At 43.5% G+C, this 71,015-nt stretch overlaps 3 protein-coding genes across 6 annotated transcripts in view; 2 read left to right on the forward strand and 1 right to left on the reverse strand.

The window, feature by feature from the left end:
• Positions 1 to 6,858: 6,858 nt before the first annotated feature.
• LOC144327020 (protein SSUH2 homolog) lies at positions 6,859 to 31,180 on the reverse strand. Of its 3 annotated transcripts, none has more exons than XM_077925001.1 (12): positions 19,629 to 19,783; positions 18,245 to 18,337; positions 17,521 to 17,599; positions 17,020 to 17,149; positions 15,613 to 15,673; positions 13,269 to 13,393; positions 12,917 to 12,979; positions 11,534 to 11,616; positions 9,973 to 10,065; positions 9,446 to 9,551; positions 8,138 to 8,245; positions 6,859 to 7,625 (listed from the first exon to the last, which is right to left on the reverse strand). In XM_077925001.1, the coding sequence occupies exons 2-12, from the start codon at positions 18,315 to 18,317 to the stop codon at positions 7,485 to 7,487; spliced, it is 1,062 nt and encodes a 353-aa protein (XP_077781127.1). In that variant the 5' UTR covers positions 18,318 to 18,337; positions 19,629 to 19,783; the 3' UTR covers positions 6,859 to 7,484. The 3 variants fall into 3 exon arrangements, with proteins under 3 accessions (XP_077781127.1, XP_077781128.1, XP_077781129.1); XM_077925002.1 differs by having other exon boundaries at positions 19,511 to 19,644; XM_077925003.1 differs by lacking the exons at positions 17,521 to 17,599; positions 18,245 to 18,337; positions 19,629 to 19,783 and adding an exon at positions 31,083 to 31,180.
• A 5,060-nt stretch (positions 31,181 to 36,240) lies between these two features.
• Positions 36,241 to 51,619, forward strand: LOC114591800 (protein SSUH2 homolog). Its single transcript, XM_077925004.1, has 13 exons — positions 36,241 to 36,485; positions 38,165 to 38,220; positions 38,644 to 38,742; positions 39,464 to 39,542; positions 39,907 to 40,036; positions 41,332 to 41,392; positions 43,140 to 43,264; positions 44,845 to 44,907; positions 46,187 to 46,269; positions 47,746 to 47,842; positions 48,254 to 48,355; positions 50,308 to 50,415; positions 50,862 to 51,619. The coding sequence occupies exons 1-13, from the start codon at positions 36,460 to 36,462 to the stop codon at positions 51,000 to 51,002; spliced, it is 1,170 nt and encodes a 389-aa protein (XP_077781130.1). The 5' UTR covers positions 36,241 to 36,459; the 3' UTR covers positions 51,003 to 51,619.
• A 4,723-nt stretch (positions 51,620 to 56,342) lies between these two features.
• Positions 56,343 to 71,015, forward strand: part of LOC114591801 (protein SSUH2 homolog) — a 25,747-nt gene continuing 11,074 nt past the window's right edge. Inside the window, exons 1-8 of one of the 2 annotated variants that reach the window (XM_028719330.2) lie at positions 56,491 to 56,507; positions 58,599 to 58,657; positions 60,808 to 61,577; positions 64,080 to 64,181; positions 65,089 to 65,170; positions 66,068 to 66,197; positions 68,972 to 69,032; positions 70,996 to 71,015. The exon at positions 70,996 to 71,015 is cut by the window's right edge and continues 105 nt beyond it. In XM_028719330.2, coding sequence (XP_028575163.2) covers positions 64,133 to 64,181; positions 65,089 to 65,170; positions 66,068 to 66,197; positions 68,972 to 69,032; positions 70,996 to 71,015 — 342 coding nt within the window. In that variant the 5' untranslated portion in view covers positions 56,491 to 56,507; positions 58,599 to 58,657; positions 60,808 to 61,577; positions 64,080 to 64,132. Of the gene's footprint in view, positions 56,508 to 58,598; positions 58,658 to 60,807; positions 61,578 to 64,079; positions 64,182 to 65,088; positions 65,171 to 66,067; positions 66,198 to 68,971; positions 69,033 to 70,995 lie in introns of both variants that reach the window. The other variant, XM_028719329.2, reaches the window with a different exon arrangement.

Here is a 71,015-nt window from a genome sequence, read left to right on the forward strand (position 1 = left end):
ATGAAACAAAGATCATTTGAATCGGCAAATAAATGTGGAAAACTGCTAGCATGGCAGTTGAAAAAGAGACAAAAATTAAATACGGTTACTAATTTAGAGATTGAAGGGAGAAATATCCAGAATCCTGTGGAGATTAGAAAGTGCTTCCAGAGATACTTCAAACAATTATACACTCAAGGGCCGCAAAGTGAGACTGAGATAGATCAATTTTTGAGAAGAAATGGACTACCAAAATTGTCTCAAAAAAACAGGACAATCCTGAGTTATAAAATAACACAACAAGAGATTGAAGGTGCCATTCAGAATATGCAATTGGGCAAATCTCCAGGGCCAGATGGGCTTACCTCCAAATATTACAAGATATTGAAAGACTATTTGATACATCCATTAATGGAGGTTTGCAACAAGATCATGGAGGGGAAGAAAGCACCGGAATCGTGGAAAGAAGCCTTCATCACATTGATACCCAAATTAGAAACTGAAAAGACACAGCTTAAGAACTACCGTCCCATCTCCCTCCTAAATGTGGATTACAAAATTTTCGCAGATATTTTAGCAAATAGATTTTAAAAAGTTTTGAATGAAGTGATCCATAAGGACCAGGCAGGCTTTCTCCCAGGTAGACATTTGTTTGCCAACACAAGGAATATTATTGATATTTTGGAACTTTTGCAAACAAACATTAATACAAAAGCAGTGTTAATTTTTATAGATGCAGAGAAGGCCTTTGACAACATTTCATGGAAGTTTATGAAGAAAAACCTTGAAGGGATGGGAGTGGGACGGGGGTTTGAAAATGGCATAGAAGCAATTTATTCAGAACAAAAGGCTAAATTGATAGTTAACAATGTGGTGACAGAAGAGTTTAAAATTGAAAAGGGAACACGACAAGGTTGCCCTATCTCCCCTTTATTATTTATCTCGGTCCTGGAGGTGCTCTTGAATATGATCAGAGGGGACCGGTTGGTTGAAGGAATCCAGGTCGGAGCTAAACAGTATAAACTAAAAGCTTTTGCAGATGACCTAGTTCTGACATTACAGGAGCCAGAATCTAGTACGAAAAGGGTTTTAGAATTGATTCATGAGTTTGGTCGGGTGGCGGGATTCAAACTAAACAAGCAAAAAACCAAGGTATTGGGGAAAAAATTTGACACCTTCAGAATCAGAAAGGTTTCAGAAAGAGACAGATTTAAATGTGGTTAAAAAAGTGAGATACCTAGGGGTAAACATGACAGCCAAGAATTTGAACTTATTTAAGGACAATTATGAAAAATGCTGGTCAGAAATTAAAAAGGATCTAGAAAGCTGGTCAAGATTGAAACTTTCCTTGTTGGGCCGAATTGCTGCTGTAAAGATGAATGTATTGCCAAAAATGCTGTTTTTGTTTCAGACCCTACAGATTGTAGACAAGGTGGAGTGTTTCAGGAAGTGGCAGAGAGATATCTCTAAATTTGTCTGGCAGGGCAAAAAGCCCAGAATAAAGTTTAAAATTTTAACTGATGCTAAAGAAAGAGGGGGGTTTGCCCTGCCAGACTTAAGGTTGTATTATGAATCAGCAGCTTTCTGCTGGCTGAAAGACTGGCTGCTTCTTGAGAACACTGATGTTTTGGATTTGGAAGGATTTAACAATGCTTATGGATGGCATGCATATTTGTGGTACGACAAGGTTAAAACCCATAAGGCTTTCAAGAACCATATTGTCAGAAAAGCAGTGTTTAGTGTCTGGATGAAATACAAAGACTTATTAGAAAACAAGACCCCAAGGTGGTTGTCACCAATGGAAGCTAAGGCCCGGAAAAGACTCAATATGGAGGCCAAATGGCCGAAATATTGGGAAATACTAGAAAAGGATGGAGATACTTGGAGATTGCAGAGTTTGGAGAAATTAAAAGATAAAGTGCGAGATTGGTTACATTATGCTCAGATTAAAGAGGTTTTTAATTTGGATAAAAAGAGAGGATTCCAGGTGGAAAAATCGAAATTAGAAACAGAACTGTTAGAACCTAGGACTAAGGTACTTTCAAAAATGTATAACTTGCTGTTAAAATGGAATACACAAGATGAAACGGTTAAATCAGCTATGATAAAATGGGCACAGGATATTGGGTATAACATTATGTTTGCTGACTGGGAAAGGTTATGGACCACCGGTGTGAAGTTCACGGCATGCAATGCCTTAAGAGAAAATATTATGAAAATGATATATAGGTGGTACATGACCCCAGTCAAGCTGGCAAAAATATATCACATGCCTGACAATAAATGTTGGAAATGTAAAGAAACTGAAGGAACGTTCTTTCACCTCTGGTGGACTTGCCCTAGGGTCAAGGCTTTCTGGGAAATGATCTACAATGAGTTGAAAAAGGTATTTAAGTATACCTTCCCTAAGAAACCAGAGGCCTTCCTTTTGGGCATTGTTGGCCAGAGGGTGTTAAAGAAGGACCGAACATTCTTTATGTATGCAACAACAGCAGCAAGGATACTTATCGCAAAACATTGGAAAACCCAAGATTTGCCCACGCTGGAAGAATGGCAGATGCAACTGATAGACTATATGGAATTAGCAGAAATGACCGGCAGAATCCGAGACCTGGGAGAAGAAGCAGTGGAAGAGGATTGGAAGAAATTTAAGGACTATTTACAAAAACATTGTAAATTGTATGAGTGCTAAGAAGGATGCAGGACTGAAAACAACATGGCACTAGCAAGCTAGCTGAAAGGAATATGAGAATATGTGAAATTCGAGAAAAAGATAAATTTTTGGGATTAATATTATGTCTAAATTAAGAATTTAAGTTTTTGATAAAAATATTTAAAGTTAGAGACATAATATTGGAAAATTACAAAATAAGATTTGAAATAAGGTGATAAATTGCTGTTTAAAATTTCATGATTGGGAACGCAGGAACGAGAGATGTGAGGAAGTCCAAAAAGTGAAGAAAATATGGTTATTAATCACTTGATTTTGTTGTTGTATGTTTTTTTTTATCTATTGTGTGTGAATCTTTTTACTCTTTTGTGTCTTTCTTTGTTTATTGTATTTTGGTGATGGTTTTTGTATGTGTTTGGTGATTATAAATGTTTAAAATCTTTAATAAATATTTTATATAAAAAAAAAAGATTTCTGTCTCTGCCACATGATGAGATTTCAATTAAAAATGGCTACGCTCTTAAATAAAAGGTAAAGGTAAAAGACCCCTGGATGGTTAAGTCCAGTCAAAGGCGACTATGGGGTTGCGGCGCTCATCTCTCTTTCAGGCCAAGGGAGCCGGCGTTTGTCCACAGACAGCTTTCCGGGTCATGTGGCCAGCATGACTAAATCGCTTCTGGCGCAACAGAACACCGTGACAGAAACCAGAGCGCACAGAAATGCTGTTTACCTTCCCTCCACAATGGTACCTATTTATCTACTTGCACTGGCATGCTTTCGAACGTCTAGGTTGGCAGGAGCTGGGACGGAGCAACAGGAGCTCACCCTGTTGCGGGGATTTGAACCGCATACCTTCTGATCGACAGGCCCAAGAGTCTCAGTGGTTTAGACCGCAGCACCACTTGCATCCCTACGCTCTTAAATAAGGTTCACTTCACATTATTAAAGGTACTTGTGGCATGGTGAATTGAGCTGCATAAGTAAGGTGACACCCTTTTTAGATTTAATTAGTCTGGAAAAACTACCACCACCTGGTTCCACAAATGCTGATCTGAACTCAGTGACACAGAGTGGGTTGTATTCATTATAGTACTAAGGAGAATGTACCACCAGCATAAGGATTCTCCTTGAATAATGAAATATTCTCCTTCTCACCCCCCTCCCGCCTCCTAAATATATTCTGGGGCTTCCCCCAAACCACCCCCCCCAACAGATATGGGGATGGCACAGGGGAGGAAGGGAAAATCCTGTTATGCTAGCACAAATATTTTGCTGAATGACTGCAGTTTCCATGCCAACAACCCACTACTACATATGGCTGCGTGGGTTCAGTGTGACTTATTTCCTCATAAGGGTAAATAAGTCTATATCTCAGTTTTTCTATCTTTCTTAAGACATCTCCATTATTCCACAGAATACACCCAACATAAGAGCCTCCTGTAGACTCTGAATTTGCACAAACGTCTATGAATCAGGACACATTTCAGAGGCAACAATTAACTGCAGGTGGCATATTTGTTTATACAGGCAGAAGTTGATTAGCTGGCTGCTTATTCTATAAAGGCAAATAATGACAGACTATATTTAGCAAGTCGAAACGAGCAGAATAATGAAGCTCAAACATCTAGTTATAAAATAGTTTTCCAACACATGCTGAGATGACAGCTAGCTGGCATTTAGAACCATAACACTCAATCAGGAAGGCAGCGAAGTTTCCTGACATCAACAGTACATGGCTTTTGCCACATGGTGGTGCTTTGATCAAGGCTCTCTTCTGAATCAAAGAAAACCCATTTCAACAGCTCTTCAGGGAGCAATCACATTTTTACATAGGACTAAAGCACTTCCTCCTCTTTTCTGTGTTCTGCAAGGGAATTTCTAAAAGTTATTCTGGGTTTCTTCTATTTTTAAATCCACACAAAGAACAATATTCACATTGGCAGACTGAACTTGTGACAGAAGTTAAATTGTAAGTCTCTCTAGATCCCTGATGATTGGCCATGCTGGCTGAGGCAGACTGGATTTGGAGCCCGACAATATCTGGAAGGCCAGAGGTCCCCCACTCCTAGGCTGCAGCTGTTATTCTATCACCAAAGGCCAGGAGAACTTGGATTTCCAGGATTTCTGCAGTACAGTTTCACCTACAGGAGGGACCTCATACTAAATGACATGGAGAAAGAACAATATTTTGAAGGAGAAATGTTTTACTGAAATCTGCAACTTTGACATGTTGGGCTGGCAACATGATAAACTCCCATCTCCGATATTATTTATTATGACCATTTTTAGGGCTTAAGCCTAACATCACTAGCTAAGTTAGTTAAGAGTGTGGTGCTGATAATGCCAAGGCTACAGGTTTGATTCTCATATGCAGTGCCGGATTTACGTATACTGAATTATTATTTAGTTTTGCAATATACATCTAAATTCGAACAATAATCATAAACATATAGGATTCCCTGAATCCTTTGACTTCCCTCCATGGGTTCCATTGTCAACCTTTTTCTACTGCATCATATAATTTCTAATTTTTTTCTTAAAAATTCATCTTTACCTTAGTTTTTGTTACATTACAAGTGTTAGAATCCTGCCAAAGTTTTTAGTCCTTAACAGTGTTCTCTTAGGTAACTTATAAATTTTCCCCATTCCTTATTCAAGTTTCTGTCTTCTTGGTTTCTAATTTTCCTGGTCATTGTGGCCATTTCGTCTTTTTCAACTATTTGTCTCTGGTCGGGACTCTGGGCCAGTAGTATCCATGCTGCTGTCATCGCATACATGAATAATATGCTCCTTTGGTAGTGGTCAAGTTATTCTAACCCAGATATGGCCATACCTGGCCAACAGACAAAGCTAGTCACAGGGGTCAGTAATGACAAATATGAATCCAGGTGTAACCTCCAGCTATTGACCTACCCCTGAGAAGAAGTGCAGCACCTCCATCGTACCCTCTGTCTCCAATGTGTATTGTTGTGCTCATGTATCTCGAGCCAAAACTGCACCACCCACAGTAGAGGCATAGGCAGACTTGGGGTATCTCTAAGGCAACACTAGGTTTGCAGAAAAACCCTTGTAGGAATAAATCCTATCAAGGAGGGGGGGAAACCAAAACACCCCATAAGAACTCAATGACACAGAATGTTTAGGGATGAAAGGGGGAGAGCAGAAGGGAGATAGGGAAGGTGGGAGAGGGGGAAGGAGGGAGAGGGAGAGGGAGAGGGAGAGAGAGAGAGAGAGAGAGAGAGAGAGAGAGAGAGACTACAGAGATCTATATAAAGAGTAGAATGAATCATTTATTTGGTGATTTTCCTGGTTCACTTTGAAAAACAATTTTAAAATGCTCTCAGGATGACAGAAGAGATAGCCCCTCACAGATAGCAACAGAGAAATCAAAGCATCAGTATTCAATGAAACAGTTGCACTAGATCAGTGGTCAGCAAACTTTTTCAGCAGGAGGCCGGTCCACTGTCCCTCAGACCTGGGGGGCGGGGAATGATGCAAGAGCACCACGAGCCCCATTGGCTGCTTACCTGTGTCTTGGAACAGCAGGGACTGGGCGCGGTGGAGGGACAATGAGCGGCGTGCAAAAGGGCTCCAGAGAGGGGCTGCTTAAAATGGCGGCCGTTCAAGCACTTCTGCTGCTGGCACCAACAAAGCCCAGCCCTTTCCTCCTCTAGGCTGGGAAGTCAAGGAGGAGGAGCTAAAATCTGTTATCAAATGGGCCCAAGACTTTGGCTACAACATCCCAGTGATCGCCTGGGAAAATTTATGGAAGGTCAATATGAAATTTACTGCTTGTTACACCCTGAATGAAAACTTTATGAAGATGCAATTCCGATGGTACCTGACTCCACTAAAATTATCTAAGATGTATAAAAATATTTCAAGCAAATGTTGGAGATGCAGGGAAGCGTAAGGGTCAATGTTACACATGTGGTGGACATGCAAGAAAATTAAGGAGTTCTGGAACATAATCTATGATGAGCTTAAAAAAATGATTAAGGTATCCTTCATAAAAAAAACCCAGAGGCTTTTCTCTTAGGGATACTTGGCCTAGACATACCAAAAATTGCGAGAGAAATATTCTTGTATGCTACTGTAACAGCAAGAATACTAATCGCAATGAATTGGAAAGAGAGAAAATCCCAACAAAGTTGGAGTGGCAAAGTAAATTGATGGAGTTCGCCAAACTGGCAAAAATGACAGACAAATTGAGAGGTAATACTGAACAAACATTTATTTGGAAATGGGACATGTATAAAAAAATATCTTAAAGATTATTGTACTAGTATAAATGTGGCAGGATTTGAATGACTTCTGTGTTACAATGGATATTTATAAGAGAATATATTGTTGACGATTAAAAAGAAAATAGAGATTAATAGTGCACTAGATAAAATAAGAAGTAAATGCATGATGGGGTGGCGGGAAGTCGTAGGGAACTCAAGAATGTACAGTGAACAAATAATGAGATTTTCTTTTTGTATTTCTATTTTGATTTTAAATATATTTCTTTGTTATATCTTTTTAATATGAATAAAGCATTAAAAAAAGAACATATTCAGGAGTCACGCTGGGTGGGGGGCAGGAATGTTCTGTTGTGCACGAGACATCTTTGCACTGATTGCTCTTCTTTCTCCTTCTAATATGTAATCCTGGAGTTTGGCAAACTTTAGTCCTTTATGTCCAATTTATTTAAGCATCTTCCACAATTCTTTTAAAGTGGGTCAATAAACTTCATTTATAAAATAAAAATGGGATGAGGGGGGACTGCAAATATTCCACCTGTTTTAACCAACAGTGCTTCTTTTACACCAGTTGAAATAGCCCATAATAATCACAGGATAGTACAGCAACACTTCTGTGGATAATCCTCCGCATGCACCTTGCGTTCCTTGCCATAAACATAGAAGGAGTAAGGTTTTCCATGCCACAAATATTGTACCCTGGTGAGAAGTATCAGCTCAATTGTTTGCCTCTGTAAAAACACAAAGAAGATACTTTTAGGGTCTAAACATCAGCGTATCGTTTACAGAAAAGTTCAAACCTGAATGGCTTTCTTTTATACACAGAAGAATTACAACAGTTAGGCACATTCTGAATACGGACATGCTGAGGCCCTATCTGGCAGGTATGGGGAATCTGGGACCCTCCTGACGTTCTTGTCCCAAACCGTTGGGCATGCCTGCTGGGCTTACTTAAGCTGGAGTGCAACAACACCTGAAAAGCCAGAAGTTCCCCATCCCTATTCTCTGACCCACCTATCCCTTCGCCTAGGGTGCTGCCAATGTAGGAACTCGGCCAAACAATATGGAAAAAGCCTACAAAGCTTAGGATGTTTGCAAGGGCACAGGCCAATGGAGACCAGCAGGTGCATTAATTTCACCATGACCCTGCATGGGGGAAGGAAACGCTCCAGGCAATTCTCTTGGACCACAGCACCAAGGCCATCGCCTCAGTGGTGATTCAGTTAATATTCACAGCACTTGCCTGCCTGAGTATCCGCCTTGTAGATGCAAACTGAGTTTGGTGTTGTTCAACGGCATTGCTGGAGGCTTGACTGACGCCAAAATCAGGAAAACTAATCACTGGATATACCTATGGAAACACAAATTTCAAAGACATACAAATAGAAAACTGAAGTCCTGAGTGAGGAGAAAGAGCAGGCTAGTCATTGTTTTATCACATTATGCAGACATGAAGCATAGCTGATCTCTAAAATACAACTGCATATCACCCAAGAAGAGCCAGCACTGCGGACAGGTAAGTAAAACTACTATTGTCAATACAAGATGATGAAGCCAGGCTGTTTCTGGGCAACCCAGTATATCCCTGTCCAGTCCTCTCTCTTTTACACAAAATTATCAGGAGAGTTCCCTGGGAAGAGGGATTAGTAAACCACTCTGGGACAGAGCCTAAGACTTGCCGATCAGAAGGTCAGCAGTTCGAATCCCCGCCACGGGGTGAGCTCCTGTTGCTCGGTCCCTGCTCCTGCCAACCTAGCAGTTCGAAAGCACAAAGTGCAATTAGATAAATAGGTACCGCTCCGGCGGGAAGGTAAACGGCATTTCCGTGTGCTGCTCTGGTTCACCAGGAGCGGCTTAGTCATGCTGGCCACATGACCCGGAAGCTGTCTGCAGACAAACGCCGGCTCCCTCGGCCAATAAAGCGAGATGAGTGCCGCAACCCCAGAGACAGTCACGACTGGACCTAATGGTCAGGGGTTCTTTTACCTTTTTAACAACTCTGAGCATGCTTAACCAAAGACAGTTCCCAGGATTCCTTGGGGGAAAGCCATGACTGTTTAATGTGGTGTGATGCTGTTTTCAACGTCTAGTGGAAATGGGAGCCAGAGAGAGATGTTGGGTTCCCACTTTGGCACTTTTAATGCTCTGGCAGCCCAGTGCCAAAACAAGCCCCAGCGTGGGCCTCCACAGATAAATGTGTTGCCATTTGACAAATGCACTACTGAAATGGGCCAAGCGCCACTGTCACCCAACACCAAAATTTCTCCAGTTCCATGACTGGAAGGAGGAGCACAGGCATGTCACATTCATACCTGTGTATTTTTGTATGGCTACAATTACTTTTATGATTGTGTGTGTGCTGTGGCCCAGGGTGAGGGAGAGGTAGCAGAGGTTGGAGTGGGGTGGGGGAAGATTTATGTACTGATCATCTTGGGGTCAATATATGGTGAAATATGCTCCACCAATTAATTAACTATCAACACTTAAGTTGGTTCCTTTTCAAGTCCCGCCTCTCTTTGCATTACTGCTTTTGCTGAAAGCATTTCATTACCATAGGGCTGTCATCAACAAACAACGTCTCTCCAGTAACCGTTTTGAAGAGTTCGATAGGAAATCCAGATCTTTCATCTGCCACATATTCATAAACGTTGTTCTTCCTATGAAGGCAAAAGGCAGGAGAGTTGCAATGACAACACAGCACAACGGCCTTCTCAAACCAAACGCTCTCAAAATGGCTCCCCCTGCTATGTAAGCTTTTTACGTGGGGTCAAAGAGCCGGCCCAATCTCCAACATATATCAAACACAGTGCAGTCCCATGGGGGAACTGAACCACATCAGACGCTGACCATAAATTCATGAAGTCACCAAACTGGCACAATGCTCAAAGGTAGCCGTCGGTGTGGATTGAGCCAGAGCAGTGCCTCATTTAGCCCCATACAGCTAACCTAAATGACAAGAGGTCCCAAGCCCATATTGAGTAACCATTTCTAGCATCTATACTGGTAGGCAGAGCCAATTTTCCACGCAGTTAGAAGCGGCCTCCCCTTTCCACCACAGTCTATTTGGACAAGACTTGCCATTCAACTTGCAGCTCAATGAATGACAGCAGTTGTCCTTTTCCTTCACAATCGTTACAGACTGTTGTTCCCGTACCAGAACACTCCTTGCAACTGTAAATAAAATGTAATAAAACACAAGATGTGATAAAATGTAATGAAACTACTCGGTATGTGAGCCCGGCTGAAACACACACACACAAAAAGGAAAGGATAATCCGGCCAACCAATGGAATAGAGGTTTCTCAGTTCTAGAGCTGTCTTCTTGTTTCGTTTTTCTGTTGGGAAATGGTGCTATCTCTTGGGCCTCAGGACGCATAACAAGCAGAGCTTCTTTTTCAGTTAGCACCATTTTGCAGTTTGGCCAATACGAGTCAGGGGATGGCAACCCTATTTCTGCTCTCTTGAATACACTTAGCCAACACAGGCACACAGAGACGTGAAGTGCAGCATGCCCTATAGTTTGGGATAATGGCTAGAAATCTGCTTCATTTGCTTTCTTCGGATCCTTCTATTTCATACATATCCCTAAGACAGCCTTTCTCTCATATGTATTTTTCCACCATGGAACTCCCACAGGCTTCCATACATCCCCCAACTAGGCACAGTTCAGCTTTAGCTTCAGCGAGGCTGCTGCATCATCATCACATAATTTTTCACGCTAACCTTTCATAGTCTAACTTTTCACGCTAATTCAAATTTTGCAAAACAACTGTACACGTCTCTGAATGTGAAAAATCATGAAACAGAAGAGACTTCCATTTTTCCCCTAGTTTCTCAGACAATTACACTATAGCCCTCATTCCAGGGTGCTGCCATTAGGCAACTCCTTTTGCTTTATTTTACATTTGGGCACAAATTCTTTACAAGTGCAAAATGCATTTGAATCACTTCAGTTACAGAAAGATCTAGGACAATACTTCCTATATTTTTAATTTTAAAAATTTAACTTAGGGTATTTTAAGTCCTTCACATGCAGTATTTCAAACATTTGCACACCTCCAAAGGTAATCTAATTCTTATTATTCCCATACTGCAGATGTGTCTTTCATCCTGCAGCTTTCCCAAGGCCAATGAGTGAGGCTGAGCACCCATGATATCTATAAAACACATACAAAACATATCATTTTCCTCAAAGAATTATGGGTGCTGTAGTTTGTTGGGCGTTGTTGGGAATTTTAAATCTGAGAGGAGAAAACCACAGTGCCCAGACTTCTTTGAGGGAAAGAATGTGCTGTGAATGTGCTTTAAAGGTATATAGTGTGTATACAGCCTCAGTTCACAGCAAAGGCAAGATTTGAAGCAAAGACTTTCTGGTCTTTGCCTCAGTCTCTGAGCAACTGTGCTATAGTAACAAGAGAAAAGTAGATATTTACACATGCATGTATTGGGACAGTATACGTGTGAACCTATCATCTGTTGAACCTATAGCTTGAAGCTCCACCATAAGATTGCCCATGGTATCTCACGTATCAGGGGACCAGGAAGCAGTGCAATTGTCACACATAGTGCAACACTCTAACCCCACAGTGCAAATAAAAATGAGCATCTTCTTCATATATTTGCAGATTGACTCACGCACTTTTCAATTCCACTTCCCGAACATTGTTTACATGTGTCATCCACAAACCGGACTCCTCTTCCATGACATCTCCCACACTGTTGCTGTTGGGATTTAATTTTAGACAAAAGAGCCAGAAATAAGCAGGGTATCGCCAAACAATACACTCATTGCGCAAAAACAGACCTCCATGATCATCTTTGACAAGGAATCACTTCACTACCGAAGCAAAGATGTCCATCTTGTAACACCCTGGGAATGTAGATGGAGAGGCCCAAGGCACCACCTTTCTACATATCCCCAATGGTGACATTGTTGTGAAGAGGTGTCCCTATGGGCAAATGAACCATGGAGTCAGCTGTAACTGCAGACCTGTCAGAAATGTTGGCTAGATCCAAGCCTTCTCAATTCTACCTGCTTTTGGTGGTTCTAAAGACAAGACAGTCTTGGGTGGCTTGCTTGTGGGAAACAAGGGGGACTATCTCTTTCCCCCCACCCCGTGAATCAGATTCCACTCTCCACCAAGTGTATTTTTAATGCCCTGTGAACCTCAAACTGCTGCCATCTGAGACAAAAAAATTATTAGAAGATCTGTTTCCTGCAACTCATGAAACGTGGTGAAGTATGAGGAGAAGGATCAGTCCTGGAGACCACTTTGTCTTGGTCAATAATCCAAAGGTCTTCCCTCTGTGACAGAGGACTTCCCTGTCTCCAACCTGGCTGATTCCATCCAAATGAGAGGTGTTGACCTTCTCCTCCTGCTTTCTTAACACTGCCTAGATGAAGCTGGAGATTTCTTGCCTCTTAATAAGAGAAGCTGCCCAGTTCCATCAATCTGTGAACTATAGTGGCATGGAGCAGGCTGCTCTCAGCAATGCCTTTGATACTCTATTCGATTCCACCATACTTCATCCCTTTCTATTTTCATGAAGCATGTAAAAATGTAGGTTTTTAAAAATAAAAATAAACATTTTTCTGAATTAACAGATTAAAAATGGATGGAAGGGTTGTTAGTCGTGACTTTTATCAATTTTGGGTGGTATTGCAATGGTTTACTTTAATATTTTTCACATTCATGATTATGTAGTCAGTAGTTTTAACTGTTCTCTGTTCTGAGCTTCCAAATATGGAAGAAAATCCAGTATAGAAAATGGATATCCCTGACATCCAGTACAATTGCTATATCAAATATTTACTGACTTTCTGGTTTGTATCTCTGGGGTTCCAATTTGGTCCTACTAGTCAACATCCCATCAGCTGTTTAGACAATAGCAGGATAGGCTACTGCACAAAAGAAATGTTGCTTCCTCCACCACCTTTTATTTTCTCATCTGTATGCTCACTATACTACAAAACCAAAACTCCACTCTGAGCAAAACATCCTCCTTACTCACAACTACTTACCTTGCTGTTGCCATTGCATTTACTGCAGTGACGTCTACCAGTCGATCCACATGTTGGGCAAGCCTTCAAAATCAAAGAAAGGAGAGTGTTAAAACGGAGTCAGTAGCTTTTATTTGGACCTAGGTTGTCTGGAAATACTATCCTACTCATACAGACACAGCCCAAAATCAGGGCCTCAAGCTACAACCCAGCACGAACACTTACCTGGCAGTAAACCCCACTGAGTTCAATGTCCGTTACCTTGAAGAAAAAATGCACAGGACTGTGCCAAAGAGGAGGGGAAGGGTGCTGTCTAGACAAAATGCATGGACCCACGTATACCATCATATTCATTGATACATTAGCTCTGTACCGTTAATGCTGATGTATGAGGCACCCTGATTCTCTGGGTTTTCTCTTGGAACATGCCAGGAGAGTCTGCTCTCACATCCCAAGGCAAAGGAGGTGTCCCACGCAGGTAGGAATCTACTGCTCCACCTGGTATAAGAAAAGCTGGATTGGACTATTTTCTGACAGCCGCACTTACACTACCATCTGGCTTGGCCTCAGAGAAGCTTTGCACAATACAAGCAAAATAAGAGCATGTATATTAGCCTCTACGGCAAAGTGATAGTTTGCTATTGGGAGCCAGCTTTCATCATCATGATCGTCACCAGCATTTCAACAATTAATTTACTGCATAATCAGTCATCTCTAAGCCAGTGTTTCCCAACCTTGTGCCTCCAGCTGTTTTTGGACTACAATTCCCATCATCCCTTGCCACTGGTCTTGCTAGTCAGGGATGATGGGAGTTGTAGTTCAAAAACAGCTGGAGGCACAAGGTTGGGAAACACTGCTCTAAGCAGTGTACTTCCTCCCCTCACAAGAGAGTGACATCCTCATCCGTTCTTCCCCATGGTTTACCTTTGTATGAATTGCAGTGCAAACTATGCTTCAAAATCAATAGCGTGGCTTTCCATTTTCAAACTACAGTATCATTTTCCAGGAGCCAGTGTTCCAAAAGTGCCCTCTTTTGTTTAACAGACACACAAAAAATACTTCTTTAAAATTACACCAATTATAAATTTACCGCATTTTTGTTTCCCCAACTTTTCAGTTAATAACTGGAGTGACCTAAATTATTTTCTCTACTTAGAAATATAGACCCGTTAGTTTACCTGATCTCACTAAGAAAATCTGTGCTACATATCTAGTATCAATTATGGGCTGCAAGGCAACCAAGGACATATCGTCTTATGAGTAAGCAGGCATCCAAGTTGTAAGATCAACAATTGATCACTGCTTCATTTCATGTTGTATTGTACAGAAATATACTTTAAATTGCTCTCAGACTTTGTTTGTGACCTTCGTCAATCTCAGGACGTCTTCTGATACCATACCAAGACAATGACCTCAGAAGAAACAGATAAATTTCTTCTGCACTTTATACAGTACAGTCTCATCTTACCAATGTTTCATTTAATGTCAGGATGGGTGTCTTTGAGGAACTCTCCAATTCTACCAAACATGTGAAGGGCATCCATCTTTAGCTATACCTTGGATCCTGAACACCTTGTGAATTGAATGTTTTGGCTCCCAAACGCCACAAACCAGAAGTGAGTGTTCCGGTTTGCTAACGTTCTTTGGAACCCGAACCTACAACGCACCTCCCGTGGCTTCCAAATGTTTAGAAGTTGAACAAAGTTCCGAAATGGATTCCCTTCAACTTCTGAGGTACCACCATACTGTGTTTTCAGGACATACAAAAATGGAGAGATAAGGTGGCCTAAACTAAAGCCGAGTTCCATCTGATGCTTTCAGGTGTTTTAGAACAAAGCAAGCACACACGCTTATTGACCTTAAAGAAAGGAGGGTTTTTTGGGCATGCCTGACCTAAAATTTTATTATTAAGCAGTCTGCTTTTCTTGGATAAGAGACTGGTGTCATCTTAAAAATAATGAGCTATTAGATGTAGAAGGGAATAACAACCATTTCAGTTGGCATGCATATTTAAAATATGATAAAGTACATAAAGGTTTTACTAACCATATAGTAATAAATACCCTGTTTAGGGTTTGGGAAAAATATAAAAGATTGATGGAACCTAACACCCCTCATTGGACATCTCCATTAGAGGCAAAGGCCGTAAAGAAGAAAAATATGAGAGGAAGCTGGCTAACGTATAACTCATTATTGATAGAAGAATATAGCCAAATTACAGTCATACCTCGGGTTACAAACGCTGTGGGTTGCGCGTTTTTGGGTTGCGGTCCGTGCCAAATCTGGAAGTACTGGAATGGGTTACTTCCAGGTTTTGGCACTCGCACATGCGCAGAAGCACAAAATGACATCACACGCATGTGCAGAAGCAGCGAATCACATCCTCAGCTGCTCAGTGGCCATGGAATTGGGAAGTGAGGGCAAGAAAAGCTGGCCTAATGTCACCTGATGCCTGCTGTTAGACCAGCTCACGATCCATTGCATCCCAGGCCAGCTCAGCCCCATTCCTACCCTTGGAAACCCATTTCAAGGCCCTCTGCTGGGTATTCACTGGGATAATGTCAACGGGACTCCTGCCTGCCCAACTGGTGACTGCCGGGAGGCCAGCTCAGCCCGCAGAAGTAAAAGGAGATGCACCACATTGGGAACAGTTTGGATGGTTCAGTCTGGCCTAAGTGGGGCTGGATTGTAGTGTAGTGCAGAATAGCAGCACTTACCCCCATAAGGTTCCGCCTTATATTCAGAGGATCTTGATTCAGTGAAGGTCTCCAGTGTATACTAAGAAACAACTTTCAAGAATTAAACACTTCACTGCCAATTAAGAAATAGTCAGGAGACTTTTAAAATTGCCTTAGGGCAATTACACAGGGAAGCAACACCTTAAAATGTCTCTGGTTAGAGCCAACACAAAGCAACCGCCAGAAAACTACAAAACAGTACAAGTAAAATGCATCTCTTATCCATTAATTCAAAATGGTTATATATATTAAAAAAAAAATAGAATGACCCCGCCTACAAGTATTCATGCTAATATAAAAGAACTGCAGATACTAAAAAAATAAGTTGCAAAGGCTAATGAAAATAAATCCATAAATGTGTATTAATTTTGAACAGCGCATAGAAATGTTCATGCATAGAAATGTTCATGCTAGCAAAAACAGTGCCTTGAGACGGGCAAGATATCCAGCTATGTTGGTGCTAGATTAAAAAGTTCGGAAACATTCATGAAGGTAACAATCCCAAGAAGAACCAGAAATGTGAGTTATCCTTCAGAATCACCTGCCAGCTCCAATATGTCTCTGGGGAAAGGACTTGATTCCACGCCTAGTGAATTTTGTAAAAGTTCTGTCTTTTCAGACAGGTTAGGCCAGGGATGGGGAACTTGCAGCCTTCCAGATGTTTCTGAATTCCAATTCAGCTCCAGCCAACACAGCTGATGGTCAACGATGATGGATGGAAGCTGGAGTCCATCAACACCTCGAGGACAACAGGTCCCCCAACTCTGGTTGAAGTCGTGACCCATGCAGTGGCCAAAGGGAAGATTCAATTTGCAAAATTCTTTCTCTTCATTCTTTTTCCTTTATGTGCCTTAAACAAACACAAGCTTCTGCTGCACCACAGAATAACTTCAGGTGCTCTATTACTTCCTCGGTCCAAGTGGGCACCTCATAATTTAGGCAAAAGGGGAAATGCCATCAATTTGCATTGGTAGGTAAATGCTCTGTATGAAGTATCCCTAATTTTCACACAGACACTTAGCTATGCCATTGCGGACAGCACAGTAAGATCTGGGGTTAGGAATGAATGATACCAATTATTGTTTGTTTATTCTTTGAAAGGACCATCCACACTCAAGGCAGCTAACCATTAAGAATATAAACATAGTAATCAAAATAAATAAATGGCAGCGGCAGTGGCTGGTGTGCTGTAGTTGGGAAGAACCGCAGAACCACCTTCCCAACACCAGCGTCACTGCGGCTTACCTGGATGGCACTGGGGCAAGGTGGTGGTGTGATTGGGGCAGGTGTGTTGGACTGGCAATACCAGCATTGAGAGGGCATCTCTGCCTCCACCATACCAGCTGCTCCTGCATAGCTATACTATTACCAATATATACTGCTTACTCTGTAGGTATTGAATAACTGTAGGTCGTTAAACACCATCTCTTTGGCTGGGTCTGTGCTGTAGCAGCACTTGCTGGAAGCGTACTGGATAAAAGCTTCTTTGGCCTCATCTTCTGAAATGGCAGGAACGCTGTAGGAAGGACCAAAAGGAGGGATAAGCAAAATGGACCTCCAACCTTCCCATGGTCCTCTTTGTCTGGGATGGGGGGGGGGGACCTCAGGGTCAAGAACCAAATATGCATGCCATCTCTCTTTTTTCTGGCCCTCACAACTCTCCCCAGGCCTGGTTAGAATATGTCTTTGAAGTCTGAAAACACCTCGTGAATTTCTGAATGGAGGCTGGGGAGGGATGCGTGAGTGTCTGTGGAAACTAGCCTACTGAACAAAGGTGAAATCTGCATGCCCTGCTTGGCCCATTTTTGTCTCTGGCCCCACCCACACCACTGTCATGTGACCCTCAGAAGGTGGTCCACAACAGAATGTATAACAGTATCCACTTACTTCCACGTTCTCTGGGGTGGCTGTTGCCCATTCCCATGTCTACGAATCAAGTTAGGTGGAGGCGGGCAATGTTTTCCTCCTGTAAAGGAATGGGGTTGGGGTAAGAACAGCAGGATAAGCAGTTGTGAATGTTCTCCGGTCTCATGAGCAACATGCTAAAAGAAAGTTCTCCTTGGCAATAACGGGAAGGAACATTCATGAAGTGGGCACACGTGGGTAAACTGGTCCCAAATCATAGCTGTCAACTTTTCCCTTTTCTTGCGAGGAATCCTATTCGGAATAAGGAAATTTCTCTTAAGAAAGGGGAAATGTTGACAGCTATGTCCCAAATTGTTAAGGGCTTTATATACTAATAGCAACACTTGAACTTGGCCAGGTAGAGCAGTGTTCCCCAACCTTGGGCCTCCAGCTGTTTTTGGACTACAACTCCCATCATCCCTCGCTAGCAAGACCAGTGGTCAAGGATGATGGGAATTGTAGTCCAAAAACAGCTGGAGGCCCAAGGTTGGGGAACACTGAGGTAGAGGATCAGCAACCAGTGCAGATCTCGGAGCACAGGTGTGAAACGCTGACAAGGCCTTACTCCTGTTAGCAATCATGCTACAGTATTCTGCACTAACTGCAGTTTCTGGACCAAGCACAAGGGAAGCACCTTGTATTACAGCATACACTTTAGGGAACTAGAGTCCCCACCAACAAGCACACCGCTTGTATTTGTACTTGCCTGCAGCGGTTGTGCCTTCATAGCCAGATATCTTGCCTGTGTTATACATAGGAGCAACATAAATAGGAGCCATGTCTCTAGGAATGGCGGCACCTACAACAAAGTTAAGGAAAAGGAAGGCGTTAAACGTTGTCATCTTTCAAACATATAATGAATCGTACGGAACACTGAAACCTACACATAGCATTTAATCTTTATTATGCAAGTGATAGGTCAAGGGTTTGGCGCCAGTGGGTACCTTTGGGATTTGAGAAAGTGCCATGGGCACCAGTCACCAAATGTAGGTACAACGTAGCGATGCTGAGCCAATGCAAACAAGAACTGAGGAGGAAGGGCAAATGTCTCATGCATCATGGATATTTATCAAGATCTTACACAGGCACCAGAGGTGGTACCAGTGGTCATGCTAGCACCTGCAGCCACGTTGGCAACCCCTGGTAAACTAGGATTTAGGGTGACATCTGAATGGAGCCAAGGTGAACAGGGATAATTAATGCCTGTGATGACTTGGTTTTCATAACGAAAGTCCACTGAGCAGATGTCTGACCAACAGTTCTGTATGTCTGAGTTGGGATTCTAGCAGGAGAAAGTGAAAAAGAGTGTAATGCACGATAACAAATATAAATGAGTGGCTTAGTGTACGAAAAGCAGAAATAGATACAGTCAATTTAAAAACTAGGGACCCTTAGAGAGTGCAGTTGTGGATGTGATTCTATCATTGACAGATGAATGTCTAAGGCAGTAGGTGCCAACCAACTGATTGTTTAAAATAGAAGTATGAAGCTAATTTTCTCAAACCATTTATTTTAGCTTTGGTGGGGGTTTTTGGGGGGGTGGGGGTTGGCTGGGGGACGATTTCAAGCCCTGCTAGCTGTGGAGAAGAAGGCGGGCGGCCTCCACCGAGGAGAGTCCGGAGGGACCGCGACCTTCCGCGGCTGCGTTGCCTTGCGCGCCTTCGCGCGCCCCTCCCGTTCGCCCGCAGCAAAAGCGCCTCTGGAAACAGCTTTTTCCTGCGCAAAAAAGCCCCATTTGCAGCTTTCCCCTACGCGTTGGCAGAAAGCAGCAACACGAGGGCAACGGGGGCTCTCTTTCCTGTTTACTTCGTTGCAGAGTAAGAGATGCCGAGGACGGGGAGGACGGGCAGTGGCGTAGCGTGGGGGGTGCAGGGGGGGCGGCCGCACCGGGCGCAACATCTGGGGGTTAGGGGGCGCAAATCCACGGGTTAGGGGACGCAAATCCACGGGTTAGGGGGCGCAAATTACTCGCCTTGCCCCGGGTGCTGACAACCCACGCTACGCCACTGAGGACGGGTAGCTTTCAAGGGGAGCGAGGAAGAGGAGCGAAGCGGGTCCCGACGAGGGGGATTTTTGCAAAAGGCTCTCACCGGATTCCCTGACGTCTGTCCGCTCCAAAACGCGAGCGAGGAACTTTTGCTCCCTCTCCTTTCAATTTCGGAATCCCTCTGTCGCCAGCCTTGCACAGCTTTCAGATTTATATAAGCTGCTAGAGAAGGGGTGGAAATGTGGGGGGCGGAGGCGGGGGGGCGGTGTCATTACTGAGGAAGGTTGACAAAATATTTGCGTGCGTGGGCACGTGCGTGTTTGTGCGGGAAATTGCAAAGCTCAGAGGTGTGCGCTCTCTGTCTCTTTCACAACAGCTGGCTGCTCTGCTGCTCTTTCGCAGTCCTTCCACCGCCGAGCAAAGCTGGCGAAAGCAAAAGCCAAGGGGCTGTCGGGCTGAACTCTCTCCGCTTCCGAGGGGCGCGCGCACTTAGGCGCAAAAATGCTTTTGATTTTCTCACATTCCCAGGGTCGGGGCTTGAATTCGTCCCCAAGCCAAGCCCCTCCAAAAAAACAAAACGAACGAACGAAACACCCTCACCCTCCTCGGCATCCCTTTTAATTCACTCTGGAAGGAAGTAAACAGGAAAGAGTCCCCATTGCCCTCCTGTTGCTGATGTTCTTCATGGTCCCTGCTGGAGACTGAAAGACTGACCCTTAAAGCATTTCATTGTAATCTCCTTTGCAGCACACATTTTATTCCTTCTTTAACTTTCCTATATTGCTTAATCTGCACAGAATTCTAAAAAAGATTTTATTGAAGTAAATTAAAGCAATCAATACAATGAAAATAATGAAAATAATGAAAGTTCATAAAGCAGCACAGTATATCTGAAATAGATTTAATATTAGGTTGGCACTTAAGTACTTAAGACCATTAGGAAAACCAAATTTCACGTTGCACTGTGGAGAGGGAGTCCTGTGTGTCTGTGTTTCTTGCTTATAAGATAAAATCTCACCAGAATTTTTCAGGATGCTCCAGGCCTTTGGCAACACATAATTTATGAGCTGCTTTTTCAGCTAATGTTAAACTCCACATATTATTATACCAAAGCAAAAGTCGCAAATTCTGTAATGTTTTCCATCTGGGGGCAATTGATCTTCTGCCAGCATCCATGTCAAGAATTCCTGAGAACTGAACTCTTTCAACTGATTGAGCAACAGACTGCAATAAAGCTGGAATGGAGTGTTTAAGTCAGAGCTTTCCAAGAAATACCTACCTAACTGCAGCTGGCACACTAGTGTTGCAACACAGAGTTTGGAAAGCTCTGGTTTAAGTATTTTGGTCACTTCTTGACAAACCATTGTCTAGAATTTGAATACTGGTGGGCAGTCCCATCATAGATGGGAAAATAGAAGTATGAAGCTAATTTTCTCAAACCATTTATTTTAGCTTTGGTGGGGGGTTTTTTGGGGGTTGGCTGGGGGATGATTTCAAGCCCTGCTAGCTGTGGAGAAGAAGGCGGGCCACCTCCACCGAGGAGAGTCCAGAGGCTGCGTTGCCTTGCACGCCTTCACGCGCCCCTCCCGTTCGCCCGCAGCAAAAGCGCCTCTGGAAACAGCTTTTTCCTGTGCAAAAAAGCCCCATTTGCAGCTTTCCCCTACGCGTTGGCAGAAAGCAGCAACACGAGGGCAACGGGGACTCTCTTTCCTGCTTACTTCCTGAGAACTGAACTCTTTCAACTGATTGAGCAACACACTGCAATAAAGCTGGAATGGAGTGTTTAAGTCAGAGCTTTCCAAAAAATACCTACCTAACTGCAGCTGGCACACTAGTGTTGCAACACAGAGTTTGGAAAGCTCTGGTTTAAGTATTTTGGTCACTTCTTGACAAACCATTGTCTAGAATTTGAATACTGGTGGGCAGTCCCATCATAGATGGGAAAAGGGGCCTCATTTTCCACAGCACTTCCAACAGTACTGAGAAGATTGTTAATACCATGTAGGCAATTTGCACTGGTGTGTGGTGACTGTTTAGAATGCTTTATCACTAAGTGTAAGTGCTTCCTGAGTGCTGGAAGAAAGACCTGCTCCCTGCTTCAAGGCCCCTTTCCACCTTGCCTAGTGGGCCAGGCCCAGTATCACCTTGAACAGCTCAAAGGCTCCTGGGAGGCCAGAGTGACGTTGCTGGAACAACTCCTGGGTTGGGGCAACTGGCTAAAATGTTTTTAAATGTTTTAAACAGTTCTAATTTTGGTTCCTCTGTTTTGTTTTTGTTGGGTTGGTGTTGGTTAAATGTTTAGTGGGGCCGGCTCTTTGACCCCACGTAAAAAGCTTACATAGCAGGGGAACCATTTTGGGAGCGTTTCGTTTGAGAAGGCCGTTGTGCTGTGAAAACAAAGAAAGGCTGCAGGTTGTCATTGCAACTCTCCTGCCTTTTGCCTTCATAGGAAGAACAACATTTATAAATATGTGGCAGGTGAAAGATCTGGATTTCCTATTAAACTCTTCAAAACGGTTACTGGATCTGGCAACTTCTGTTTCAGTGTATCTGAAGAAGTGTGCATGCACACGAAAGCTCATACCAAGAACTAACTTAGTTGGTCTTTAAGGTGCTACTGGAAGGAATTTTTTTTGTTTTGACTATGGCAGACCAACACGGCTACCCATCTGTAACTGGTTACTGGAGAGACATTGTTTGTTGATGACAGCCCTATGGCAATGAAATGCTTTCAGCAAAAGCAGTAATGCAAAGAGAGGCAGGACTTGAAAAGGAACCAACTTAAGTGTTGGCAATTAATTAATCGGTGGAGCATATTTCACCATATAATGTCCCTCAGAGACATAAATCTTCCCCCACCCCACTCCAACCTCTGTCTCACCCTGGGCCACAACACACACGCAATCATAAAAGTAATGGTAGCCATACAAAAATACACAGGTATGACTGTGACATGCATGTGCTCCTCCTTCCAGTCATGGTGTTTTGGTGTTGGGTGACAGTGGCGCTTGGCCCACTTAAGTAGTGCATTTGTCAAATGGCAACACATTTTTCTGTGGAGGCCCACGCTGGGGCTTGTTTTGGCACTTGACTGCCAGAGCGTTAGAAGTGCCAAAGTGGGAACCCAACCTCTCTCTGGCTCCCATTTCTATTAGATGTTTAAAACAGCATCATACCACATTCAACAGCCATGACTTTCCCCCAAGGAATCCTGGGAACTGTCTTTGGTTAAGGATAATCAGAGTTGTTAGGGCTCCAGTTTCCAGAGTGGTTTACTAATCCCTCTTCCCAGGGAACTCTTTTGATAATTTTGTGTAAAAGAGAGAGGGCTGGACAGGGACATACTGGGCTGCCCAGAAACAGCCTGGCTTCATCATCTTGTATTGGCAATAGTAGTTTGCTCTGCATTTTACTTACCTGTCCGCAGTGCAGGCTCTTCTTGGGTGGTATGCAGTTGTATTTTAGAGATCAGCTATACATAATGTGGTAAAACAATGACTAGCCTGCTCTTGCTCCTCGGTTAGGACTTCAGTTTTCTATTTGTATGTCTTTGAAATTTGTGTTTCCATAGATATATCCAGTGATTAGTTTCCCTGATTTTGGCGTCAGTCAAGCCTCCAGCAATGCCGTTGAACAACACCAAACTCAGTTTGCATCTACAAGGCGGATACTGAGGCAGGCAAGTGCTGTGAATATTAACCGAATCACCACTGAGGCAATGTTCCTCAGTTCTGTGGTCCAAGAGAATTTCCTGGAGCGTTTCCTTCCCCCATGCAGGGTCATAGTGAAATTCATACACCTGCTGGCCTCCATCGGTCTGCCCTTGCAAACATCCTAAGCTTTGTAGGCTTTTTCCATACTGTTTGGCCGAGTTCCTACATTGGCAGCACCCTAGGCGAAGGGATAGGTGGGTCAGAGAATACGGATGGGGAACTTCTGGCTTTTCAGGTGTTGTTGCGCTCCAGCTTAAGTAAGCCCAGCAGGCATGCCCAACGGTTTGGGACAAGAACGTCAGGAGGGTCCCAGATTCCCCATACCTGCCAGATAGGGCTGCAGCATGTCTGTATTCAGAATGTGCCTAACTCTTGCCGTTCTTCTATGTATAAAAAAGCCATTCAGGTTTGAACTTTTCTGTGAACGATACACTGATGTTTAGACCCTAAAAAGTATCTTCTTTGTGTTTTTACAGAGGCAAACAATTGAGCTGATACTTCTCACCAGGGTACAATATTTGTGGCATGGAAAACCTTACTCCTTCTATGTTTATGGCAAGGAACGCAAGGTGCACGCGGAGGATTATCCACAGAAGTGTTGCTGTACCATCCTGTGATTATTATTATTATTTTTTAATAATTTTTATTGAATGATTTTATGTTACAAAAAACAATACAGCCATACTACCACTAAATATAATTAAGAAATAAAAATTACATACATCGATATTTAGTTTGTTATTTGTTATTTACCGTCTTATTTCCTCCCAAACATGGCATACAACAACACACATATGTGCAGACACCCACACACCCACACCCGCACACAAAATGATAATAATGAAAGTAAATTTTCCCCCCTTTTTATCTTCCAAACTCTTTTCTTCGACTTTGGCTTCCTGTCAAGTCCCTTTGCATATATTTTATCTTATATTTGAATGTACACAAAACAATAAACCTTTCTATATAATTTTTCTAATACATTCTGAAAACATAATAAATCCTTAATTGTTATCCACCTCTTTTTAGTTCCTTTATCATTCGAATGCTAGCCCGGTGTCAAAACTTTTATTGTATTTTTGAACATATCTTCTATAACCATCCAATTTTTCCGCAAATTTTTACTTTGAGTTTCCTCTGAGTTTACTAGTCAGTTGAGCCATCTCCACCAATTCCTGTAATTTGATTTGCCAATCTGTTATTTCTGGAGCCTTGTGATCTTTCCATCCCTTGGCCACAAGTATACGAGCCGCTGCGGTTGCGTACAAGAATACCTCTCTTAGATTTTTTGGGATCTCTTTATCTATAATACTTAATAGAAATGCTTCCGGTTTTTTAGTAAAAGTTATCCCCATCATCTTTTTAAATTCATCGTATATTCCCCCCCCCCCCAAAAAAAAAATCTTAATCTTTTCACACATCCACCACATTTGGATCATGTCACCTTTATTTCCTCCACATCTCCCACAAGCATTCGCCAATTTTTTATACATTCCTGATAATCTGGAGGGAGGCCTCCGGGTTGGTGCCTCCGGCAATGGCGGAGTTCCTCGGATTGGGAGGAACTTGCCCCGTGGGAATTTGGGTCTATACCGCCGCGGCGAAGGCGGAGGCCCGTAAAAATCACAGGCGGGAGAAGCCTGTGAACGTGGGATTCGGTGGGCACCTTTTGCGCCTCCCCTACTCGCGGGGGGACCTGATTTCAGGGACCCAGAGCGACGTGGGGTGAGTGGCGCGGTGCTTCGAATTGTCTGCTTCTTCCATGGAGCGAAGCCGCATAGCTGTTGCCGGAGAGCACTGACTTTTTCCTGTGGACAATTTGACTCCAAAGTAATTACCCGTGAGTAGAGCTGATACGGGAGAATCGGATTTTAAACGTTTAATTTGGCATCGAAACGGGGAGGTTCAAAACAGGAAGTCCGCCTTCCCTATTTGTAAATAGACTGAGGCAAGGAGTTTGTAAGCTGAAGTCTTGGAAAGCCTTTTGTAAAAGATTAAATTTCCATTGGTAAAGAGTATAAAATCCCCCTTGGGCTTCCCAGAGGTATTCAGTTAGGCACTGAAGCTTTTGCCAAAGGGCATGGCAACCATTTACCGAGTGCTTCTTATTGTCACCTCTGCAGGTGACAATCCTCTATGCCACTATTCTTTCACTTGTGTCCATTAAGGTGAGTCACAAAAGCAGAATTATATTAATATTTGTTTAAAAATATATTTTTGGACTTAACGTGTGGGTCCCAAGTCTGAAAAACAAAATACCCTATGCAATCAACAAACAAACAAATCAATAGAAACCAATGATGATGATGATAACGACGACAATAACAATAATAGCGATAATAACGATAATAAATAGTTTATAGTTATACCGAAATTAAAATGAGCAATAACCCAAACTAAACATTTAACCAACACCAACCCAACAAAAACAAAACAGAGGAACCAAAATTAGAACTGTTTAAAACATTTAAAAACATTTTAGCCAGTTGCCCCAACCCAGGAGTTGTTCCAGCAACGTCACTCTGGCCTCCCAGGAGCCTTTGAGCTGTTCAAGGTGCTACTGGGCCTGGCCCACTAGGCAAGGTGGAAAGGGGCCTTGCAGCAGGGAGCAGGTCTTTCTTCCAGCACTCAGGAAGCACTTACACTTAGTGATAAAGCATTCTAAACAGTCACCACACACCAGTGCAAATTGCCTACATGGTATTAACAATCTTCTCAGTACTGTTGGAAGTGCTGTGGAAAATGAGGCCCCTTTTCCCATCTATGATGGGACTGCCCACCAGTATTCAAATTCTAGACAATGGTTTGTCAAGAAGTGACCAAAATACTTAAACCAGAGCTTTCCAAACTCTGTGTTGCAACACTAGTGTGCCAGCTGCAGTTAGGTAGGTATTTTTTGGAAAGCTCTGACTTAAACACTCCATTCCAGCTTTATTGCAGTCTGTTGCTCAATCAGTTGAAAGAGTTCAGTTCTCAGGAAGTAAGCAGGAAAGAGAGTCCCCGTTGCCCTCGTGTTGCTGCTTTCTGCCAACGCGTAGGGGAAAGCTGCAAATGGGGCTTTTTTGCGCAGGAAAAAGCTGTTTCCAGAGGCGCTTTTGCTGCGGGCGAACGGGAGGGGCGCGTGAAGGCGTGCAAGGCAACGCAGCCTCCGGACTCTCCTCGGTGGAGGTGGCCCGCCTTCTTCTCCACAGCTAGCAGGGCTTGAAATCGTCCCCCAGCCAACCCCCAAAAAACCCCCCACCAAAGCTAAAATAAATGGTTTGAGAAAATTAGCTTCATACTTCTATTTTAAACAATCAGTTGGCTGGCACCTACTGCCTTAGACATTCATCTGACAATGATAGAATCACATCCACAACTGCACTCTCTAAGGGTCCCTAGTTTTTAAATTGACTGTATCTATTTCTGCTTTTCGTACACTAAGCCACTCATTTATATTTGTTATCGTGCATTACACTCTTTTTCACTTTCTCCTGCTAGAATCCCAACTCAGACATACAGAACTGTTGGTCAGACATCTGCTCAGTGGACTTTCGTTATGAAAACCAAGTCATCACAGGCATTAATTATCAAACACAGTGCAGTCCCATGGGGGAACTGAACCACATCAGGCGCTGACCATAAATTTATGAAGTCACAAAACTGGCACAATGCTCAAAGGTAGCCGTCGGCGCAGATTGAGCCAGAGCAGTGCCTCATTTAGCCCCATACGCTAACCTAAATGACAAGAGGCCTCAAGCCCATATTTTCGAGATCAATTGAGTAACCATTTCTAGCATCTATACTGGTAGGCAGAGCCAGGGGCGCCGACTTATAAAAAATATTGGGGGGGCCCATACCGGGGTCCATACTGGCGGCAGGATGGCAGTGGTGCTTTTGCATGCAAGAACCGGCCTGCCCTCCCCAGGCTTCGCGCCGGGAGGCGGCCACCCCCTCCTACCAACGTCACCTTAGCCGAACCCAGAAAAAAAGCCCCGCTCCGGCGGCGGGAACTCCCGTCCCCTCCATTCTCCCCTCACCCCGGTCCCTTGCCGGCGACGAATACGCCGTTCCTCAGCCCCGCGGCTCCATTCCTTTCTAAAGTCCCGCCGCTGGGGTCTTCCTCTGACTGACCGACCTGCCCGCCCCTTCTCAGGAGCTCCCGGTCACTTTGGGAGGCGCGCGCCGGAGTCCCCTGCGCGGTTTTTGGCAAGGTGCCTAATAATTTTCTTAAATTATTGGGGGGGCAGAGCCCCCCCAAACGAATTTTTGAGGGGGCTCGGGCCCCCTCAGGCCCCATGGAGTCGGCGCCTATGGGCAGAGCCAATTTTCCACGCAGTTAGAAGCGGCCTCCCCTTTCCACCACAGTCTATTTTGACAAGACTTGCCATTCAACTTGCAGCTCAATGAACGACAGCAGTTTTCCTTTTCCTTTACAACCGTTGCAGACTGTTGTTCCCATACCAGAACACTCCTGGCAACTATAAATAGAATGTAATAAAACACAAGGTGCGATAAAATGTAATGAAACTACTCGGTATGTGAGCCCGGCTGAAACACACACACAAAAAGGGAAGGATAATCTGGTAAAACCAATGGAATAGAGGTTTCTCAGTTCTAGAGCTGTCTTCTTGTTTCGTTTTTCTGTTGGGAAATGCCGCTATCTCTTGGGCCTCAGGACGCATAACAAGCAGAGCTTCTTTTTCAGTTAGCAACTTTTTCCAGTTTGGCCAATACTAGTCAGGGGATGGCGACCCTATTTCTGCTCTCTTGAATACACTTAGCCAACACAGGCACACAGAGACATGCAGTGTGGCATGCCCCATAGTTTGGGTTAAGGGCTGGAAATCTGCTTCTTTTGCTTTCTTCGGATCCTTCTATTTCATACATATCCCCAAGGCAGCCTTTCATTCATATTTATTTTTCCACCATGGAACTCCCACAGGCTTCCATACATCCCCCAACTAGGCACAGTTCAGCTTTAGCTTCAGGGAGGCTGCTGCATCATCATCGCATATCTTTTCATGCTAACTTTTCACGCTAATTCAAATTTTGCAAAACAACTGTACACGTCTCTGAATACGAAAAATCATGAAACAGAAGAGACTTCCATTTCCCCCCCTAGTTTCTCAGACAATTAGACTATAGCCCTCATTCCAGGGTGCTGCCATTAGGCAACTCCTTTTGCTTTATTTTACATTTGGGCACAAATTCCTTCCCAAGTGCAATTCAGTTACAGAAAGATCTGGGACAATACTTCCTATATTTTTAATTTTAAAAATTTAACTTAGGGTATTTTAAGTCCTTCACATGCAGTATTTCAAACATTTGCACACCTCTGAAGGTAAGCTAAGTCTTATTATTCCCATACTGCAGGTGTCTCTTTCATCCTGCAGCTTTCCCAAGGCCAATGAGTAGGCTGACCACCCATGATATCTATAAAACACATTCAAAACATATCATTTTCCTCAAAGAATTATGGGTGCTGTAGTTTGTTGGGCGTTGTTGGGAATTTTAATTCTGAGAGGAGAAAACCACAGTGCCCAGACTTCTTTGAGGGAAAGAATGTGCTGTGAATGTGCTTTAAAGGTATATAGTGTGTATACAGCCTCAGTTCACAGCAAAGGCAAGATTTGAAGCAAAGACTTTCTGGTCTTTGCCTCAGTCTCTGAGCAACTGAGCTATAGTAACAAGAGAAAAGTAGATATTTACACATGCATGTATTGGGACAGTATACGTGTGAACCTATCATCTGTTGAACCTATAGCTTGAAGCTCCACCATAAGATTGCCCATGGTATCTCACATATAGAGGACCAGGAAGGAGTGCAATTGTCACACATAGTGCAACACTCTAACACCACAGTGAAAATAAAAATGAGCATCTTCTTCATATATTTGCAGATTGACTCACGCACTTTTCAATTCCACTTCCCGAACATTGTTCACATGTGTCATCCACAAACCGGACTCCTCTTCCATGACATCTCCCACACTGTTGCTGTTAGGATTTAATTTTAGACAAAAGAGCCAGAAATAAGCAGGGTATCGCCAAACAATACACTCATTGCGCAAAAACAGACCTCCACGATCATCTTTGACAAGGAATCACTTCAATACTTTCTCTATCACTCATTCAGGTGCTATCTGCCGAAGCAAAGATGTCCATCTTCTAACGCCCTGTGGAAATAGATGAAGAGGCCCAAGGTACCACCTTTGTACATATCCCCAATGAGGACATTGTTGCGAAGAGGTGTCCCTATGGGCAAATGGGCCACGGAGTCAGCTTTAACTGCAGACCTGTCAGAAATGTTGGCTAGATCCAAGCCTTCTCAATTCTACCTGCTTTTGGTGGTTCTCAAGACAAGACAGTCTTGGGTGGCTTGCTTGTGGGAAACAAAGGGGACTATCTCTCCCCCCCCCACCCCGTGAATCAGATTCCACTCTCCACCAAGTGTATTTTTAATGCCCTGTGAACCTCAAACTGCTGCCATCTGAGATAAAAAAATTATTAGAAGATCTGTTTCCTGCAACTCATGAAACGTGGTGCTGAAGTATGAGGGGAAGGGTCAGTCCTGGAGACCACTTTGCCTTGGTCAATAATCCAAAGGTCTTCCCTCTGTGACAGAGGACTTCCCTGTCTCCTTGACCCAATTCAGCTCCAGCCAACACAGCTGATGGTCAACGATGATGGATGGAAGCTGGAGTCCATCAACACCTCGAGGACAACAGGTCCCCCAACTCTGGTTGAAGTCGTGACCCATGCAGTGGCCAAAGGGAAAATTCAATTTGCAAAATTCTTTCTCTTCATTCTTTTTCCTTTATGTACCTTAAACAAACACAAGCTTCTGCTGCACCACAGAATAACTTCAGGTGCTCTATTACTTCCTCGGTCCAAGTGGGCACCTCATAATTTAGGCAAAAGGGGAACTGCCATCAATTTGCATTGGTAGGTAAATGCTCTGTATGAAGTATCCCTAATTTTCACATAGACACTTAGCTATGCCATTGCGGACAACAGAGTAAGATCTGGGGTTAGGAATGAATGATACCAATTATTGTTTGTTTATTCTTTGAAAGGACCATCCACACTCAAGGCAGCTAACCATTAAGAATATAAACATAGTAATCAAAATAAATGAATGGCAGCAGCATTGGCTGGTGTGCTGTAGTTGGGAAGAAGCGCAGAACCACCTTCCCAACACCAGCATCACTGCGGCTTACCTGGATGGCACTGGGGCAAGGTGGTGGTGTGGTTGGGGCAGGTGTGTTGGACTGGCAATACCAGCATTGAGAGGGCATCTCTGCCTCCACCATACCAGCTGCTCCTGCATAGCTATACTATTACCAATATATACTGCTTACTCTGTAGGTATTGAATAACTGTAGCCCATTAAACACCATCTCTTTGGCTGGGTCTGTGCTGTAGAAGCACTTGCTGGAAGCATACTGGATAAAAGCTTCTTTGGCTTCATCTTCTGAAATGGCAGGAACGCTGTAGGAAGGACCAAAAGGAGGGATAAGCAAAATTGACCTCCAACCTTCCCATGGTCCTCTTTGTCTGGGGTGGGGGGGACACACCTCAGGGTCAAGAACCAAATATGCATGCCATCTCTCTTTCTTCTGGCCCTCACAACTCTCCCCAGGCCTGGTTAGAATATGTCTTTGAAGTCTGAAAACACCTCGTGAATTTCTGAATGGAGGCTGGGGAGAGATGCGTGAGTGTCTGTGGAAACTAGCCTACTGAACAAAGGTGAAATCTGCATGCCCTGCTTGGCCCATTTTTGTCTCTGGCCCCACCCACACCACTGTCATGTGACCCTCAGAAGGTGGTCCACAACAGAATGTATAACAGTATCCACTTACTTCCACTTTCTCTGGGGTGGCTGTTGCCCATTCCCATGTCTACGAATCAAGTTAGGTGGAGGCGGGCAATGTTTTCCTCCTGTAAAGGAATGGGGTTGGGGTAAGAACAGCAGGATAAGCAGTTGTGAATGTTCTCCGGTCTCATGAGCAACATGCTAAAAGAAAGTTCTCCTTGGCAATAACGGGAAGGAACATTCATGAAGTGGGCACACGTGGGTAAACTGGTCCCAAATCATAGCTGTCAACTTTTCCCTTTTCTTGCGAGGAATCCTATTCGGAATAAGGGAATTTCTCTTAAGAAAAGGGAAATGTTGACAGCTATGTCCCAAATTGTTAAGGGCTTTATATACTAATAGCAACACTTGAACTTGGCCAGGTAGACTGCAGTGTTCCCCAACCTTGGGCCTCCAGCTGTTTTTGGACTACAACTCCCATCATCCCTCGCTAGCAAGACCAGTGGTCAAGGATGATGGGAATTGTAGTCCAAAAACAGCTGGAGGCCCAAGGTTGGGGAACACTGAGGTAGAGGATCAGCAACCAGTGCAGATCTTGGAGCACAGGTGTGAAACGCTGACAAGGCCTTACTCCTGTTAGCAATCATGCTACAGTATTCTGCACTAACTGCAGTTTCTGGACCAAGCACAAGGGAAGCACCTTGTATTACAGCATACACTTTAGGGAACTAGAGTCCCCACCAACAAGTACACCGCTTGTATTTGTACTTGCCTGCAGCGGTTGTGCCTTCATAGCCAGATATCTTGCCTGTGTTATACATAGGAGCAACATAAATACGAGCCATGTCTCTAGGAATGGCGGCACCTACAACAAAGTTAAGGAAAAGGAAGGTGTTAAACGTTGTCATCTTTCAAACATATAATGAATCGTACGGAACACTGAAACCTACACATAGCATTTAATCTTTATTATGCAAGTGATAGGTCAAGGGTTTGGCGCCAGTGGGTACCTTTGGGATTTGAGAAAGTGCCATGGGCACCAGTCACCAAATGTAGGCACAACGTAGCGATGCTGAGCCAATGCAAACAAGAACTGAGGAGGAAGGGCAAATGTCTCATGCATCATGGATATTTATCAAGATCTTACACAGGCACCAGAGGTGGTACCAGTGGTCATGCTAGCACCTGCAGCCACGTTGGCAACCCCTGGTAAACTAGGATTTAGGGTGACATCTGAATGGAGCCAAGGTGAACAGGGATAATTAATGCCTGTGATGACTTGGTTTTCATAACGAAAGTCCACTGAGCAGATGTCTGACCAACAGTTCTGTATGTCTGAGTTGGGATTCTAGCAGGAGAAAGTGAAAAAGAGTGTAATGCACGATAAGAAATATAAATGAGTGGCTTAGTGTACGAAAAGCAGAAATAGATACAGTCAATTTAAAAACTAGGGACCCTTAGAGAGTGCAGTTGTGGATGTGATTCTATCATTGACAGATGAATGTCTAAGGCAGTAGGTGCCAACCAACTGATTGTTTAAAATAGAAGTATGAAGCTAATTTTCTCAAACCATTTATTTTAGCTTTGGTGTTTGGCTGGGGGACGATTTCAAGCCCTGCTAGCTGTGGAGAAGAAGGCGGGCGGCCTCCACCGAGGAGAGTCCGGAGGGACCGCGACCTTCCGCGGCTGCGTTGCCATGCGCGCCTTCGCGCGCCCCTCCCGTTCGCCCGCAGCAAAAGCGCCTCTGGAAACAGCTTTTTCCTGCACAAAAAAGCCCCATTTGCAGCTTTCCCCTACGCGTTGGCAGAAAGTAGCAACACGAGGGCAACGGGGACTCTCTTTCCTGCTTACTTCCTGAGAACTGAACTCTTTCAACTGATTGAGCAACAGACTGCAATAAAGCTGGAATGGAGTGTTTAAGTCAGAGCTTTCCAAAAAATACCTACCTAACTGCAGCTGGCACACTAGTGTTGCAACACAGAGTTTGGAAAGCTCTGGTTTAAGTATTTTGGTCACTTCTTGACAAACCATTGTCTAGAATTTGAATACTGGTGGGCAGTCCCATCATAGATGGGAAAAGGGGCCTCATTTTCCACAGCACTTCCAACAGTACTGAGAAGATTGTTAATACCATGTAGGCAATTTGCACTGGTGTGTGGTGACTGTTTAGAATGCTTTATCACTAAGTGTAAGTGCTTCCTGAGTGCTGGAAGAAAGACCTGCTCCCTGCTGCAAGGCCCCTTTCCACCTTGCCTAGTGGGCCAGGCCCAGTAGCACCTTGAACAGCTCAAAGGCTCCTGGGAGGCCAGAGTGACGTTGCTGGAACAACTCCTGGGTTGGGGCAACTGGCTAAAATGTTTTTAAATGTTTTAAACAGTTCTAATTTTGGTTCCTCTGTTTTGTTTTTGTTGGGTTGGTGTTGGTTAAATGTTTAGTTTGGGTTATTGCTCATTTTAATTTCGGTATAACTATAAACTATTTATTATCGTTATTATCGCTATTACTGTTATTGTTATTGTCGTCGTCATCATCATTGGTTTCTATTGATTTGTTTGTTTGTTGATTGCATAGGGTATTTTGTTTTTCAGACTTGGGACCCACACGTTAAGTCCAAAAATATATTTTTAAACAAATATTAATATAGTTCTGCTTTTGTGACTCACCTTAATGGACACAAGTGAAAGAATAGTGGCATAGAGGATTGTCACCTGCAGAGGTGACAATAAGAAGCACTCGGTGAATGGTTGCCATGCCCTTTGGCAAAAGCTTCAGTGCCTAACTGAATACCTCTGGGAAGCCCAATAGCAGGACATGAGGGCAACTGACCAGGCATTTCTTTGTTTGGGACAAAGATGAAATTCCAAGGTGAAGCAGCCTATTGGGTTTTTTTAGATCTACAGACCACCTCCAAAATATCATGACCTTGGTCCAAAATGGTCTGAACTGAAGTAGCCTGAAACTCTGGACCCATCTCAGAGTTTTGCAGGGCTCAGGCAACAATGTCACTTTGATTTCTTGGGTAGGCCTTTTAACCTGCAGATGGTGCATAGTGGGGGTAAGTTGCCTGAGGTGAGGGGAGGAAGCATCAGTCTCCTGGATGTGGGAAAGACATCATAGCCGGGTCTGATTTTGCAGCTCCTAGTATAGGAAGAGTGCCCACTTGCAAAATGAAACTGACAATTAAAAGCACATTGTTAATTCTTATTAAAATAAGTGTTGGCATGTGTTTGGCAGATGCTTGCTTTGAGAAATAATCAGCACACAGTTCCCACATTTGGCCTAGACAACAGCAACAACAAATTGATAACGGCAATGCAGTAAAATGATTCAAAATGCTGTTTTAAGAGTTGTGTATGGCAAGATTGTTGTGTATGGCTGAGACTGGTCAGGTCTCTCGCCCCACTTCTGGAGCCTACCTGAGAGGCATTTTCTGCCTGAAAAAAGCCCTGGACACTTCTCATAGATGGGTTGCTTCTGCTCAGGGGGAGCTTGCTGAAGGAGTGGAAATTATTGTCACGCTTACTTTGCCTTTCAAAGAATAATGTTTGTCCCATCCATGTAAAGTAAGCTGTGCCTAAGTCTACAATTCTGTGTGAAATAAGTTCCACTGAGCCAAGAGAGACTTGCTTCTTTGTAAACGTGCCAAGGAAAGAGGCACGCCTTTCACAGGAAAGAACATAAATTGATTTTAAGTAGGTTGTCTACTTAAGAACATGTTAGTTGTGGCAAATGTACTCACTGAACTCAGTGAGACTTATTTTGAGAAGACAACTGTGGATTATCTGGCAAATCCTGAGTTTTCCTGGAGTGAGGCAATTCTCAGTAGCTGACACATCATCCTGGCACGCCACTAAAAAGTCAACATTGATCCCACACTGACAAACATCAGCAAGCAAAGATGGTTAAAAAAGAATGTCAGGATTATTAGCATGCTGTCTTCTATTAACATATAATACCATATACATGTATTGAAGAGCATGCTTTTCTTCAATATAGTACCCAGAACAAACTCAGTTGGTCTCTAAGGGGCTACTGGACATTTTTAAAAAAATAAGTGTTTTGTTTTTTTAAAAAGAAGGCTCTGTGGTTTAACCCACAGCGCCACCCGCATCCCTACTGCACCTTACCTATGCAATAATAACACTACACATAGGCATAGCCAGGATCTATGATGGGGTGGGGGAGGGGGCACCCACCTGTCACCATCAGTGCCAGATTTACATACCGCTATAAGCTAAACAAGCTATAGCTTAGGGCCCCACTCTCTTGGGGCCCCCCAAAAAATTTAACGGAAAAAAACCTGGATGCACATTTCCAAAATATAAGATAAAAACCAAATAAAATAAAACTTACATACAGCAACAGTGTTTTGTGTTGCGTAGGCTCCTATGATGTAAGCAATGGGCCCCGCCTGCTAGCCTGCTCCCTAAAATATCACTGGTTTGCTCATTTTTATATACAGTGGTACCTTGTTGATATCATCAGTGACTTTGCTTTGGCAAAGGCAAGGAAAGTATTGTAATTTAGATCATGTTTGTGTACTGTTTCTATACACAGTATACAATGAATCATGATAAACTTATACAGTTGAATGGGTATTGGGTAGATGCATTAATATAATCAGTCCTGTTAAATAAACATACAAAGGTCTGCTGTCCCAATGAACAGTGTAGAGTACTATGGTGATATTGATATTTCTGTTCTTATCCTGAAGCAAAGTTCTTAACTTGAAGCACTATTTCTGGGTTAGTGGAGTGTGTAACCTGAAGCGTATGTAACCTGAAGCATATGTAACCCGAGGTACCACTGTACTTTCTTTTGACCCCAAGTGCTTGGAAAAATCTGTCAAATTATTTCTACAATTTCTGCCTTTAGGTAAGTGTTTTTTATTTATTTCTTTGATGGGGGGGCTCCCTCATCTCCCCCTCCAACATTTCTCCAATGAAGATAAGGACATCCTAAGGCAGGCTTCCTCAACCTCAGCCCTCCAGATGTTTTGAGACTACAATTCCCATCATCCCTGACCACTGGTCCTGCTAGCTAGGGATCATGGGAGTTGTAGTCCCCCCCCCAAAAAAAAAACATCTGGAGGGCCGAGTTTGAGGAAGCCTGTCCTAAGGGAAAGCGGGATCAAATCAGAAACCAGGGCGGCTTCTGTAAATCAAGGAAGTTCTTGGGGGGGAAAGGGACACTTGGAGGGTCTGAAATAACATGAGAATGGGCCTAGGAATAGGGGAACTCCTGTCCATTTCGGCTTCCTCTCGCTTCCTCCTTTTTCTGCTTCTCCGACGTCCACATTTCCGCAACTTATATGAAACAGAAAGTTGCGCAAGGCTGGCCAATGAGGGATCCGGAAAGAGAAAGTAAAGAGAGAGGGGGCAAAGGTTGCTTGCTCGCCTGCTCGAGATGGTTTGCTAGAAGCGATGGCGGACGGCCGTCAGGGAATCCGGTGAGAGCCTTTTGCAAAAATCCCCCTCGTCGGGACCCGCTCCCCCCCCCTTCTCCGCTTCCCTTGAAAGCTGCCCGTCCTCCCCACCCTCTCCCTCCTCGCCATTCCTTTAAATTCATGCTGGAACGAAGTAAAGGGGAAAGAAAGTCCCCGTTGCCCACGTGTTGATTCTTTCTGCCAAGAAAGCTGCAAAGGGGGCTTTTTCTTTGCGCAGGAAAAAAGCTGCTTCCAGAGGCGCTTTTGCTGCGGGCGAACGGGAGAGGCGCGCAAAAGCGCGCAAGGCAACGCAGCCGCGGAAGGAAGGCGCCCCTCCTGTCTCTGCTCCCTAGGCTGTGCGCGCCGCGCCGCGCCCATGTCAGTGGAAGCGGCCCGCTTTCATCTCCACAGCTAGCGGGGCTTGAATTCGTTCCCAAGCCAAGCACCTCCCCAAAACAACAAAAACCACAGAAGCAAGAACAAATAGCTCCGGGAAATTAGCTTCTTTTCCTAGTGACATGGGAAGTTTCCTCATACGGCATGTGACCGGGGGTTCTCCACCCCTGATGAGGAGACATAGGGAAGTATGCTGACGCCATCTCGCTCTCCACAGGGTTTCAGGGTGGGCTCCTTGCCAGCCCTTCCTGGAGATGCTCAGCCACTGGAAGTGAGCTTGAGACACAGGGCAAGAGTCTTTCCTAGCCTTGCCTGGGGATACCGGGGATCGAACTGGGAACCTCTGACAAGCAGAGCATGCGTACGTCTGCAGAGATTCCCTTAACTCTGAGATACAGAACATGCCGACCTCCGGGTGTCAGACATGAGAACGTAAAAGCCCCACTGCAAACAGGATATTGCAAGTTGGAAAAGTTTCAGAAAAGAGGGGAGGGGATACAAAACTTAGTATCTTTTTGTATCCCCCCCCCAAAAAAATACAAAACTTAATATCTTTTTGTTTTGTATTTTTCTCTATAAACCTTAGTAACATTAAGTTTTTTTTAAAAAGGGAGGAGAGGAGGAAAAGTTTCAAAAAAGGGCAACCTAAATGATCAAAATGCAACTTTCTGCACAGGAAGGAGCAATTCCCCTGTGCAGAAAGGTTGCAGTGTTTGGGACTTTTTAGTTTAGAGAAAAAGTGATAAAGTTATAGATGTTTAGAAAGTTATGTACCACATGGAGAAAAGTTTTCCTACCCTTCTCATAACACCGGAATTCGTGGACATGAAATGTAGCTGATTGCTGGAAGATTCAGGGCAAATAAAAGAATGTACTTTGTCATTTGGCAATGGATAAACATTGGGACTCACTCCCAAAGTCTGTTGAAAGAGTTCTCAAGAACTCAGAAGCTTGTTCTCTACTTTATGACGATTCACTTACAATACTAATACTATGCCAATAAAGGTATTATTATATTGTGGCTTTAGGGCTTTTCAAATCAACTAAAACGGCAGCTCACAATTTCTTTTTTTTAAACAATCAGTTTGTTGCTGAAAAAATGGTCGTATGAAGCCAGGCTTGACTTTATATATTAAGTGTTAAGCACCTACTACTTCAGACCTTCATCTGACAGTGTTAAAATCACATCCACAACTGCACTCTCTAAGGGTTTTAAATTGACTGCATCTATTTCTCCTTTTGTACACTAAGCCACTCATTTATATTTGTTATTGTGCATTACACTCTTTTTTACTTTCTCCTGCTAGAGTACCAACTCAGACATACGGAACTGTTGGACAGACATCTGCTCAGTGGACGTTCGGTATGAAAAGCAAGACATTGCGGGCATTAATTATCCCTGTTAACCTTGGTAGCGTAACATTCAGATGTCACACTAAATCCTAGTTTACCAGGGGTTGCCAATGTGGCTGCAGGTGCTAGCATGCCCACTGGCACCACCTCTTGTGCCTGTGTAAGGTCTTGATAAATATCCATGATGCATGAGAAATTTGCCCTTCCTCCTCAGTTCTTGTTTGCATTGGCTCAGCATCACTACGTCCTCCCTACATTTGGTGACTGGTGCCCATGGCACTTCCTCAAATCCCAAAGGTACCCACTGGCCCCAAACCCTTGACCTATGACTTGTGTAATAAATACGAAATCCTATATTTAGGTTTCATTGTTCCGTACGATGTTTGAGGGATGACAACTTTCAACATCTTCCTTTTCCTTAACTTTGTTGTAGGTGCCGCCTTTCCAAGAGACATGGCTCAGATGCCAGGACCTTATACTCCTACGTATAACACAGGCAACATATCTGGCTATGAAGGCACAACCGCTGCAGGCAAGCACTTGTTGGTGTGGACCCTAGTTCCCTAAAGTGTATGCCAGGGGTAGGCAACCTAAGGCCCATGGCCCACAAGCAGCCCATGGGGGTCGTTTAACCGGCCCACGAGCCACCCCCAAACTGAGCCACCCACTTGGCGAGTCCCCGCCCGCTACGCTAAACCAGCGCAGCACAGGGACTTGCTTCCGTGGTGCTGGAAATAGCATCTGCGCATGGTCAGACCCCAATAATCACGTCTGCGCAGATGCAGACTCCGGAAATCGTTTTTCACAGGCGCAGACACCGGAAATCACAGCCATGCGTGCTCATGCGCACATGTGCTCTTGCCCACAGAAGGATCTCTGCTGGAGTGAACCAGCCCAGGCAAGGTAAACCTTGCCGCCCCCTGGTGTATTCTGTAATACCTTGCCGCCCCCTGGTGTATTCTGTAATAGTTTTTAAGGTGCTTCCCTTGTGCTTGATCCAGACACTGCAGTTAGTGCAGGATACTGCAGCATGATTTCTAACAGGAGTAAGGCCTTGTCAGCATCTCACACCTGCGCTCCAAGATCGGCACTGGTTGCTGATTCCCTACCTGGCCAAGTTCAACACCCACTGCATGAATGTTCTTTTCCGCTATTGTCAAGAAGAACTTTCTTTTAGCATGTTGCTCATGTGACCTGAGAACATTCTCAACTGCTTATCCTGCTGTTCTTACCCAAACCCCATTCCTTTACAGGAGGAAAACATTGCCTGCCTCCACCTAACTTGTTTCTTGGACATGGAGGTGGGCAACAGCCGCCCCAAAGAACGTGGAAGTAAGTGGATACTGTTATGCATTCTGTTGTGGACATCCTTCTCAGGGTCACATGACAGTGGTGTGGGTGGGGCCAGAGACAAAAATGGGCCAAGCAGGGCATGCAGATTTCACCTTTGTTCAATAGGCTACTTTCCACAGAAACACATCTCTCCGCAGCCTCCATTTTGAAATTCACGAGGTGTTTTCAGACTTCAAAGACAGATTCTAACCAGGCCTGGGGAGAGTTGTGAGGGCCAGAAAAAAGAGAGATAGTGTGCATATCTGGTTCTTGACCCTGAGGTCCCACCCCACCCCAGACAAAGAGGACCATGGGAAGGTTGGCGGTCAATTTTGCTTATCCCTCCTTTTGGTCCTTCCTACAGTGTTCCTGCCATTTCAGAAGATGAGGCCAAAGAAGCTTTTATCCAGTACGCTTCCAGCAAGTGCTGCTACAGCACAGACCCAGCCAAAGAGATGGTGTTTAATGACCTACAGTTATTCAATACCTACAGAGTAAGCAGTATATATTGGTAATAGTATAGCTATGCAGGAGCAGCTGGTATGGTGGAGGCATTGCCAATCCGACACACCTGCCCCAACCACACCACCACCTTGCCCAGTGCCATCCAGGTAAGCGGCAGTGACGCTGGTGTTGGGAAGGTGGTTCTGCGCTTCTTCCCAACTACAGCACACCAGCCACTGCCGCTGTCATTTATTTATTTTGATTACTATGTTTATATTCTTAATGGTTAGCTGCCTTGAGTGTGGAAGGTCCTTTCAAATAATCAACAAACAATAATTGGTATCATTCATTCCTAACCCCAGATCTTACTGTGCCGTCCGCAATGGCATAGCTAAGTGTATTTGTGAAAATTAGGGATACTTCATATAGGGCATTTACCTACCAATGCAAATTGATGGCAGTTCCCCTTTTGCCTAAATTATGAGGTGCCCACTTGGACTGTGGATGTAATAGGTGCTGTTGTGCAGCAGAAGGTTGTGTTTGTTTAAGGCACATAAAGGAAAAATAATAAAGAGAAAGAATTTTGCAAATTGAATTTTCCCTTTGGCCACTGCATGGGTCATGACTTCAACGAGAGTTGGGGGACCTGTTGTCCTCGAGGTGTTGATGGACTCCAGCTTCCATCCATCATAGTTGACCATCAGCTTTGTTGGCTGGAGCTGAATTGGAATTCAGAAACATCTGGAGGGCTGCAAGTTCCTCATCCCTGGCCTAACCTGTCTGAAAAGACAGAACTTTTACAAAGTTCACTAGGCATGGGATCAAGTCCTTTCTCCAGAGACATATCAGAGCTGGCAGGTGATTCTGAAGGATAACTCACATTTCTGGTTCTTCTTGGGATTGTTACCTTCATGAATGTTTCCGAACTTTTTAATCTAGTACCAACATCGCTGGATATCTTGCCTGTCTCAAAGCAATGCTTTTGCTAGCATGAACATTTCTATGCATGAACATTTCTATGCACTGTTCAAAATTGATACACATTTATGGATTTATTTTCATTAGCTTTTGCCATTTATTTTTTCAGTATCTGCAGTTCTTTTATATTAGCATGAAAACTTGTAGGTGGGGACATTCTGTTTTTTTAGTATCTATAACCATTTTGAATTAATGGATAAGAGATGCATTTTACTTGTACTGTTTTGTAGTTTTTTGGTGGTTGCTTTGTGTTGGCTCTAACCAGAGACATTTTAAGGTGTTGCTTCCCTATGTAATTTCCCTAAGCCAATTTTTAAAATCTGCTGACTATTTCTTAAGTGTTTAATTCTTGAAAGTTGTTTCTTAGTATAAACTGGAGACCTTCACTGAATCAAGATCCTCTGAATGGAAGACAGAACCTTATGGGGGTAAGTGCTGCTTTGCTACTCTACAATCCAGCCCCACTTAGGCCAGACTGAGCCATCCAAACCCTTCACAGTGTGGTGCCTCTCTTTTGACTTCTGCCGGCTGAGCTGGCCTCTTGCCAGTCACCAGTTGGGCAGGCAGGAGTCCCGTTGACATTATCCCAGTGGATACCCAGCAGAGGGCCTTGAAATGGGTTTCCAAGGGTGGGAATGGGGCTGAGCTGGCCTGGGATGCAATGGATCATGAGCTGGTCTAACAGCAGTCATCAGGTGACAATAGGCCAGCTTTTCCTGCCCCCACCCCCAATTCCATGGCCACTGAGCAGCTGAGGATGTTGTGAAGGCTCCGCCACTCCACAAAAGGCTGTGTCAGCAGGTGGTGGGAATTTGGGTAGCAACCTGAGAGGAATTTTACAGGAGCCAGCTTTTATTGCTTTCTCAATGCATTATGTAAAGGACTCGGTATAATAGTATTTAACAAGGCCTTCAACCCAAAAGGATAGATACGTTTAAAAAATATTTGTGTACCTTTGTTCTAAAACATCTGAAAGCATCAGATGGAACTGGGCTTTAGTATAGACCACCTTATCTCTCCATTTCTGTATGCCCTGAAAACAAGGTATGGTGGTACTTCGGAAGTTGAATGGAATCCGTTCTGGAAGTCCGTTCAACTTCTAAAACTTTCCGAAACTAAGGCGCGGCTTCCAATTGGCCTCAGGAAGCCACGGAAGTCACGTTATATGTTCGGGTTCCAAAGAACGTTCACAAACCGGAACACTCACTTCTGGTTTGTGGTGTTCAGGAGCCAAAACGTTCGACTCAACAAGGCGTTCAGGATCCAAGCTAAAGATGGATGCCGTTCACAGTTTTGGTAGAATTGGGAGAGTTCCTCAAAGACACCCATCCTGACTTTAAATGAAACATTGGTAAGATGAGACTGTACTGTATAAAGTGCAGAAGAAAATTATCTGTTTCTTCTGAGGTCATTGTCTTGGTATGGTATCAGAAGACGTCCTGAGATTGACGAAGGTCACAAACAAAGTCTGAGAGCAATTTAAAGTATGTTTCTGTACAATACAACATGAAATGAAGCAGTGATCAATTGTTGATCTTACAACTTGGATGCCTGTTTGCTCATAAGACGATATGTCCTTGGTTGCCTTGCAGCCCATAATTGATACTAGATATGTAGCACAGATTTTCTTAGTGAGATCAGGTAAACTAATAGGTCTATATTTCTAAGTAGATAAAAGAATTTAGGTCACTCTAGTTATTAACTGAAAAGTTGCGGAAACAAAAATGCGGTAAATTTATAATTGGTGTAATTTTAAAGAAGTAATTTTGTTTGTGTTTGTTAAGCGAAAGAGGTGGCGTTAAAATCAGGGCACCTTTGCAACACAGGCTCCTGGAAAATGATAGTTTGAAAATGGGAAGCTACGCTATTGATTTTGAAGCATAGTTTGCACTGTAATCCATACAAAGGTAAACCATGGGGAAGAACGGATGAGGACGTCACTCTCTTGTGAGGGGAGGAAGTACACTGCTTAGAGGTGACTGATTAAGCAGTAAATTAATTGTTAAAATGCTGGTGACAATCGTGATGATGAAAGCTGGCTCCCAATAGCAAACTATCATTTTGCTGTAGCGGCTAATATGCATGCTCTTATTTTGCTTGTATTGTGCATTGGAAAACATAAGCTTCTCTGAGGCCAAGCCAGATGGTAGTGTAAGTGCAGCTTTCTTACACCAGGTGGAGCAGTAGATTCCTACCTGCGTGGGACACCTCCTTTGCCTTGGGATATGAGAGCAGACTCTCCTGGCATGTTCCGAGAGAAAACCCAGAGAATCAGAGTGCCTCACACATCAGCATTAACGGTACAGAGCTAATGTATCAATGAAAATGGTGGTATACATAGGCCAGTGGTGTCCAGACTCCAGTCCAAAGTTGTCAAGCTTTTTTAAAGGATTTTACCCCAGGAAATAAACTGCCACAGGGGCCCCCAGGACGGACTTTGGACATGCCTGACATAGGCCCATGCATTTTGTCTGGCCAGAACCCTTCCCCTCCTCTTTGGCACAGTCCTGTGCCTTTTTTCTTCAAGGTAACTCCCATTGAACTCAGTGGGGCTTACTGCCAGGTAAGTGTACATGCCGGGTTGTAGCTTGAGGCCCTGATTTTGTGCTGTGTCTGTGAGGGAGGTCAGGAACTGCTTCCCCAACTCTCTAGCGGCCAGTAGCTTATACTGTTGTCCTTACTCTGTTGCTTATACTGTTGTCCTTAAGTACAAGGCAATTATGATCTCCGAGTTGTTCCTGTTGTGGGAGAGATTTATGAGAAGCAGCCAGTGACTGTGGGCTTGAGTCACGTAAGAGGGAAGCAGCACTTTGGAGTTTCTCAGGCAGCAGACTGAAGGAACTAAGTTCACGATCAGATTTATAATGGGATATAAGAGCAGAGAGAAGCGGCAGAGTAATGTTGTTGCAAATTGTACACAGGTTTACTGGTAAGAGTTTGTGCAGAAATGTATGTATAGGCATTTAGGTGGATCATTATGTGACCCGAGTAACTAGAGAGTTGCGTAATTTTGGAGGTAAAAGAGTTTTGTATTCAAATGAGATGACTGAAGGAAAGTCAAGCAAGAAAGGAAAGTCATACGATACATTTAAAGCATCACCATACTAATTTAAACGCTCATAGATTCCCTCAAAGAATTATGGGAGCTGTGGTTTGTTACAGGTGCTGAGCATTGTTAGGAGCTGCATGCTCCCTTCACAGAACTACAGTCGTACCTTGGAAGTCAAACAGAATCCATTCTGGAAGTCCGTTCAACTTCCAAAATGTTCAGAAACCAGAACACTCACTTCCGGGTTTGCGGTGTTTGGGAGCCGAAATGTCCAAGTACCAAAGCGTTCGGGATCCAAGGTACAACTGTACTATGTCCAGAGTTCTCCATGAAGAGGAAATTCTTATTAATTCGCTCTGGAAATGGTAGCTCTGGGAATGGAAGACATTGTGACCCCGTCCCAAGGTTTGTGCACTGGAAGAGCCTATGTTGGGTGTTCTCCATCTTGTTGGCTGTAACAGCTAGGTTCTACCTTAGCCCAATTTCTGCAAGCACAGAAATCATAAGGCTGTGGCTGAGATTGAAATTCCGAACCTTCTGACAGTAGAAGACCTGGGTGGGAATCTTCAAGGTCTAGTTGCAGTTCAGCACCCATAACAAACTCCGGTTCCTAGAATTCTTGGGGGGAGGGGAGCCATGGCTTTTTAAAGTGGCACCATAACACTTTGAATGTATGTTATGAATGTGGCCATAGTTTAATGTAAATCAAATGGAAGCTCACCAGATTCTCTTAACATTGCCTGCTCTCATTATGAGCAGGATAGTATTTCCAGACAACCCAGGTCCAAATAAAAGCTCCGTTTTAACGTTCTCCTTTCTTTGATTTTGAAGGCTTGCCCGACATGTGGATCAACTGGTAGACGTCACTGCAATAAATGCAATGGCAACAGCAAGGTAAGTAGTTGTGCTTAGTGTGTAGTTTTTGTTTTGTAGAAAGGTTAGAACACAGATGAGAAAATAAAAGGTGGAGGAGGAAGCAACATGTCTTTTGTTTAAACAGCTGATGGGATGTTGAATAGTAGAACAAAATTGGAACCCAAGAGATATAAACCAGAAAGCCAGTAAATATTTGATACAGCAATTGTAGTGGATGTCTGGGGTATACGTTTTCTATGCTGGTTTTTCTTCCATATTTGGAAGCTCAGAACAGAGAACAAAACGACTGACTACATAATCATGGATGTGAGAAATATTAATTAAAGTAAACATTGCAATACTACCCCAAATTGATAAAAGTCACGACTAAAACCCTTCCATCCATTTTTAATCTGTTAATTCAGAAAAAAGTTTATATTTTTATCTTTAAAAACCTACATTTTTACATGCTTCATGAAAATAGAAAGGGATGAAGTATGGTGGAATTGAATAGAGTATCAAAGGCATTGCTGAGAGCAGCCTGCTCCATGCCACTATTCACAGATTGATGGAACTGGGCAGCTTCTTTTGTCAAGAGGCAAGAAATCTCCAGCTTCATCTAGGCAGTGTTAAGAAAGCAGGAGGAGAAGGTCAACACCTCACACTTGGATGGAATCAGCCAGGTTGGGTCAATGAGACAGGGAAGTCCTCTGTCACAGAGGGAAGACCTTTGGATTTTTGACCAAGATAAAGTGGTCTTCAGGTTTGACCCTTCTCCTCATACTTCAGCACCACATTTCATGAGTTCCATGAAACAGATCAGATGGCAGCAGTTTGAGGTTCACAGGGCATTAAAAATACACTTGGTGGAGAGTGGAATCTGATTCACGGGGTGGGGGGTGGGGGGAGATAGTCCCCCTTGTTTCCCACAAGCAAGCCACCCAAGACTCTCTTGTCTTGAGAACCACCAAAAGCAGGTAGAATTGAGAAGGCTTGGATCTAGCCAACATTTCTGACAGGTCTGCAGTTACAGCTGACTCTGTGGCCCATTTGCCCATAGGGACACCTCTTCGCAACAATGTCCTCATTGGGCATATGTACCAAGGTGGTGCCTTGGGCCTCTCCATCTACATTCCCAGGGCGTTACAAGATGGACATCTTTGCTTTGGCAGATAGCACCTCAATGACTGATAGAGAAAGTAGTGAAGTGATTACTTGTTAAAGATGACCATGGAGATCTGTTTTTGCCCAACGAGTGTTTTGTTTGGACATACCCTGCTTATTTCTGGCTCTTTTGTCTAAACTTAAATCCCAACAGCAACAGTGTGGGAGATGTCATGGAAGAGGAGTCCGGTTTGTGGATGAAACATGTGACCTATGTATGGGAAGTGGACTTGAAAAGTGCGTGAGTCAATCTGCAAATATATGAAGAAGATGCTCATTTTTATTTTCACTGTGGGGTTAGAGTGTTGCACTATGTGTGACAATTGCACTCCTTCCTGGTCCCCTGATATGTGAGATACCATGGGCAATCTTATGGTGGAGCTTCAAGCTATAGGTTCAACAGAGACCAGGAAGTCTTTGCTTCAAATCTTGCCTTTGCTGTGAACTGAGGCTGTATACACACTATATACCTTTAAAGCACATTCTTTCCCTCAAAGAATTTTGGGCACTGTGGTTTCCTCCTCTCAGAATTAAAATTCCCAACAAACTACAGCACCCCATAATTCTTTGAGGAAAGTAATATGTTTTGAAAGTGTTTTATAGGTATCATGGGTGCTCAGCCTCATTCATTGGCTGCGGGATGAAAGAGACATCTGCAGTATGGGAATAATAAGACTTAGCTTACATTCAGAGGTGTGCAATTGTTTGAAATACTGCATGTGAAGGACTTTAAATACCCTAAGTTAATTTTTTTAAATTAAAAGTATAGGAAGTATTGTCCTAGATCTTTCTGTAACTGAATTGATTCAAATGTATTTTGCACTTGGGAAGGAATTTGTGCCCAAATGTAAAATAAAGGAAAAGGCGTTGCCAAAGGCAGCACCCTGGAATGAGGGCTATAGTGTAACGGTCCGAAAACTAGAAATATAAATGGAAGTCTCTTCTGTTTCATGATTTTTTTTTTGCATTCAGAGACGTGTGCTGTTGTTTTGCAAAATTTGAATTAGTGTGAAAAGTTAGACAGCCCTCAAGTGAATGGAGAAAAGATCCTGCAGGCCTTACCTTTCACCTCCCCATTGGTCCCAGGCACATGCAGGCAGTGAAGAATATCGTGATCTGTCCTTTTAATCTTTTAATCTTTATGAGTTCTTCTGTGTACATATAGTTGCTATGATGGTGCAGCAGCGTCCCTGAAGCTAAAGCTGGTCTGTGCCTAGTTGGGGGGGCGTATGGAAGCCTGTGGGAGTTCCATGGAGGAAAAATACATATGAGAGAAAGGCTTAGGGATATGTATGAAATAGAAGGATCCGAAGAAAGCAAATAAATCAGATTTCCAGCCCTTAACCCAAACTATGGGTCATGCCGCACTGCATGTCTCTGTGTGCCTGTGTTGGCTAAGTATATTCAAGAGAACAGAAATAGGGTTGCCATACCCTGGTTAGTATTGGCCAAACTAGGAAATGTTGCTAACTGAAAAAGAAGCTCTGCTTGTTATGCGTCCTGAGGCCCAGGAGATGGCACCATTTCCCAACAGAAAAATGAAACAAGACGCCAGCTCTAGAACTGAGAAACCTCTATTCCATTGGTTTTGCCGGATTATCCTTTCCCTTTTTGTGTGTGTGTTTCAGCCGGGCTCACAAAGTACCAAGCTTTATGTCAAGTAGTTTCATTACATTTTATCACACCTTGTGTTTTATTACATTTTATTTACAGTTGCAAGGAGTGTTCGGGTATGGGAAAAACAGTCTGCAACGATTGTGAAGGAAAAGGACAACTGCTGTCGTTCATTGAGCTGCAAGTTGAATGGCAAGTCATGTCAAAATAGACTGTGGTGGAAAGGGGAGGCCGCTTCTAACTACATGGAAAATTGGCTCTGCCTACCAGTATAGATGCTAGAAATGGTTACTCAATTGATCTCGAAAATATGGGCTTGAGGCCTCTTGTCATTTAGGTTAGCTGTATGGCCCAATCCGCATCGAAGGCTACCTTTGAGCACTGTGCCAGTTTTGTGACTTCATAAATTTATGGTCAGCGCCTGATGTGGTTCAGTTCCACCATGGGACTGCACTGTGTTTGATATATGTTGGAGATTGGGCCGGCTCTTTGACCCCACGTAAAAAGCTTACATAGCAGGGGGAGCCATTTTGAGAGCGTTTGGTTTGAGAAGGCCGTTGTGCTGTGTTGTCACTGCAACTCTCCTGCCTTTTGCCTTCATAGGAAGAACAACGTTTATGAATATGTGGCAGATGAAAGATCTGGATTTCCTATCGAACTCTTCAAAACGGTTACTGGAGAGACGTTGTTTGTTGATGACAGCCCTATGGTAATGAAATGCTTTCAGCAAAAGCAGTAATGCAAAGAGAGGCAGGACTTGAAAAGGAACCAACTTAAGTGTTGACAGTTAATTAATCGGTGGAGCATATTTCACCATATAATGTCCCCCAGACGCATAAATCTTTCCCCACCCCACTCCAACCTCTCTCTCACCCTGGGCCACAACACACACACAATCATAAAAGTAATTGTAGCCATACAAAAATACACAGGTACGAATGCGACATGTTTGTAAAGTCATCCAGAGCCTTTTAAAGATTTAGCGTGATAGAAAGGTTGCAGAGGCCTATGGCTGTAAACAGGTTTTCATTCATTCATAAAGTGATACTACAGTGGTACCTCAGGTTACATACACTTCAGATTACATACGCTTCAGGTTAGAGACTCCACTAACCAGAAATATTACCTCAGGTTAAGAACTTTGCTTCAGGATTAGAACAGAAATTGTGCTCCGGCTGCATGGCAGCAGCAGGAGGCCCCATTAGCTAAAGTGGTGCTTCAGGTTAAGAACAGTTTCAGGTTAAGAACGGACCTCCGGAACGAATTAAGTACTTAACCCGAGGTACCACTATAGTTCAATTGAATCTTTCAGGAAACCCACTGGCAGTGGCGGAACATAAGCCCTTTCTCCCCCTGCTCTCCGCTACCAGGTCAGGCCTGACCTGGCAGCGGAGGTGAAGCTGCTGAGGCCGGGCGCATCTCACTGCAACTGGGATGGGATGCTCTCCACCGCCAGGTCAGTAGTGAGCCCCCTCTCAAAATTGTCCCCTGGCACCCCCCACTCTATGCCTCTGCCTACTCGGTAGCTTACAGCCAAATCGTACAGTGTTCCTACTACTTTAGAACTAGCCATATGCCCATTTTTTGACAGATTTGTGTTCTAGCTCAGACATAACAAGTTAGATATATATATATCGTGGCTGCATCCTAGATCCTAAGAAACCCTTCTGACCAGGGCTTCCTGACCCCCAACCCCAACAGTGGCAGTCAGAAAATAGATTTAGACAGGAATGATGGTTTAAACGCAATCTTCCAAATAGCTTAATAATACATTTAATGGATTAAAAGAAGTTTTTCATACCCAGTGATTTGTTAAGACATGATTTGAAGATTTTGCATCTTCATGGTATTTCCAGAAAACATTCATATAGTTTGTGTGAGGCTGGGGTATACATTTTCTATAAAGCACCCTCATAGTTCCCAAACTATTGCAAACCTTGTGGACCTATCGCTCTGCACGAAGTCAGGGACAATTCCCCACTTTCTTCCCTGCTGGGGAGGATGTGGGTAGGGCAACCCAGGGGAGAACAATCTCTGTGCTCCTCCTTCCAGTCATAGAACTGGAGAAATTTTGGTGTTGGGTGACAGTGGCGCTTGGCCCACTTCAGTAGTGCATTTGTCAAATGGCAACACATTTTTCTGTGGAGGCCCACGCTGGGGCTTGTTTTAGCACTGGGCTGCCAGAGCGTTAGAAGTGCCAAAGTGGGAACCCAACCTCTCTCTGGCTCCCATTTCCATTAGATGTTTAAAACAGCATCACACCACATTCAACAGCCATGACTTTCCCCCAAGGAATCCTGGGAACTGTCTTTGGTTAAGGATGCTCAGAGTTGTTAGGGCTCCAGTTCCCAGAGTGGTTTACTAACCCCTCTTCCCAGGGAACTCTCTTGATAATTTTGTGTAAAAGAGAGAGGGCTGGACAGGGACATACTGGGCTGCCCAGAAACAGCCTGGCTTCATCATCTCATATTGGCAACAGTAGTTTTCTCTGCATTTTACTTACCTGTCCTCAGTGCAGGCAGGAGGTATGCAATTGCATTTTAGAGATCAGCTATGCTTCATGTCTACACAATGTGATAAAACAATGACTAGCCCAATCTTTCTCCTCGTTCAGGACTCCAGTTTTCTATTTGTATGTCTTTGGAATTTGTGTTTCCATAGGTATATCCAGTGATTAGTTTCCCTGATTTTGGCGTCAGTCAAGCCTCCAGCTATGCCGTTGAACAACACCAAGCTCAGTTTGCATCTACAAGGCGGATACTCAGGCAGGCAAGTGCTGTGAATATTAACTGAATCACCACTGAGGCGATGGCCTTGGTGCTGTGGTCCAAGAGAATTGCCTGTGCCCTTGCAAACATTCTAAGCTTTGTAGGCTTTTTCCATATTGTTTGGCCAAGTTCCTACATTGGCAGCACCCTAGGCGAAGGGATAGGTGGGTCAGAGAATAGGGATGGGGAACTTCTGGCTTTTCAGGTGTTGTTGCGCTCCAGCTTAAGTAAGCCTAGCAGGCATGCCCAGCGGTTTGGGACAAGAACGTCAGGAGGGTCCCAGATTCCCCATACCTGCCAGATAGGGCTGCAGCATGTCCGTATTCAGAATGTGCCTAACTCTTGCCATTCTTCTATGTATAAAAGAAAGCCATTCAGGTTTGAACTTTTCTGTGAACGATACACTGATGTTTAGACCCTAAAAGTATCTTCTTTGTGTTTTTACAGAGGCAAACAATTGAGCTGATACTTCTCACCAGGGTACAATATTTGTGGCATGGAAAACCTTACTCCTTCTATGTTTATGGCAAGGAACGCAAGGTGCATGCGGAGGATTATCCACAGAAGTGTTGCTGTACCATCCTGTGATTATTATGGGCTATTTCAACTGGTGTAAAAGAAGCACTGTTGGTTAAAACAGGTGGAATATTTGCAGTCCCCCCTCATCCCATTTTTATTTTATAAATGAAGTTTATTGACCCACTTTAAAAGAATTGTGGAAGATGCTTAAATAAATTGGACATAAAGGACTAAAGTTTGCCAAACTCCAGGATTACATATTAGAAGGAGAAAGAAGAGCAATCAGTGCAAGGATGTCTCGTGCACAACAAAACATTCCTGCCCCCCACCCAGCATGTCTCCTGAATATGTTCTTTTTTTAATGCTTTATTCATATTAAAAAGATATAACAAAGAAATATATTTAAAATCAAAATAGAAATACAAAAAGACAATCTCATTATTTGTTCACTGTACATTCTTGAGTTCCCTACGACTTCCCGCCACCCCATCATGCATTTACTTCTTATTTTATCTAGTGCACTATTAATCTCTATTTTCTTTTTAATCGTCAATAATATATTCTCTTATAAATATCCATTGTAACACAGAAGTCATTCAAATCCTGTCACATTTATACTAGTACAATAATCTTTAAGATTTTTTTTATACATGTCCCATTTCCAAATAAATGTTTGTTCAGTATTACCTCTCAATTTGTCTGTCATTTTTGCCAGTTCAGCAAACTCGATCAATTTACTTTGTCTCTACAATTTTGTTGGGATTTTCTCTCCTTTCCAATTGATTGCGATTAATATTCTTGCTTCTACAGTAGCATACAAGAATATTTCTCTCGCGATTTTTGGTATGTCTAGGCCAAGTATCCCTAATGGAAAAGCCTCTGGTTTTTTTATGAAGGATACTTTAATCATTTCTTAAAGCTCATCTTAGATTATGTTCAAAAACTCCTTAATTTTCTTGCATGTCCACCACATGTGTAACATTGACCCTAACGCTTCCCAAATATTTCAACATTTGCTTGAAATATTTTTATACATTTTAGGTAATTTTAGTGGTGTCAGGTACCATCGGAATTGCATCTTCATAAAATTTTCTTTTAGGGTGTAACATGCAGTGAATTTCATATTGACCTTCCATAACTTTTCCCAGGCGGTCATTGGGATGTTGTAGCCAAATCTTGGGCCCATTTGACCATAACAGATTTTTCCTCCTCCTCCTCCTTGACCTCCCTGTTAAGGAGGAGTCTATACATTTTGGAAAGTATTTTCGTTTTTGAGTTTACCAATTCTTTTTCCAGTCTGGATGGTCCCAGCCTGCCTAGAGGAGAAAAGGGGTTGGGCTTTGTTGGTGCCAGCAGCAGCAGCGCTTGAGCGGGCGCCATTTTAAGCAGCCCCTCTCCAGAGCCTGGGACTTAAAAGATATGCAATGAAGGCACCGGACGAACCTCCCTGGGGTCAGCAGTCCACAGATGGGGAGCCATTGCAGAAAGGCCCATTCTCATGTTGCCACCTTCTGGACCTCACGTGGAGCAAGCACGTGAAAAAGCGTCTCGGATCATGATTGCATCCAGCTTCAAGGGCCTTCTGGCATTTCCCTCTTTGTGAGAAGTGAAGTTACAGGAAACCAGGCAGAGGGACTGCCCTGTGGGACACCCTCTCATCAGATGTCAATGAGATGACAATATATAACCTTGTGAAGACATCTGAAGGCAGCCCTGTATAGGGAAGCTTAACGTTTGATGTTTTGTTGCGTTCTTTTACATTCTGTTGAAAGCCACCTAGAGTGGCTGGGGCAACCCAGCCAGATGAGTGGAGTACAAGAATTTTATTATTATTATTTTATTGCCCCAGTGAGCAATCTGGCAGCTGAATTGTGCACCAGCTGAAGTTTCCGAACAGACTTCAGAGGCAGCCCTACATATAAGACAGTCAGTCCCTCCACCATTTCCTCACTTGTTTTGCAGCTTGCTTGCTTGGTCAGCCACTCAGTGAGGGGGACCTCAGTTGGTCAGTCACTCTGCTGCTCATTTGAACATTTGATCATTCCACTGTCTGGCCAGTCACTCCATCACTTGGTTGGTCACCTTGTCAGTCCCTTGGTCAGTCTGCTGCTCACTTGGTCAGTCACTCTGCCATTTGCTACACACCACATGATTGCTTGCTCTGCTACTTGGTCACTTGTTCAGTTGCATAAATTCAATCAATCAATAATGCCAGGTTGAATAGGTAAAGGGTAAAGGGGACCATTAGGTCCAGTCGTGACCAACTCTGGGGTTGCGGTGCTCATCTCGCTTTACTGGCCGAGGGAGCCGGCGTACAGCTTCCGGGTCATGTGGCCAGCATGACTAGGCCGCTTCTGGTGAACCAGAGCAGCGCACGGAAACGCCATTTACCTTCCTGCCAGAGCGGTACCTATTTATCTACTTGCACTTTGACGTGCTTTCGAACTGCTAAGTTGGCAGGAGCAGGGACCGAGCACCAGGAGCTCACCCCGTCGTGGGGATTCGAACCGCCAACCTTCTGATCGGCAAGTCCTAGGCTCTGTGGTTTAACCCACAGCGCCACCCGCGTCGGCTGCCCTAAATGTTTGCCTCTAACTGCCTCCCCTGATGATGATAGTGCCAGGTGTGTTCTTCTGGGGAGAGCATCCACAGACTGGGGAACCTCTTAAAAGGCTTTTTTTCTCGTGTGGCTGCCCTCTATTTCTCCCTCGAGTGAGAGACTTAGTACTAGAATGGTACAGGCTGTTGGTGTTCTGCATGAGATGCCAGCAGTACTGGCAGTAGAGAATACAGTGTTATACACACTTCTCTGGGAGTGAGCTCACTGAACTGAGCAGGACTTTTATCTAACTGGACATATATAGGATTGCACCCTTAGCATCCTCCACACTAAAACCCTGGTATCCCGGGAAAGGTGGGAAGGTGTCACTGATTCAGCTGTTGGCCATCTGATATTGAAAGCTATGAGGGACCATACTGCACTTAAACATTCTGTAATGCTTAAAAGACTGTCAGATGATCTTAAGCATCCTAAAACTGGGCAGATAAGAGTTGGGGTCCCATTCAGTGCCGTCCTTGTTCTTGTACAGCTTTTGTCTTACTGCTTTTCAGTTCTACAGTGCCACCCTGTGGTCAAAATATAAAAATGTTTCTCTTTCTTTATCAGCAATACGTAGTAACTTTCCCACTGTTCTAAAAGAACCCAAAGCTGTCCTTTTGAATTCTAGGGTGAAAGGGGGTTGTTTGTTTGTGTTTCTGAAGTTTAGTTGAACTGGGTAAAAGCTGTTGACAATGGGGGCTGCCATACCACGAGCTACACATAAAATTTCCCACACCCCTCGCTGTCGTATATGAACACTTTTGCATAAGCATAAATATGTACATAGGCAGATGATTATAGGGCACTGAGCAGCCCATGGCTCCTGGCAGATAGACCCAGTGACTTCCTATCTGAAACACAAAAGCTCTGTTTCCATTGCAAGCAAGGAGAGCACCCTGGGGAAGGGGTCAAGACGCTGCACGGCTATTGTAGGTGGTCTTGGATCTCCCACTCTTCCCCACCCTCACATTTTATTTTATTTTCTGCCTACATGGCAGCTGGGCACACTGCAAATCACAGTGCCACGAGAACCTAGCTACAGTATCTTCCTTCTTCATTTGTAGAGGACCACAGACAGTGGATGGGGGCTAGGAAAGCCATCGTTCAGAGAAATCCCTGATAGTGAGAGCCAGAATTTTGTTCCTCCCACCTAAGTCAGCCTAAACACATAAATCAGCAGACGCAATTTTTAGGCAGTTGTGTGTCATGGGCTTGTAAACTCAAGTCTTTTATGTGCCCAGAGATGTCCCTGTTTGCAAGTCTGGCAAACTAAACTCTCTGTTGTTGGTTTTTCCTGCTGCGTCTCTATTAGAGAACAGGATTGTTGATTTTGAATAGTTAATTTGTGACACTGTAGCTTTATGAAACGCATTTAGTTGGTCAACCATGAAGCTTCCCTTGGATTCTGAACCATTAGATTTTGAACCATTAAACTCTTTGCTTTGATGGTACCACCTAGGTCACAGCATCACTCTGCCTGGGTCAGCTGACTCCCAGGGTCCTCCCCTGTCTTCTAGGCCCAGTAAAGCTCCACCTAACTTGTTGCTCGAAGACAGGAGTGCCTGGCGTGCTCTGGTCCATGGGGTCATGAAGAGTCGGACACGACTAAACGACTAAACAACAACAACAACTTGTTGCTCAGTCTGACCAACTTGTTCCTGGTGTGGAGACACTGCCCAAATCCCTGCTTGCTTCTGTGAACCTTGACCCCTGTCTGTGCCAAGCATTTACTTCTGGCCCTCTGATATTTGTTCACTATAGGTTCTGGCTCATGTGGACTGCCAGCCCGTTACCGCCAGCCTCAAAACCTGGCTAACTAGGGCCTGACAACAGCTCTTGTGTGACAACAGCTCTTGTGTCTCCGAGGTTTTGAACAGCCACAAAATTAATCTGTGTGCACTGGAATGCACACAGGAGTGTGGACACCACCTGTCCGTGCATTTTGCTTTCAGTGGGGTGGATCCAGAGGGGCTTCTTTCCACAGTTTTAACTACTCACCTGAATCCAGACCCTCTGATCCTATTTTGCTGCTCTGGAATTCAACACCTGTGTGTTTGGGACCACAACACACACTTCTGGACTGGCAGCCATCTCCCATGGCTGGAGGAAGCTCCTCTGGATCCAACTCAAAGGATGTACTTTCAGAAGTACATGTGAAATGACAACCCAACCCATATTCTAGCACAGCTTTGAATAAAATACTTCATGAGGCATGACTGGTGCTTGCCTGACATTTAACATTTAAAACAACTAGCATTTTAAGAAATAAATATGCATTGCAAAACTAAAAGAGCCCCCTTTGCTCTCAAGACTCAGTACAGTGGTACCTCAGGTTACATATGCTTCAGGTTACAGACTCTGCTAACCCAGAAATAGTGCTTCAGGTTAAGAACTTTGTTTCAGGATGAGAACAGAAATCGTGCTCCAGCGGTGCGGCAGCAGCAGGAGGCCCCATTAGCTAAAATGCTTCAGGTTAAGAACAGTTTCAGGTTAAGAACGGACCTCCGGAACGAATTAAGTACTTAACCCGAGGTACCACTGTATGTGTGTTCTTCCTAAAAGTATTTGGTCAGTAATGATGTCACTGGATTTCTATGTGTACAATTGGTTTTTTTCAGCCAGCAACAACATGGAATTAACTGCAAGGCCAGTTAGCTTGATCCTGAATCTTCCAAGGTTTTCTATGCCAGCGAGAAAGAGGAACTGCCATTACACAATCAACATCCTGCTTAAAGAAAGTACAATCCAGCCCCCCTCCCGCCGCTTCTTCTTCAGCGTTATGTAGCAATTGAGCAGCGAGCTGCAGTTTGACAGGGGCTGTGCACATGTGTCCTTGTAAACTTCCGACAAACAGACCAACTTCTGCAGAAAGAGAGGCCTTCTGGGAAGCAGGAACTTTCTCTCTCTCTCCCCGCTACCCAGCAAAACAACAACAGCTGCCTTTCAGTAGCGATGGAGAAAGACCTGCTTATGGGGTGAGTTGTTATTTAACAAAAACAATTTTGTTCTACTAAATAAAGCCATATGTGGTACATTTTTTAAAAAAAATAAATGTTGAAGACAAATCTGACAGTAACGGCAACAGATGAGGAGGTAAAGAGGACTCATCGTTTCCAGTACATTAGCTGGCACTGATAAAATACAATTCACAGTGCATTTCTTAATAGAGTTGCAAGTGGAACCCTATGCCAGATTTTTCTTTTTCTTTTTTACCCATATGCTGGAAATGCTTTTGCTTCCCGGTATAACAGTCTGTTCTGTTCTATTTTCTGTCAATTTGTTTTGTTTTTTCATCATCTGTTACATAGGACAGAGCAAATCCGTGGGAACTGAAACAAAGTGCTACAGTCTGGAGTCCTCCTGTTCAGGAATCCAAACACTCCAGACACCCCTTTCCCTTTTTTATGTCCCTTCCTACCTCCTTCCCCAAGTCAGCGTTCTGTGGCCACTGAGCATGCTCAGTCCTTCCTGGACTGGGAGGGTGTTTCCTCGCTGAAGATTTTTTTGTACGTTCAGGCAGCTGATACCTCTCCCTCATATGTGTAGATGGTGTGATTTTGGCTACATAAGAACCACATTTGGGGGATTTGTGATCACTGGTGGTATATATGATAGTATTCAAGCTAAGAATATGGCTTTCGATTTCTCTTTTTATTAAGGGAAATTTTTTAGTTAACTCAAATATTCAGCGGTGGTTCAGATAAGCAGCAGGTGAATTGGGCAATATGCTCCCATACTTAGACGGCAGGTGGGGGAATGTTGTGGCTGAATGACCCTCCATAGAAAAAAACCAGACCACCTGCATGTAGAGGACTCGATGTCAGACAGAAGGGTTTTAGCCTAGCCTTCTCTCTTAGGCCTCAACGGCACTATATATTGAAAACAGTATCACAGTACCTTAAGCAGCCATGACTCCTCTCAAAGAATCCTGGGAACTGTAGTTTACTACAAGTTGTTGGGAGTTGTTAGGAGACCCCCCCCCATTCCCCTCACTGCGCTACGATTCCCTGAGTTCCCTGAAAAGTGGGGTCAGCTGTTAAACTGCTCTGTGAATTGTAGTTCTGCCTGGTAGCCCTAACCCCTAGCCTCTGCCCACATCTGCGTGGGAAACGGTCTGTGTATTCATATACAGTGGTACCTCAGGTTAAGAACTTAATTCGTTCTGGAGGTCTGTTCTTAACCTGAAACTGTTCTTAACCTGAAGCACCACTTTAGCTAATGGGGCCTCCTGCTGCCGCCGTGCTGCCGCCGCCCGATTTCTGTTCTCATCCTGAAGCAAAGTTCTTAACCCGTGGTACTATTTCTGGGTTAGCGGAGTCTGTAACCTGAAGCGTCTGTAACCCGGGGTACCACTGTACAGTCAAACCTCAGTTGTTGAACACAATCCGTTCCAGAAGCCCGTTAGGCTTCCAAATTATTTGACAGCCAAAGCGCAGCTTCCAATTGGCTGCAAGAGCTGCTTTAACTCAAGTGGCAGCTGTGCTGGATGTTCAGCTTCCAAAAAATGTTCGGAAACTGGAACACTTACTTCTGGGTTTTCAGCGTTCGGGAGCCGAAACGTACGATCACAGAGGCGTCTGGGAACCAAGGTTTGACTGTTACCTGAAAGCATATTGGCTCCTGCAGGATCCAGATTACACCTTCAGAGACTCCCCTTTAGGTTGCAGGTGCACAGGCTTCTGGGTAGAAGTTGTGAGAAGGCTGGGCTGGGTGTGGGGATAGGGCTACAGATGAAACTCTGTCTCCCCCCCAGCCCCAGCCCCCCAGCTCTCTACCCAGGTTGACCATCTGCACAGGCTCAGGAAGTCGGTAATGATTTGTGGTACAATAAGCAATTGTGTTTCTTCACTATGGAAAAATCCATGCCTCCTTATCTGTACATTCAAGGCGTACAGCGCCATCAGTCACAGGACAGGAATATCCCAAAGGTGCCCTGTCAGTCTGGCATGCTTAACTGCCCTACCTTATAGCCTTGGGGAACAGCTGACTGTCACGTTGAGTCAGAAAGATCCAACTCTTTCAAAAGAAGTTAAGCGACGTTCTTTTGTTTGCCTTCTTTCAAACAGAGACGGAAATTGTGCAAGTTATGGAAGTGACGGTGTCCTCTCCCCAAAGATTGCACAAGGTAAGGCAAACCTAGAGTTAGCCAGCCCTAGGCTGAGATAAGATCTGAAAACAGTTTCCAAGCAAAATCTACAAGATGGGCAGGGTATTTACAGTCTCCGGGTTTCTTGTAGTGCAAAACAGATGAGAGAAGAGGCTGGTGGCAGTGCAGCCAACATACACGTATACATTGTATAGGAAAATCACTGAACTTTGTTTGACTTGGGGCACAAGTGGTCGTGAATGGCTGCTGGTGCTTGTTTAGTTTCCCCAGGATTTCACACAGGGGAAATTCCTTTCCTTCACTGGAGACGCCTGGGGCAGAAGAACCTTCATGCAAAATCTACCACAGAGCTATAGCCCAAATATATATATAATAATAATTTTTAAAATACAGTGGTGCCTCGCAAGACGAAATTAATTCGTTCTGCAAGTTTTTTCGTCTTGCGAATTTTTCGTCTTGCGAAGCACGGTTTCAAAAGAAGTTTTGGAAAAGTTTCAAAAATCACCAAAGTCTTCAAAAACCTCAAAAAAGGCTACCACACCACGTGCAACTGCACCTCTTCAAGCAATGCACCCTGGGTATTAACGGTTTTAAGAAAAAGGAAACAAACTTGCAAGACGTTTTCGTCTTGCAAAGCAAGCCCATAGGGAAATTCGTCTTGTGAAGCAACTCAAAAAACCAAAAACCCTTTCGTCTTGCGAGTTTTTCGTCTTGCGAGGCATTTGTCTTGCGAGGTACCACTGTACTATTCTTAATTTCATTTATATCTCAGTAGCTATGTTTTATATTTTTAACATGATTGTTCTATACTGTTAAAGGTAAAGGGACCGCTGACAATTAAGTCCAGTCGCAGAGGACTCTGGGGTTGCGGCACTCATCTCGCTTTACTGGCCAAGGGAGCCGGCGTTTGTCGGCAGGCAGTTTTTCCGGGTCATGTGGCCACCATGACTAAGCTGCTTCTGGCGAACCAGAGCAGCGCACGGAAACGCTATTTACCTTCCCACCGGAGTGGTACCAATTTACCTACTTGCACTTTGACGTGCTTTCGAAGTGCTAGGTTGGCAGGAGCAGGGACAGAGCAACGGGAGCTCACCCCGTCGCGGGGATTCGAACTGCTGATCTTCTGATCTTCTAGGCTCTGTGGTTTAACCCACAATGCCACCCACGTCCCTTCTATAATGTCAGTTGGCACTTTTCAGAACAACTTCCTCCTTCCAGCATTCCCACCACCCCCAATTTCTATGCCTCTCTCCTAGACAAAATATCAGTGATAGAAATGGCATCCCAACAAACAGAAAAGCTCCAATATTGCTTAATTAGATTTGGCTTTTTTTTATTTTTATTTTTTTACTGTTGCTGCCAAATATTATTTTCTAAGAATACAAAAACATTGAATCCATATACTACTCCATGGTAGTATAGCGCTGAGCATGTTAGTGCAACTTGGTTTGTTTGTTGGACTAACTACAGCTAGAATATGCTACACTTTTATGAGTTTGGATATAATGCCTGCATATAGACCATACATTTAAAATACATGACCTCAAGGATCCTAGAAAATGTAGTTTGCCCCCCAGGGAGCTAAAACTCTTAGCACTCTTAACAAACTACAGTTCCCAATATTTTTGGGGTGTGTTGTGTGATTTAAATCTGCTTTAAATGTATAGTGTGCGTGCTGCCAATGAGAAACAGCAGTATAGTGGTACCTCTGGTTGTGTACGGGATCCATTCCAGAGGCCTGTTCGCAACATGAAAAGAGCGCAACTCGCAGCAGCGCGTCTGCACACGTGTGGGTCTGCACATGATGTCATTTTGTGCTGCTGTGCATGCGCAAGCGGCAAAACCCAGAAGTAACCCTTTCCGGTACTTCCAGGTCGCCGCAGGACGTAACCTGAAAGAACGTAATATGAATCAAACGTAACATGAGGTATGACTGTATATTCAAAACGGAAAGTAGACATTTTCAATCTCGCTCCCTAATGCACAGTGAGGAGGGAGGTTCACTACCACACATTCTTGTAGCAGAAAACCATAGCTTCTAGTCATATGTGAATTGGGACAGACTTTTCCTGTGAAAATCTGACAATTTAAGCACATTCCCTCTGAGAGTTGAAATACATTCATACCTTCGAAATGAGATTCTCACCATTTTGTCTGTCTGCTCTCAGAACAAAATATTTGGATGCCTGTGCTATTGCAGAAATGCCCCCTGTTTGCTGTGGATGATGAACAGAAAGCTCCACCTATATTTTCTCAAGCACTTCCTCTAATGCTCTAACCACGTGTGTTGTGAAATGCCACATACTTAATCGGTTCTCCTTCAGAAAGTTCCACTGACACATTCCTCCTCAAGCGTTGCACCTTACAAAGCTGTTAAAAGGAGTTTCTGCTCAAATATTTACTCATCCTCTGACGCTGTGAAAGATACTTTGGCCATAGCAGCAACCGGCCTACTCACACTCTCTGGGCTAATGCCTTAGGCTTCTTTGGAAACAAGAGTTTTATTCGAGGAATCTTCCATGCGCAGAACAGAGCGTTTGAGAGGCAGCTGGAACAGAAAAGGCATGCCTGGTATGTGAGACAGAGGAGCTTAAATCCAAACATCTTCTTTTCTTTAGGAATTGTTTAGAGCAAAATTCAGCAGTGGTATCTAGCGTGCTGGAGCTAGACTTCAGAGTTGTTCTGGAGTGCCGCTGGTAAACGGTTCCACACAAATAGGGTGGGAGACTCAGAGCTGATTAAGACTGGACCTTCCATTTGAAATCAAAGTAAAGAAACGAAAACAAAACCGAGAGAGCTGGGGATATTCACTCAGCACTGCTTCTAGCAACAGCAGCTTGTGCAAAACAAAAAAAGGGATGTACTAACTGGTGTGAACTAGACAGGCACTGAAATAAAGGAAAGAAGCATCAACTCCACAACACATCCAGAAGCTTATGTAAGTAAGAATAACATTCTCTAGCATGTTTCCTTTTCTTCTGTATGTTTTGAGCTTCACAAATAAGTTTCCCCCCTACAGAGGCCTTGAAAAAGTAAGTCAAACCTGGCGTTTCTGTATGTAAACTGTGTGTGAGAGAGAGAGGGGAGGGAGAGATTTTATTTACTAACAACACAATCCTTTACTGTATGTCTACTCAGGAATAAGTTTCATTCAGTTCAGTGGGGCTTGATGCCAAATAAGTGTGTATACGATTGCAGCCAAACAAATTAAGGTTCGGCATAAGCTGTCTGACTAAAATGGAATCATGCTCATTTCAAGGAGATGACTTTGATTCAGGGAGCTGACAGTATGTTCCATTTGATTAAAATAGAAAATCTTCACATCACACCAATATCTGTATATTATTTTCCAAAAATGAGTGGTGTTCGGACTTATGCATCAATTGAAACAACTGCCTCTGACTTCATTTTAACCTCTCCCATTCTGCTCCAGTATGTTCTATGGACTATCTACCGGTAATCCATATCTATCTTCTGATCAATCTCTTGATTGTTCAGCACAGGAATTTAATAACTGTATTCACAGTCAGGATCAATCCAGTATACTGTTACCCAGGGCTTTTTCAGGGGGAACTCACAGGCACTCAATTCTGGCACCTCTCAGGTGGGTGCCATTGGCATTCTAAGAGAACGAGGGAGGTGTTCATGGTGAATTCCAGCATCTTTTTCTAGAAAAATACCACTGTTGTTACCTGTGGTTGGTGTTCAAAGGGATTGCAGGCTTTCCCAAGACTGCATGATTTAAGAAAGTGTATGGTGTTGAACAAAGTTTAGTAATTTACTTGGCAGGCTCTATTTTTTTATTGTTCCATTTCAATAGCACTGTCCATTTAAAATAATTCTAACAGAGGTTTTCCCCCTGAACCTTTTCATCCTCACAAGTTAGGCGATTATTCTTCTCCATTTTACAAACTGAGAATTTTCAGATAAAAAGGGATTTTCTTGTAGCTGGTAGATTTGACAGTCCGTTTCCAAAATCCAAGTCCAACACATCACCTGTTGGAAAACACTGGACTTAACAATGCCAGCGGTAATCATCTTTTCACTGTGTCTAGCACATACACTTAAGAAGGGAGACGAGTTCTTGAAATGTTGGGCCCTACAGATGATATTTTACAGGTGCATTCAGGATGATTTGTGCTCATGATGCTATTGGGGTGGTCACACACACTCCTGTATTCTAGCTGATTTTTGCCTTCAAAATTTTCAGGGCAGTCTCATGGTATGAATAGCAATCCACGTATGGTCAGTAGCTTCCAGCAAAGATCCCAAAACTTTTAACACCAGAAATATTTCATGGCAGCATGCCAAACTGAAGTTGCTTCTTCATGATGCAACCATTCCCACATACATCCTGTTGATTCCTTTTGTGTGTGTGTGTGTGGAACTGAACACAGCTTAAGCGCGGCCATCAGAGACTGAGCATTAAAAATGCAAGAGCAATAGTGTGGTGTTGGCATGGCGCCATAGTGCAAATAGCCCACTCTCTTTTGCTACTTGGCTTGCATCAGGAGCATAAAGAAGAAGCTTTGTGGCTGGCTGAGCCTGTTAGGGTTTTGTTTTGCAGTAAGGGGAAGTGTGTGTGTGTGTGTGTGTGTGTGTGTGTGTGTGTGTATCAGTGGGTGTATAGAAGCAACTGAGGAGTGGGGAACAGGTAGCTCTTTCCCTCCATCTCTCCCTCCTCCGTACCCTCCAGCATCTTTGTCCAGCTGCCGGGGGCAGAGAGGGAGGCATCAAAAACTGGATTTCCTGCTGCAGGCAAAGGAGAAGAGCAGCAGCACATCTGCCACCGATGGAGAACTGTGCAAAAGAGCAGGGTGGCAAGGCATCATAGCGCAACTAACCTCTATTGTTGAAAATAAGAGGAAGGATGGCAATAACAATTTGAAAGGAACCAAAGGAAGCTAGCGCACACGCCACGATGTGGAAGTACTGAAGAACAATTATTTAATGGGAGGAGCAGCAGATGCCCAGTACCAAACCATCACAAACCCAGAGTTTGGAACTCCTTCCCTAGAGAAGCTAGACTGGCTCCCTCCTTGCTGAAGATGCCTTTGTGCTAATGGGCTTTTGGGAACTGACTGCTTTTAATGAACGGGCTGGTGCTGCACTGTTTTAACTGTAATCATTTGTTATACACACATACACACATAACCAATACAAATGATTACAGTACACACACACACACACACACACACACACACACACACACATATTTTATGTATATATATAAAAAAATATAAAAATATATATGTTTGTTTTAATGATGGGGTTTTTCTATGTTTTTAGCAGTTCTTATTTTTATCTTTAAGGTGCCTCGAGTCTCGTCAGAGAAAAAGCCAGGGTATAAATAAATAATAATAACAACTTGAAAAAAGAAACCCATCTGGAGGAACCTTCTGTGAATTTCCCTGTTCTGTATCATCTTTCTGTGTTTTAGGTGCATCTTGTAATTCATCTCTCTGGGAAGGAGCCTCTGCCCCTCCTTGTGAGATGATGGACAACAGCCCTGAGGATGAAAAGGAAACTGTTGCAGATGCTGGTGAGTTGACATTTACATGAGTCCAAGCTATTAGAGGTTTCCTTCAAAAAATGGAAGTCTTGTCCAAATGGAGAGAACAAAAAGGAACACAAACTTTGGCAAAAGAAAAGAAAAGTGCAAGCAGACAGTAAGAGATACTGAAAAAGAATTTGAGGACTATATTGCTAACAAATATTAAGGCTGACAAAAAAGCAATTATTTAAATATATTAGCAAGAGACCATCTAGGGAGATGGTTAGACCCTTGGATGACAAGGGAATCAAAGGAATGCCAAAGGAGAATCAGGAGATTGCGGAGAAGCTGAATTAAGTATTTGCACCTGTCTTCACAATGGAAGATATGGGGCAAATCCCAGTGCCTGTACTAACTTTTGCAGGAGAGGAGTCTGAGGAACTGAGGCTGATAATGGTGATGAGAGAGGAAGTTCTAGGCCTAATAAACAAAATGAGAACTGACAAATCACCAGGTCTGCACTCACAACCAATATATTTAGGAGCAAAACAACCAAAAGCTAGTTTTAAAAAGATTGTTTACAATTGCTGACAGAAGACAAAGGGGATGATGACATCCTCTCGGGGCATTGTCTGCTCCAGTGTTCTGTGGTCCATCTTGAATCATTATCTCCTTAACACCACCCTACTCCTGAAGTTGCTTTATTGGAAGCCACCATGGAAAAAGCAATCCCTCCAACTGTGCCTTGGAAAGCAAGGGCGCATGCTGGGCTGGGGAGCGGGCACTGATCTTACTGGATAGGGAAATTATCATAAAAAAATACAGTCTTTCAAGTAGTTTGGCCCAAGCTGCTTCAAACTTTTAAGGTAATCACCAACACCTCGAGCTGCACCTAGGAAACAAATTAATTGGAAAGGACAGACATTACAAATATATCTTTTTTATTCCATTGCAGAGAACCGGTCCATTTCTGATATACCTGCTCACATGTCCTGTGAAGAATATGAGGGACTCCCTCCATATCTAAGAGAGGGAAAGTAAGACATTTCTTTAATCATTGTTTCTGGGTGTTGTTACGAGTGATTGTTAAAACTATTGGGTGGAATCTTGACTGAAAAAGACCTGGAGAGCTTCAGCCAACCAGTGTAGACCAGGGATAATCAATGTGGTGCTTCTAGATTTTGTTGGACTACAACTCTGACCATTAGCCCATACTGATTGGTGCTGATGGGAGTTGCAGTTTAACAACACCTGAAAGGCACCTCTGGTGTAATGGTAAAGGTAAAGGACCCCTGGATGGTTAAGTCCAGTCAAAGGCAACTATGGGGTTGCAGCGCTCATCTCGCTTTCAGGCTGAGGGAGCCAGTGTTTGTCCACAGACAGCCTTCTGGGTTATGTGGCCAGCATGACTAAACTGCTTCTGGCACAACAGGACACTGTGACGTTTACCTTCCCGCCGCAGCGATACCTATTTATCTACTTGCACTAGCATGCTTTTGAACTGCTAAGTTGGCAGGAACTGGGACAGAGCAACAGGAGCTCACCCCGTCACAGGGATTCAAACCGCCAACCTTCTGATCGGCAAGCCCAAGAGGGACAATACTGAGCTAGATAGACCAATGCCCTCACAGCAATCACTATTGAAAAGGGTTGACTATGTGTTACCACCTTCATGTTGCTATTATTTTTACCTGCCCTTCACCCTAAGGTCCGAAGGTGGGTTCACAACATTAAAACACAATATTATAAACAGTTTAAAACAGCTTAGAATCACAGAAATAATGTGGGCCCCAAAACACACATCCTGTCCAAAGCAGCCCTTGAAGTTGTTCCAATTTTGTTAACGTTCAGGCATTTTTAAGGCTATAAATTCCAAGTATAAAGTTATCTAGCAAGTACTACAAACTGAAACATGTCTTGATTTCCTTTCCCAGTGTCCTCTTTGCTTCTGAGCAAGATGTTAAAGAAGCCTTCCTACAGTACGCAGCCAGTAAGCGTTGCTATAGCACAGCCCCTGCAAAGCAAATGAAAGTCCAGAATCTCACTCCTCTCAACATATACAGAGTATGTACCATAGTAGTATGAAGCGAAGTGACCGTTCCTGAAAATCAGGCTTTGTGAGCTTCAAGCCAGAGGTTTAGCTCAGCTGCTCTCAGGCTTTTCCCTAGGAACCACTCAGGTCAAGATAATTGAACGTTCAGGTTCCCCAACATCACACCACTTTGCATTTCCCTGTGTTTTCAGTATGCCCCATGACTGTCAGGTATAGGAATGTTCTTGGGAAAAAGCAGGTATCTTTTCAGTTGGGAACCAATAGTTAATTCTTAAAGAGGGATTTGCTGGCATGAGAAGTCTATGCAATGGCTGTGTTCTAGCTACCTTTTGGAGGCAGTTTGTCTCTGAATGCCAGTTCCTGGGAACAAGTGGGGAGAAGACAGCTGTTGCACTCAGGTCCTGTTTTTGGGCTTCCCATAGGTACCTGGCTGACCATGATGAGAACAAGATGCTGGACTAGGTGGGGCATTAGCTTAATCTGGCAGGTCTCTTCTTATGTTCTTATGCATTCTTAAAAACCTTTACTCCTCATTGTGAAAATGCCAGAGTACGCATATAAGAGTCAGTGGTGGTGCGAGAGTTATTTCCAAAAGATGTGGTTATTACTTAAAAATAAAAAATAGAGCCACACTTTTGACTTAGTTGTTATGTTGAAATTATAACTAATTCTGAGAACGAAAATGTAAGTAGTATCTAAATCAATAATAATAATAATAATAATAATAATAATAATAATAATTTATTTGTACCCCACTCGTCTGTTTTGGTTTCCCCAGCCACTCTGGGTGACTTCCAACAAAGATTAAAAAGTGGCAACTCAGGAGAGCCAAGGCAGGTGTCTTGAAATCCCTTCTCCTTAATTTTGTGGGTACAAGCTACAGTTGCACAGTATGTTAATTGTTTGCTTTCTGGTGTAGGGACCCAAGTAGTGGCATGTCAGCTTGCGGTGGGACTTGGCATGGATGAATTCTGTCAGTTTTTATTTCTGTCCGTCTCTCATTTTTCCAAACTTAGATTCAGTTTGCCACATTCCCATATTAGTTTGCAATTTATTTATTCGTTTAAAAAAGAATTTCCTCATGGAAATTCTCCAGCATTTTGCCTAATTATACCTATTTCTGTAAGCCATTTTGCATAAAACAATGCTTTTTTAATGTATGTTATTCCACCTATATATACATTTTAAAATGCACACTTTCTTGTTGCGAATGCATTTTTGGTACACATTTTTGTGTTGGAGAACTGCATTGCAAAATTTGGAGAATTTCAAAGAATAGTTCCATTTTTGTTTCTGGGAGTGCAGGTTAGGTAGGTTGTGTTAAAATGAGAACGGAAGAAGATCACATTTCTTTCCATCTCTAGGGAGGGACTGGAGAGGGACAACAGCTTAGCAGCAAAAGGTCCCAGTAAAAAAAAAAGATCAAGTAGCAGGTAGAATTCAATATTTGCAAATCCCTATAGAAAATGATCTGATCGCACCTTTCGTGTGGAATGGAATTTCCCTGATCTCTTCTTCAAATGTTGTAGCACAGTTCATGCCATATGCATGGATACAGAATTAACTCCCACTGACTTCTGCAAGACTTACTTGCAAGTCGCCATGTATAAGATTGCAGCCTAAATGTATCAAAATATATTATTTAAATGCATAGGGTTTTTTTGAGGAGATAAATATTTTTAAATGTAGTATGCATTTAAATATATCTATGTATACTGAGGAAAAATGCATATTTTGGGGGGAAATTCTTTTTAAATTCCCCCCTCCAAAAATAATAATAATGCAGAAGTGGAATAGAAGAGGATTATGAATAAAAATATGCAAAAGCAATAGGGACCAGAAATAGATAGCTTAATCCATTCCTAGCTGCCAGTAAACAGCTTGGGTTAGGACTAGGTGGACAGTACATAGGCCTCTTTCATTCTGTGCATGCTTAGAGGCATTATTTCACAAAGTCTGGGGCTTAGGCTCAGTGCTGAAAATGGATTCTGGCTGTGAGCACTTGTGCAATTTAAGTACAGGCCAAGCACCATCTCTAGACCTTTCCCCCTTTTGCCAGAATATAAAATTGTCACAAGTTTGACTGTGAACTGCTGTGTGTGCAGGCTTTCAACCAGATAACTGAATGGGTGGTGAGAGAATTTAACAAAAGAACATTAATGTTCATGCATGGTTGGAAATCTCTCCATGCTGCCTTGAGAAGGTGACACCCTTCAGTTCATGAAGAGAAACACTTGTTGCTGTTTGAATCCAAAGAGAAGAGTTGGGCGTTTGAAGCTGAAGTGTGCTGGACTGGAGAAAGCCCAGGACCTTGATGGTCTCCATACGATCGTTTTCTGGGAATCTGATGCAGAACAAGTATTTTTATAGGACCCTTTCTGCTTCTATAAACACTTTTTTCCCCTTTTCTTTTTCAAATTACTTCTCATACAAAATGGTTGTGGTTAAAAGATGAGCTGTGGGTTGACAAGGCAAAGCTCAATAATTTACACCGCTGCTCTTAATTCCAGATGTGTTGTAGTTATTTAACGGTGAAGGAAAGTATTTGCACAAACTCAGAAGTTGGTCTAATCCCTTCACGTACTCTAGGGTTGAATCTTTAAATATATGAAGAACAGAGCTGCACCCTGTTGAGCTCTGGCTAAGATCAATTGAGAAGCCAGCTCTCCATGCGACACTTCTCATTTGCAGGTTTCGTTTCTTAAAAAGAACCATTTCAAGTCCACTTCCACATACCCTTACGTTATAATTTTGATAGGTTTTTTTCCCCTCCTTCTGTCCTCAGTATCGTCTGGAGACTTTCACTGAAATGAGAGACACCCACATGGCCAGTGAGCTTTATGATGGTGAGTCACACATGAAAAAGAAGATAGCCAGGCCAGGCTTTCTACTCTCCGAGCGATTGCCACCGCATATCTTTCCAGCTACCAAACAGGGCCAGATTGAGTTTTCTTCTCTCAGAGAGATTGGCACCTCATACTTTTCCAGCTTCCAAATTAAGCTTCCTTCTCTGATAGTTTGTTACTGTGTACCTTTCCAGCTACCAAATAAAGAGGGGCATCGTGATTAGCATATGGAAGTTTCTGGAAAGACCTGTGCTCAAATTTCCCTCAGCAATGTAGGTGAATTGGGTGAACCTGGGCCCATTGTTCTTTCTTTTGTCCTAATTTGAAGGTCGTTTTATATTTTGTGCCCTGAGCTCCTAGAGGGAAGTCTGCAATTAAGTAAAGCTAACATAATTACTACACATCTTCCAATTTAGAAAGCAGGTTGCTCTTTTCTTTCTATTTCCAGCAGAAGTTGTGAGGTTGTGGGCAGCTGCTAACAGGAGTCATATTTCCTCATATACAACCAGTTAGAATGAAATTAGCTTACTTTGAGCTCAGGGTGTGAAAGATTTAGACATCCTTCCTTTCAGGAAAAGAAAGACTGCTCATATTCCTCTTTGGAGGGGAGCAAATTATTTAATGCAGCAGAAGAATAATTAACATTGTACTATCTCACACTATTCAGAGGAGACTGAAAAGTACAGGCTCCTTAGTTCCCATGGTGATTCTTGAACTCTTTATAGGTTTTCCACAGAACGGGACTTCCGATTCAGCCATTCTCTGCTCTCTAAAGACAGAGAAGGAAACGGTACCCAACAGTGTAGTCCAAAGGCCTCCCATACTTCTCAAAATATTTATTTAATTATTTAGTTATAATTTTAATTTAAATCCTGCTTTTCTACACATAGGCAGTGTGTTGTTACAACAACGACAATAAGAATATGATAAAAACACCAACAATTGTATTTTTTTTTTAAAAAAGCTGATAAAAATATCAAGTGTGAAAGCAGTCAACACTAAACATCAAATGCATAATAAAAGAGCATTTAAAAATAATAATCGTATTGAGACCAGAGAATAGGGAGTTTTGGGTTACTTTTCATACAGGTCTATTATTTAGAGCTGTTGACTCAAAATACCTGAAGGCAACTCAGTTCCTTCGCTACATTCCTCTGCCTTAATTTCTTCAGAGAAGGAAGTTCCTCAGTGAAAGTTTGTTATATGGCAATGAGAGAGAGTGCCTTTTTGTGGTAGTACCACACTCCCCATAGGAGTACCACTGGTGTCAATATTGAAATCCTTCAGGTGCCAGATTAAAATCTATGCTTTTTAAAGTTTTGCACTGGTGGTTATTAGTCTGCTCTGCTATCGCTGTTGCCATAATATGTTTATATTGTATTTGTTTTATTGTACTGTCTTGTTTTGTTTTATGCCTCTGTATACCATTCTGGTATCTGTATAGATCAGCCTTCCCCTTTTTGTTGCCCTCCAGATATTTTGGATTCCAACTCTCATCATCCCTTACCATTGGCTGTGCTAGCTGGGGTTGATAGGAACTGGAGTCCAACAAGATCTGAAGGGTACAAGGTTGGGAGACACTAGCATACATGAAAAATGGGTTTAAAGGTGTTGTTCAGCTATGACATCCATCGGCCCCAGCAAGCTTTGACAGTGGTCAAGGATGATTTGCGTTGTAGTTCATCAACAACTGGAGGGCACCATGTTGGTTTCTCCTGCTCTAGGGCCTCTCAAGGGAGAAAACCATAATATTTACTTGTCCTATTGTATTGTACTGCTGAAAAACATTTAACCAGCACCGATGATTCAGGGAAAGCTGCTGTTCTGGTTGAAAAATCCCAGAATATCTACCCACTTTGAGACAAACATTAGTAATGGCAGGTCATTTGTCAACCTGTCATTTTGCCCTTGAAGGTGGGGTACATCATTCTTACTAATTTTATGGTGGCTTCTGTTCTTCCAGGTGGATTTGTAGACTCCTTT

This window comes from Podarcis muralis, chromosome 2, assembly GCF_964188315.1.
Source record: "Podarcis muralis chromosome 2, rPodMur119.hap1.1, whole genome shotgun sequence".
NCBI lineage: Eukaryota > Metazoa > Chordata > Lepidosauria > Squamata > Lacertidae > Podarcis > Podarcis muralis.

What these genes read in the sequence shown, in the direction of transcription:
- LOC144327020 (XM_077925001.1), bottom strand. Translation starts at nt 18,317, where the DNA reads ATGGCTCCTATTTATGTTGCTCCTATGTATAACACAGGCAAGATATCT. An exon ending in CTCATACATCAGCATTAACG is followed by an intron (nt 12,980 to 13,268) that starts GTACAGAGCTAA and finishes TTGATTTTGAAG; the next exon opens with GCTTGCCCAACATGTGGATC. An exon ending in AATGCAATGGCAACAGCAAG is followed by an intron (nt 11,617 to 12,916) that starts GTAAGTAGTTGT and finishes AAATCCCAACAG; the next exon opens with CAACAGTGTGGGAGATGTCA.
- LOC114591800 (XM_077925004.1), top strand. Translation starts at nt 36,460, where the DNA reads ATGGCGGACGGCCGTCAGGGAATCCG. An exon ending in GAAGACAGAACCTTATGGGG is followed by an intron (nt 41,393 to 43,139) that starts GTAAGTGCTGCT and finishes TTCTTACACCAG; the next exon opens with GTGGAGCAGTAGATTCCTAC. An exon ending in AATGCAATGGCAACAGCAAG is followed by an intron (nt 44,908 to 46,186) that starts GTAAGTAGTTGT and finishes AAATCCCAACAG; the next exon opens with CAACAGTGTGGGAGATGTCA.